Below are 62,001 nucleotides of genomic sequence, written 5' to 3'. Positions count from 1 at the left end.
AGCATTTGATATTCTACTGAGTACATAGTTATATCCCGTTGTAGTTTCACTTTGCATTTCCTTATAGACTAATGCTGTTGAGCATCTCTTGATGTGCATATTTTCCACATATACATTTTCTTTAGAAAAATGTCTGTTGAAATCCTTTTACTAATTTTTATTGGTTGGTTGTTTTATTGAGTTTTGAGAGTTCTTTATATATTCTGAATACAAGTTCTTTATTATATACATATTTCATAAATATCATCTGCCACTATGGCTTGTCTTTTCATTTCTTAACAGGGAGAAACAGATTTTAAATTTTGATTAAGTCCAATTTACTAATTTTTTTTCTTTTATGGTCCATGATTTTTGTGTCCTGTCTTAAGGAATTTTTGCCTAACCCAGGATTTCTCAACCTTGGTGCTATTATTTGGGGATGGATACTTCTTTGGTGTATGTGTGTGTGTGTGGAAGATAGGGGGATGTCCTGTGAATTGTATTAATAAAACATGTAGCAGCATTCTTGACCTCTACCCAGGAGATTCCAATTGCAACCCCCTTCAAAGCTGTGACTACTAAAAATGTGTCCAGACATTTCCAGGAGTCTCCTGGGGGGCAAAATCACTCCCAGTCAAGAACCACTGACCTAATCCAAGATCGCAAATAATTTTTTCTTGTACTTTCTTCTAAAAACTTTTTTAGTTTTAGCTCTTATAATAGGTCTAAAATCTACTTAGAGTTAATTTCTGTATATGGTATAAAGTAGGGTACTTTTTTCTTTTGTTGAAAAGAGCTTTTTTTTTCTTCCATTGAGTTGCTTGGCACATTTTGAAAATCAACTGACCTTCTATTTATGGGTCTATTTCTGGATTCTATGTTTTGTTCCACTGAATTACATATCTTTCCTTATACCAGTACCACACTGCCTTGATAACTGTAGCTCTATGGAAAATCTTGAAATTAGATAGCATGAGTGCTCCAACTTTGTTTTCCTTTAAAAAATATTTTGGCTATTATAGGTTCTTTGTTTCCATAATCTTTAGGGATCAGCTTGTTAATTTCTATTTTAAAAGGCCCACTAGAATTTTGATTGAGATTACATTAAATCCTTAGGTTAATTTGAGGAGAATTAAATCTTGATACTATTGAAGATTCTGATTCATGTGCATGATATATTTCTCCATTTATATACATGTTTTTTTCTGTTTTGAGTTAGCCATGTGTTTTACAATTTCCGTTCTTTCTATTCTTTTTCTGGGTCTCTGAACTTCCTTCTAGAATGGTATTTTTCCCAAAGTACTTCCTTTACATGTTGCATCAGTGGGAAAATCTGTCAGTGATAAATACTCTCAATTTTTGCTTATCTGAAATATCTTGGTTTTGCCCTTATTCTAAAAATATAGTTTTCTATGAAGACTTTGAAGATATCATTCCACACCCTTCTAGTTTACATTGTGGCTATTGAGAAGTAGTCCCTTGTAGGTGATCTGTCTTTTTTTTCTGACAGCTTTTAAAGTTGTTTTTTTGTTTTTTTTTTCCTTTTTGGTGTTCAATAGTTTCAGTGCTGACTGTGGGTTTAAAAAATACTGCTATTTATATCTTGTGTTATTTGTCCTACTAGGCATACTTGTATTTCATATATTCACATCTATAAAGTTATATCTTTTATCAGTTTGGGAAGCAATCATTTCTTTGCCTTTCTTCTCTCAGTCTATTCTCTTCTTCTCAGGCTCCATTAATACATATTTGTTCTTGCTCCCATCCGTATTTCTTAATCTCTTTTCGTATTTTCCATCTATTTGTTTTTTTGTGCTCTGTTCTATATAATTTCTTCAGGTCTATATTACAGTTTACTAATTCTCTCTTTGGCTATGTCTAATTTATTGTTTAACTTGTCCACCGTAATTTTTATCAATTTTTTTCCAATTATGTTTTTTCTGTTCGATTTCTTTAAAATTTACCTGAACATTTTCAAATACACTATTGTTGCTTGCTCATGTTTTTGATTCCATCCTTTATTTATTTAAATATTTCATTCTTCAATATTTCATACTCTGTGTATATGTATACCAGTATCTGAAGTCTTTGTGAGTCTAAATGTGTTGTTTATTATTGCTGCTGACTTTCATCATATTGGCTTGTTACCTTGTGTTCTTGGAAGAACTCCTTCAGGGTCCATTTTTGGTTGACTTTGGTCTGAGAGACTTCTGGTAACTAAGATGGGGATGCTTTCTCCACCCCACCCCTTACCTCAAAAAAGTTTACATTGTTTTCTTCTGCTGAAAACAAGAATTGCTAATAATGTTATATGACCTTTGAGAATCCTTGCTTAGTGTGGGGTTCTCAGATTCCATTCTTCCATCTTGACCCTGTCCAAAGTCTAATTTTATAATGGTTTGTAGTGATGATATTGGCATGTTCCCACAGGACAATCTCGCTCTTTGCATGTCCTTGCTACTGTTCCCTATATTGGTCTTAACTCACTTTTAGGGGTTTTAGGAATCCCCTAAATTGGGCTAAATTTTAATACATTTATTAGACATTTAAATTTCATTTGTGAATTTATTGCATTTTGTAATTTAACATTTTTCTTAATATTCTATCATAAATATTCCATAAATGCCATCTGCCACTATGGCTTGTCTTTTCATTTCTTTTTTTTATTTTATTTTATTTTATTTTATTTTTTTGAGACAGAGTCTCACTTTTGTTGCCCAGGCTAGAGTGAGTGCCGTGGCGTCAGCCTAGCTCACAGCAACCTCAAACTCCTGGGCTCAAACGATCCTCCTGCCTCAGCCTCCCAAGTAGCTGGGACTACAGGCATGTGCCACCATGCCCGGCTAGTTTTTTGTATATATATTTTTAGTTGGTCAATTAATTTCTTTCTATTTTTAGTAGAGACGGGGTCTTGCTCAGGATGGTTTCGAACTCCCAACCTCGAGCAATCCGCCCGCCTCGGCCTCCCAGAGTGCTAGGATTGCAGGCGTGAGCCACCGCGCCCGGCCGTCTTTTCATTTCTTAACAGAGAGAAACAGATTTTAAATTTTGATTAAGTCCAATTTACTAATTTTTTTTCTTTTATGGTCCCTGCTTTTTGTGTCCTGTCTTAAGAAATCTTTGCCTAACCCAGGTTTTCTCCATCTAATTATATTCTCCATCTAACCTAACACAGGTTTTCTCTATCATATAATATTTTCCATCTAATTATAAATGCTTTAAAAGCAAGATTTAATGGTTGAATAATATTTCTTCTTAAGGATGTACATCATGTGGACACACAGTAATTAATAGTGAAAGAATATGGACCTTGGAATTAGATGGATTTATATGTTTGAATCTTTGCTATACCACCACTTGTACACCACTAGTTGTTTGACCTTAATCTCTCACTATCTCAGTTTTTTCATATCTTAAATGAGGGAAATATCTACCTTGTGAGGTTGTTTTGAGTATTAGATACATGAAAAACACCTAACATAGTGCTTGGCAAATAGTTGGTGCTCAATAGACCTATTTTAGTTCTATTTTATACAATATTTAGATTTTTTTCAACTTTTTACTACTGTAAATAAGGCTGTTATGAACATCTTTGTTAATAACCCTTCTTGGCATATAGGATCCCTTTTTTTAGGATGAGTTTCTAGAAGAGGAATTACTGGATCAGAGGTCAAATGTTGTGGGCTTTTGAAATATATGACAAATTAATTTCTAAATAATTATCACATTTTATATTCTCACTTGGAGAGAATGAGGTTGCCCATATTTCTGTATCCTTGTTAGTATTAGGTCCTTATTAAAATTATTTTGAGGAAAGTACCTTTTTTACACCAAAGGCTGCATCTCCCTGGTTTGAAAATAAATTAATAAACAAAATTATCTTGTTAATTTTATGAACAAAATATTGAATCTTTTGCATTCTGATTAATAGTAAAATGGAAAATATTTTCATATTTTAGTGGCCTTTATATTTCCTCTTCTTTATATTGTCTAATTATGTCTTGGGTTCAATTTTATACTTGAATCTTAGTTTTTCTCCTAATGAGGTCTCTATATAATAAAGATATTTTATATTTACATTTTCATTTCATTGAGACTACTTTTATGAATGATGTGAAGATCACAAAATACTTTTAAAAATAGCCAGTTATCCCAGAATAATTTATTGAATAATTCTTTCATTCTTCAATTATTTAGGATTCCTCCTTTTGCATATTTAATTGAATGTATAGTGGAGTCTGTTTCCAAGTTATCTATTCTGTCCCATTGTTTATTCTTATAATTGCCATGCTATTTACTGTAGTCATGTTTGGATATTCACTAAAGCTAGTTCCCCTTCATTGCTCTTCAATTAATATATTTTCTCACTTATTTTTGTATATTTATTCTTCTAGGTGAACTGCTGCTGGGAGTTGGCCACCCTCCCAGTGCAAACAGGTCCCAAGGCAGGATCGTTGCAAGGGATGTGGAAATAAGAAATAAAGAGATGATATATTATAGACAGAGAAATGATTGCAAGGGAGACAAAGAACAGTTCAATAGATGGGGGAGTCAGGGGGTCATCAGCTTCCTGAAGACTGAGACCCCGAATGAAGTCAGTCTTTATTGGTACAGCAATAAATACTGTCTTTTGTTAGAGAATTACATATACAGTTCATTTTTTGAAATTTCCAAGGGAACCTTACCTAATTCTGTCTACAAGAATAGACAGTTACACAATTTTTCTAAGATAACCACGTTAAGCTCTAAGTTAGAAACAGACCTAGCTGAGCGCACAAATTAAAGATAAAGTGTATAAAATGAGGACACTGGGTCTGTGTACTACTTTAATCTACTTCTTCTAAGCACAGAGGCATGTAGTCAGGAGTGAAGCAGGAATAGCCTTGCAGTCTAGGATGGTTCCAGCTGCACATTCTCTGCTGAGCAGGCATTTTAATCCGCTTCTCCACCAAGGTCCCAAACGGAGCTTCTGCTTTGCAAAAAAGCTCAAGGCGACGACTGGCAGCAAGATAAGAAATGCTGCTTTGCGCACGTCCTCTGGCAATACCCCCCTTGTTGGAAGCAGCTTCTATTTTGTGAACTAACATGTCCACAGATTCCTTCAAGGCAAAGACCTGCAAAACCCCTAAAACTTCTCACGTCTCTTGGCCTATTTCCCAACAAACTATAAAATAATTTTACCCCAGTGAGAAATAAAAGCACCTACTACATTAAGCTTATACATTTAAGATTGGCATCTTTACAATATGCAGTATTCCTGTGCAAGGTCATAGCGTGCCCCTTTATTTATTCAGTTTTCTTCTTGTTTAAAGAATTACTTATCTTGAAAACATATATGAATCTCCCACCAAAACCATGCTTTTCTTATTATTGAATCAGATATTCCATTATATGAAGAGTTATTTTCTACTGAGTCCGATGTAGTCAACTTGCCACCAAGTTGGTCTTGTGAAGGAAATCCAAAACCAATTAAAACCTTATTTTGGCAAATGATACATTGAATAACATAAAAAAAAATCTAGATTCTATGAAAAAAATACCTGAAACTCATATATGTTAAAGGTGTGATTATCTATTATTAAATTAAAGACTAAAAGACAAAGAACATATGATGATGCTTCGGGACTCCAAATATTGTTGCCAACTCATCCCTATATTTAATAGTCCTAGGATACCTCTGGGTGTGCCTGCTTACCCAGTGCACAGACACCATGGTAAGTGACCATGGATCCCTTTGAGGAAGGCCTGAGAGAATCATTATAGAATACACTTGAGATGGTGATCTGACTACCTCCTTAGTCAAAAAGTACCAGATCTGAAAAATGACTAAGGTTCAAGAACAAGCCAAGAGATCATGACTTCCTATTGGGTAACTATCTTAATTTTATCAAATGCAGTTTATTAACCAATATATACCTAGCACTGAGCACAGGGACTAACACATAGTAAGTACTCAAAAATATTTGTCCAATGAATGAATGATGCTTGAGATTTCAGAGATATAATAGTTTATTGTGGCATATATAATCTCAATTAATCAGTGATTACTGAAATGTTTTATCTTTCATTAAGTATCCTACTTGACCTACAGAGAAAACATAGAGAACTGCTCAAGAGAATAGTCTCTGCAATCAATCAGTGAGAATGTGATGCCTGGTCTCCTCTTACCATCTCTAAGCCTCAGTTTCCTCATCTGTAAATTGGGCATAATATTAACCTGTCTTAGGCTGGGTGTGGTGGCTCATGCCTGTAATTCCAGCACTTTGAGGGCCTGAGGCAGGAGGATCACTTGAGGCCAGGAGTTGGAGACCAGGCTGGACAACGTATCGAGACCACTCTCTCTACAAATAAAAGAAAAAAAATTTTTTTTTAATTAGCTGGGTGTGGTGGCATTCACTTGCAGTCCTAGCCACTTAAGAGGTGGAGGCAAGAGGGTCTCTTAAACCCAGGAATTCAAGGTTGCAGTGAGTTATGATTGTGCCACTGCACTCTAGAGTGATACCCTGTTCCCAAGCACCCTCTCCAAAATTAACCTGTCTTTATAATGCTGCTGTGAGGATTAAATAAGATCATACACGTAAAGATCTTAGCATGGTGACTGACACATAATGTTAAGAAGTTAAAAAATTTAAACACCACACCCAGATATGCCATAACTGTTGCTCCTTTGTCTTTGTTTATAAATAATCCAAACATTCTCACTAACCCCACCTCACCACTTCACTTGGTTGGAAGGAGGAGGGAACTGGGGAAGTAGGATGCCATAAGGTAAACTTGCCAAGTAAAGGTACCTTAATCTCAGCTGGTTAAAACTGTCTCTTGCTGAGTAAATATTCAATAATCTAATATTTAATTTCACATCAAGGGCATTTTATCCTTCATCTTTCTCTTACTTTTCAAGGTGTTGGGGTTCCACAGGGAAGCCATGCACCCTCTTGGCAAGAAGAAGGGACTCTTGTATCTATAAGTGGGTCTCTCTGTAGGCTTTGGAATTCTTGTGGGCCTCAGGGCCCTTGCTCAACTTAGTATTGATGTCCCAGTTATACTTGGCCACTGGGTACCCTGGGGACATTTGTTGCTGGAGTGTGCAGTATGGGCCAGGGCTCACTGATCCACAAATGCTGACTTGACCCCACCTTTGCATCCCTTGGGGATTCAGCCACTGTCTCCCTCAGACCTGTGGCAGATGTGACCAGGCCCCCTGCTTCTTCCCCCTTCCTCATGGTGACCCCTTGGCAGGTTCCATTCGATTACCTTCCACTTCCCCAAAAGGCATGTCAGAGGGGGCTTTTGACTCCCTTCCAAGCCATCAAGGGCAGCTTGCTCTGTCTATGAGGCTATTGTCACACCACGGTAGGCCTACGTGCACTGTAGAGTGGTGTTTTGTCCGTTTTGAAGCAAGAGGCCAGGCCAAAGGCCCCTATGCATTTGGTTTATCTCCTTAGTGCAAGCTGTGGTGTTGGAGACTAAGACCCTCCACATTCCAACGACTTGTCCTACTGTCCTACACACGGGCCTTCCCCGGAAAATAGCCTAAGACGAAAATAGCACCCAGCCCTCCAGCTATAGTTCTGAGAAGAATGCATTCCATGACGTGCTTGCTCCAGGGCATGCTACCTGCAATTGTTCCCAACCCCCTGCCAGGTTGGGGTTGAGTGATCCACCACAAACAGCTTCTGGTGCCATTGGGATGCTGATTGGGGCTGATTAGCCCACACCCAAGCCTCATCATCCCCTCACTCTATTTTTCTGTTTCTACTTCCTTGTTTCTGTATATAAAACCTACTAAAAATCCAAGTAAAGTAGACCTTGACAACCCTTTGCTTGGTCTAGTTCCTTTCTCTCGCCCATCTCTTTCAGGCATGGTCCCCCTCGCCCCCCCCCAGTAACAAAAGGTCCCGAGGGTCGGGGCTCGAGGTACGGACCTTTGTTGGATGACGCCGCAGCAAGCTCCTCGGCCGAGAAACCCCTAGAGAGACCTCCGTTCTGCCGCTCACAGAATCCACGGTCTGGTGAGTAGATTTTTTACATTGTCATCCCATCAAGATGGGCCATTCATTGTCTAAAGAGGCCGTTTTTATCAAGGATCTCAAGGCCTCACTCAGAGAGAGAGGAATTAGAGTTAAGAAAAAAGACTTAGTAAAGTTTTTTGTGTTCATTGATCGTGCTTGTCCTTGGTTTATTATTGGTGGACCTGAGATTCACCCACACAAATGGCAAAAAGTAGGTAGAGATTTAAACGATTTACTTCTAAATCAGGGCCCAGATGCCGTCCCTGTATCTGTTTTTTCGTACTGGGGACTAATCAGAGATATTGTTGAAGGGGCAGATTCAGACCCCAATAAAAAGCAGCTGCTCTCTGTAGCAGAATTCTGCCTCCGACCCGTGTCGTGGTCTGCTTCGATAACGTCTTTAAAGATGGCTGAAGGGCCAGCTTCTCCTAATAATTTCAAGAGACCAACATGTCCTTCCCCTTGCCCCTCAGTTTGTATTAATATGCCCCCTCAGGACCCCTCGGCTGAGCTCCAGACATCTAGGGACGAGCCCCCGATTAGTAGGCCAGACACCAAGACTCTCTATCCTCCCTTGCCCGAGGGTACAGCCCCTCATGCATTCAATTACGGCTCCTAATAATTTATAAAACCCCAATTCTGCCTCTTGGACCCTTGAAAAACTTAGCGGACAAGGGAAGTTTGCCACTGAACAGCGCCAAAGGGGACTCCCGATTGGGCTTTTGTCTCAGACTGCCGCAGCCGCTTTCGGCGCCTGGCGAACACTTCCCTCTACAGGATCTGTTCTCACTCCCCTGACAAAAATCACCCAGGGAGCTCAAGAGGGCTTTAGTAAATTTGTAGATAGGCTTTTAGAATCTGCTGAGAGGACCCTCGGACAGGAGGATGGCGATAATAAACTCATTAAACAATTGGCCTATGAAAATGCCAACAGCGCTTGCAGGGCCATCCTCAGGGGCAAACTTAAAAATAAAGACCTTAATGACATGATTAGAATGTGTAATGATGCTGACCCCTTCGCCCATAAGGTGTCGCAGGCTGTGCAGCTTGCGGTCGGGGCTGCCATTCAAGGCACTGCGGCACAGAGAGGCTGTTTTAAGTGTGGTCAGCCAGGACACTTTGCGAGGCAGTGCCCCTTAGCCACCTCCTCTGCTGCCCCTAACCTCAGTGGACCACCAGGCAGGCCAACTCGGCCCCCCTCCCTCTGTCCTCGCTGCAAGAGGGGATACCATTGGGCTAATGAGTGCCGTTCTAAGACCGATGCCCTTGGAAATCCCTTGCCCCCCATTTCGGGAAACAGCCTGAGGGGCCAGCCCCGGGCCCCTCGTCCTATTCAATTTCAGTTGGCCTCGGGGAACAGCCGACAAGAGGATCCCCAGCCTCTAGACTCCTCCGAGCAACCACAGGGAGCGCAGGAGTGGACTTGTGTGCCTCCTCTGACACAATATTAAGACCTGAGGATGGTGTTCAAATCTTGCCTACTGGCTCCTTTGGGCCCCTCCCCGGCCCCCCCCCCCCCCCGCTAATATGTTCTTTTTTATCCTGGGCCGAGCCTCCTCCACTCTTGCAGGGCTCATAGTCCACTCCTCCATAGTAGATAGTGACTTCACTGGAGAAATTAACATCTTAGCCAGTGCGCTTACTGGCCCTGTGTGTGTCTCTAAGGGACAGCGCTTAGCTCAGGCGTTGCCCTTGCCCCTTAATACATCCTTCCCAGCCATCGCCTCTAACCGAGGTGCTTCCTGCCCTGGCTCTTCTGATCTTTATTGGGTCCAAGCTATCACCAAAAAACGACCCACCCTGCGGTTAAACTTAGATGGTAAACTTTTTGAGGGCCTTCTTGATTCTGGCGCCGATTCCACAGTTATTGCCCAGGACGCCTGGCCCCAATCATGGCCACTGCAGCCTTCCCTTACGCACTTACAAGGTATAGGACAGTCTAATAATACTCTCCAGAGCTCAAAAATTTTAACATGGGAAGACCCTGAGGGAAACAAAGGCACCACTCAACCCTTTGTAGTCCCAAACCTGCCTGTTAACTTATGGGGGCGTGATATCTTTGCACAAATGAATGTCATTATGTGCAGCCCCAATGAAGTTGTAGGCAGCCAAATGCTTAAACAGGGATTCCTCCCAGGACAGGGCTTAGGCAAGGAGGGTCAGGGACTAAGAGCACCCCTGACCACCCCCCCTAAGTCAGACAGATCAGGACTAGGGTTCAAAGACCATTTTTTGTAAGGGCCATTGATCCCCCTGCACTTCAGGCAGATAAAATCACTTAGAAAAGTGACTCACCTGTCTGGATCGATCAGTGGCCCCTCCCATCTAACAAGCTAGCCGCAGCTACAGCGTTGGTGCAGGAACAATTAGTTGCCAGACACATAGAGCCCTCTACTTCACCATGGAACACCCCCATTTTTGTCATTCAAAAAAGGACTGGCAAGTGGCGGCTGCTACAAGACTTACGGGCTGTTAATCAAACAATGGTTCCCATGAGGGCACTCCAGCCTGGTTTGCCTTCGCCCGTAGCTATCCCCAGAGGCTACTATAAGATAGTCATTGACCTGAAAGACTGCTTTTTCTCCATACCATTGCACCCAGATGACTGTAAGCGCTTCGCCTTCAGTCTTCCGGTAGTAAATTGTATAGGACCCTCCCCGAGTTTCCACTGGCGAGTATTGCCTCAAGGCATGGCCAACAGCCCTACCCTTTGCCAAAAATATGTAGCTCAGACAATTGATTCTTTTAGAATTCAACATCCTCAAATATATATAATTCATTATATGGATGACATTCTTTTTGCCAGAGCCGACGAGGCAACCTTACATCAAGTTACTATGCAGGTTGTCTCGGCCTTACAAGCTCGAGGCTTCCGCCTGTCCCCTGAAAAGATTCAGGTCTGCCCCCCTCACCTGTTCCTAGGTTTTGAATTATTCCCCAATAAGGTCCTCTCCCAAAAAGTACAGATCAGAAAAGACTCTCTTCAATGCCTTAATGATTTTCAACGTCTTCTAGGCGACATTAATTGGCTTCGCCCATATTTAAAACTCACCACAGGACAGTTAAAACCTCTATTTGACATCCTGCAGGGAGATACTGATCCAACCTCTCCCCACTCCCTAACTAAAGAAGGGCAGCAAGCACTTGATTTAGTCGAGCAGGCCATAAATGCCCAGGCCATTGGCTACTTCTCCCCCGATTCCCCCTTGTACTTTATTGTCCTCCCCACCCCCTTTGCGCCCACGGGACTCTTTTGGCAGGGCAAGCCTCTTTTTTGGGTTCACCTATTGGCTTCCTCCCCTAAAGTCCTTCCCACCTACCCTTACTTAGTAGCTAAGATTATTTGCTTGGGGCGAGAAACTCCCTTAAGCTCTTTGGAAAGGATCCAGATATCATAATACTCCCTTATAATGCTTCTCAAATTTGGTGGCTAATACAAAATGATGATGACTGGGCGGTTAACTGTACGTCTTTCCAGGGCAAACTAGATAATCATTACCCCCCTGATAAACTAATTCAGTTCCTCTATCAGACACCTGTAATATTTCCCAAAAAAACAAGAGTCTCCCCTATTCCAGGAGCCAACGGCTCCTCCTCAGGCACCGCGGCTTATAGCATTAATGGCCAGGTTCACAGTTTTCCCACCAGATTCTCCTCTGCTGAACTTGTTGAGTTAGCAGCCTTAGTCGCAGTCTTCAAATACGTAGATCAGTCACCATTTAACTTGTATACTGATAGTTCTTATGTTGCTCATGCTGTCGCCACTTTGGAAACTGTGCCTCATATTCGGCCCTCCAACAATACCACTCAAATGTTCCAGCAACTACAAGGACTCATTCACTCCCGTTCCGCGCCCTTTTTCATAGGCCATATTCGCGCCCACAGTGGCCTTACTGGGCCTCTAGTAGCTGGAAATAATCTTGTTGATCAGGCGACTCGCGTTGCAGGTGCTGTTCACAATATCACTGTTGATCCTGTCTGCACTGCACGCCAGGCTCATGATGTACACCATCTCAACGCCCATACCCTCAGGCTTAAATTCTCCATTACTAGAGAACAGGCCAGAGAAATCGTCCGCCAATGCAGGGCTTGTTTTACCCTTCTCCCTGAGCCACACCTAGGAGTCAACCCTCGCGGCCTGACCCCTGGGGAGCTCTGGCAGATGGATGTCACTCATTACCCCCCTTTCGGAAAGCTTAAATATGTACATGTCTCTATAGATACTTGCAGTGGATTTATCTTTGCTTCCCTACAAACAGGCGAGGCCACCCGCTACGTTATAAGCCATGTTATAGCCTGTCTCACCTCCCTCCCTCAGCCTAAAGTTATTGAGACTGACAATGGCCCGGGATATGTCAGCTCCAATTTCAAAAGTTTTTGTGCTCAGTTAGGCATTAAGCATGTTACAGGCATTCCATACAACCCTCAGGGCCAAGGTATTGTAGAGAGAGCTCATCAGACGTTAAAAAATACGCTCTCCAAACTACAATCGGGAGGAGGAATTTTGTACCCTTTGACAGGTAATTCCAAAACCCTGCTTAATCATGCCCTGTTCATTTTAAATTTTCTCACCTTTGACACCGCCGGTAAAACAGCTGCCGACCGCCTTTGGCACCCATCCACCACCGATACTTACGCACAGGCCTTATGGAAAGAGCCGCTTACAGGCAAATGGCTGGGGCCTGACCCTGTCCTCATATGGGGAAAAGGACATGCCTGCATCTACGATACCCAGGCAGAAAACGCCAGATGGCTACCAGAGAGAGCGATTAAGTTATATAACCCACCCAGGGAATCCCCTGAGAAGAATTCTTAATTCTGTTCTCTTCCAGAAATACAATGACTCCTCGAGAGAAGGCGCTGCCCCTCCTGTGCCTGGTTCTGGTCACGATCAAGAGCACCACCGCAGCCAACATCCATCAGGTCTACAATTATACGTGGCAGGTAGATGCAGCCACACAAAAATCGGTCTCCGTGTTTTACCAACGGCTAGAACAAAGAGGCTCCAGAGAAGACCTCCATACAGAGTCTCCCCATTCAGCCACAGAGGGTCTAAATTTTTCAAACCTTGCCTCAGACATGGAACGCAGTTGGTTCCAAAGGCTGTGGAGACACCCATGACGGGATTATCGCGATGCCGCGTACCAGGTGCACACCCCCACCAGCAGTGAGGTAACTCCATGACAGGAATATTGTAGGTCCATGCCCAGGGGCACACTTCATAATCAGAAGTGCCGGAGCTGGATGCCACCTACATAGCCTAAGACAGAGGCCTCACCGTCATTTCGATCACCGATCTTATATTTGGGGTGCTGGTCGCAGAAGCCCATCGCGTAGCCTAAGACAGGCTCTCCACCAACCTGTGTAAATCTCTCTCATATTAATAAAGATAGGGGGAGATGTTGGAGACTAAGACCCTCCACATTCCAACGACTTGTCCTACTGTCCTACACACGGGCCTTAGCACCCAGCCCTCCAGCTATAGTTCTGAGAAGAATGCATTCCATGACGTGCTTGCTCCAGGGCATGCTACCTGCAATTGTTCCCCACCCCCTGCCAGGTTGGGGTTGAGTGATCCACCACAAACAGCTTCCGGTGCCATTGAGATGCTGATTGGGGCTGATTAGCCCACACCCAAGCTTCATCATCCCCCCCACTCTATTTTTGTTTCTACTTCCTTGTTTCTGTATATTAAACCTACTAAAAATCCAAGTAAAGTAGACCTTGACAACCCTTTGCTTGGTCTAGTTCCTTTCTCTCGCCCATCTCTTTCAGGCATGGTCCCCCTCGCCCCCCGTGAGTAACAAAAGGTCCCGCGGGTCGGGACCCTGTGGCTTTCCTCTTTTCTAATCAACTACATCCCCTTGAGTTTCAGCAGAGCAGGGGCCATGTGCAAAGCAAGGGGCTTGGTGGCCAATGTCGTCCCTCACATTTTCCATGCCTTACACCATTAGGCCAGAGCATGGCTTCTCTCAGGGTAGATTTTCCTTTTAGAAAACTTTCCTTATTCCTTAACCTAAAGCTGATTCATCCTCTCCCTTTTCCGGAGGCAATAAATCTCTCCCAGCCTTGAAGTCAGGAATGTTTGCAAGAGAAGGGAACAGATTACAGAGAAAAAAACTATTTGGGGAAGTACTTCTATAGTATTATAACATTTACATCATCCTTTGACTAGTAAATTTGAGTGTCCTCCCATTTCCCCCTTCAATTGTTAGATTAATTATAGGAAATCAAGAATACATATCTTTATTTTTTTTTCTTTTTATTATCTTTCTTTATCAAAGCAGGAAGGAATACATATCTTTAAATAGCTAAGATAGAATATTTACATTTTAGATCATAGAACATTAGAGTTCAATACATATTAGTGATGATATGATAATGATGGAACTAAGCAAAAATGCAGAAAACTGGATTTGGCAGGAATCAGAATGCTTAACACCTCAAAATACTTTGAGCCAGTTTTCAAAAGACTTTTCTTATTTTAATTCTTTAACCAAAGAAATGGGGCCCAAGTTCCTGGGTGAGACCATAAAAGCTGGATTATGATCATTATAATGGAAATTCTGCTACTCAATAGCCATCTGAGTACATGCATGTTGCTGCTCTGATTTTACAGTTTCCTCTTATATAAACCTGAGACACTAGACTAGAAGACTTCTAAGGAACTGTGGATCCTTAGAGGTCATTAAGTGTGGATCTATGATTTTTGGTGAAATACTCCAATGGTTCATTGTCCATAAACATGGCAGCAAGCTGTTATTCATGTGTCACATGTTAACCGCTTACTGGAACTGGAACACATCACAGTGCTATTATGCAACCCTCCAGCCCTTCAGAGTTTGGGTAAGTAAAATTGGCCAGAACATAAAGAGTTATGTTGCGTGATATGTCTAGTCTAAGCACAGGCATAGAAATTACATGGCTGAGATTGGTAAACTTGAAAACTTCCTGAAAACTGAACATATTTTTGCTCCTATTCCTTCCTCCCTTCCTTCCTCCTCCTCCTCTTGCTTCATCACTTACTTCTGCTTGTGAGTCTTCAAATTCTCCTTCAGATGGGATTCTGTCCTAATGCCCAAATGTATCTCTCTCTTTTGTCTTGTACTTCTTAACCAGTCATCTTGGAATAGAAGCCTGAACCTACTGCCTTCACGCTTCAGTTCAGTGTGATCCAGTACCACTGGATCTGTACCACTCTACTGAAATGCTTATAAATATTTCCAGTGACTTTTTATCTGCCCAAACCTATCTCTTCTTATCTCCTTGTACTTGATTTCATTGCAGTATTTGCTTCTTGGTGATCTCACCAGTACCATTCTAAGTCAATTTCCAACTACCTAGCAGTTGTCTTCACCTCAAACTCTTGGATGTCTACAACCAAATTCATAATCCTCCATACTTCTTCTATTCTCTGGCTTGATTAATATCATTAAGCCTCTCAATGTGGAAATCAACTTTGCCTCGTCTTCAACTCTTCTGTCTCTATTTGACTCTTCCAATTAGCCACAAAATCCTTTTTCTCCATCCACAATCCACTGCCTTAAGTTAGGTTTTTAGCATTCCTTAAAAGGACCCACCTGACATTAGTCTCCAATACTATCCCTAGTCCAGTCTACCCAAGGGCTGCTGGAGTTATCACCACAAAAAATAAATCTGGTGATGTCACCGTACTACTCATGAGCTCTCCTTGTTGCTTTCAGGGTAAAATCCAATCCCCTAAGCACATTGTACAAGGCCCTGTATAACATCATCACCACCAATCTCCCAGCTTTATCTTCATGTGTTCTTGTCACAGTGGACCGCTTACCTCCCCTAGACAAATCAAGTTCATTTGGACACCATGACCTTGATTTCAGGCACTGAGTGTTCTCTTTGTATATCCTTAATCATGAAACACAATGCCTGACAGATTGTACAACCTCAATAAATATTTGTTGCATGAATTAACCAAGGATCCTGGATGGTGGTTCCTAAATAAAATCAGCTGGGCATGATGGCTCACATCTATAATCCCAGCACTTTGGGAGGCTGAGGTGAGAGGATCACTTGAGGCCAGGAGTTTAAGATTGGCCTGGGCAACATGGCGAGACCCTATCTCTTAAAAAAAAATTAATTATTAAGCAAAAGAATTATGAAAGAAATCTCTCTGTCAAAAAATTGGTTTTTCTTTTTTGAGGAGGGAGGCAAACAGTTGCTTGCTAACCTAGTGTTTCTGTCATTACCCTAGCCATTTTCAAATCTTGTCCAATTCATGTCAGACTATTAAAAGAAGAACAGCTGACAAAATCTTTTTTCTTTTTTCTCTTACTGTGTGGAAAAATAAATCAGTGAGATCTTTGCAAATGGGAGCTTCATACCTCAGTTTTTCCATTGATAATGACAACTAAAGCATGAACTGTACCTGAAACCCTACGTAGGATTTGAAGTAAACAGAGATTTAAAATTAGCTAAACTGAGAAAGTCAGATCATATGAGTTCCTATATTTGTGAGTTAATTTAGAAACTATTCGTAAAGGGAAGGGAGAAAAAAAAAAAAACCTGACCTCTTAAAACTTACAAGAAATTCTTACTTTCCGTCATAATGGAAACTCCCAAATTTCTCAAATGTGTTCTTTTTTCTTCATCTCTGATAGCATAAAAGCATCTTCCAGAAAATATTATGAAACTGAAGAAGTATCTGATGCCATTGCCCAAGCCTGTAATAACTTGTAACAATCAAGCTATCCTCACAACAGTCAGCTGTCATTTCCACACAGGGCTCTGGTGCTCTCTCCCCTAGAGCAACCGAAACTTCTAAACCTTTGCTGCTCATTTCTGACTTCTGTACTCAATGACACGGCCTCATTTGAGAAGCCACTGTGCTGCTGGTATGTATGAATGTATACGACCAGATCCTCTAGGTGACAGTATTAAACTAGTATCGAGCATTCCTCTGTACATATTTTTTTTCAATAAACATTTATTAACCACTGATTTTGTGCCAGTGCTTGGTGTTGGAGATATAAACATGTAAGATTCAGTACCTGCTCACAAAGAGGTTAGAGTCCAGTGGGCAGGCTCACAAGTTAGAATTGTGAAACATATAATCAAAGGAGCCCCAAGATGCAGAGAAGTGGCACAGAGGCCAGACGTTGGGGGTGTCAGGGAAGACTTCTTGAGGAAGGCCATTGCTGAGGAAAATACATTCAGCAAGTGTTTATTAAGCACCATGTCAAGCTCTGCTCCAAGCCTGGGAACACAGCAGTGAACAGAGCACAAAGATATTCCTGTCGTTGTGGAGCTTACATTCTAGGAGAATATCCTGAAGAAAGAGCAGGAGTTTGCTAGATGAGCAACCTAAAAAGAAACAACAACACGCCTATCTTTGGAAGTCAGTTATATGCAAGTATGCGTAGCTTCGGTACCAGAAAAGTCACTGTGTGATCTCTGTCTTATCCAAAACCTGTTGAGAACACACCGAAATTTCCTGTCTTTGTGTATACAGGGGTGACTTCCTTGTACACCTGGGAACAGGGCCCAGAATCCATTCACAGCTCAGGGGCCCCTGTCAGGAAAAAGACCCACACAAGACCCACACAGGCATTTGCATGCACACACAAACACACATGTGCGTGCACATGCACGAAAGGGATGAATCGTTCACAGTTCACTTGCTGACCACCGACACTGCGGTGCCTGGTCCCAATCTTTTTTTTTTTTTTTTTTAATTGTTTTTTTTGTTTGAGACAGAGTCTCGCTTTGTTGTCCAGGCTAGAGTGAGTGCCGTGACGTCAGCTTAGCTCACAACAACCTCACACTCCTGGGCTCAAGCGATGCTGCTGCTTCAGCCTCCTGAGTAGCTGGGACTACAGGCATGCGCCACCATGCCTGGCTAGTTTTTTCTATATATATTAGTTGGCCAATTAATTTCTTTCTACTTATAGTAGAGACGGGGGTCTCACTCTTGCTCAGGCTGGTTTCGAACTCCTGACCTTGAGCAGTCCGCCCGCCTTGGCCTCCCAGAGTGCTAGGATTACAGGCATGAGCCACCGCGACTGGCCCCTGGTCCCAATCTTGACATCCCCATTGCGACAATGCCCATTGCAACAGGCAGAAATACAGGGAAGAGATTCTACTTTCAAGAGCATATTTTAATCTTTTTCCTGATCACGAAAGAGGGAGTAGAACTTGTAATATATATGGTGGTACACACTAGTATGTGTGCCCTCTTTTTCACAGCAATGGTTATGCACATTCACTCAAATAAATTTACTTAACTGTTTCGAAGGACCCTTGGAAGGAAAAGGATGGTAACATCTACTTGGGTGGAATGATCCCTGTGACCCTGTCATTGAAAAATATACTATTCTGATTTTTTAAAAGATATAAAGGTGTGGATGCCAATGATATTTTCTTTCTTCCTTCCTTTTTTATTATTTCTTTATTGAACACATATTATATAACCAGTGTAAAAAAATTAGGCCTACAGATATTTTTATAATTGTAAATAAAAGGGGGAGAACTCTATAGTTCTAGATGACTACTGCTAATATTTTGGTATAGTCTCTTACAGATTCATTCCCCATGCTTATTTCTTATAAATTAATAAAACACATGCATTTTCTTTTACAAAAATAAGAGTTACACCATACATACTATTGTTTTTTTTGTTTGTTTTTTTTTTGAGATAGAGTCTCTGTTGCCCAGACTTGAGTACCATGGCATCAGCCTGGCTCACAGCAACCTTGAGAGGAGGTACTGCTTTATCACCCAGGCGAGTCTAGAACTCCTGGGCACAAGGGATCCTCCCCCCTCAGCCTCCTGCTGAGACTGCAGGCCCACACCACCTTCCTGGCTTTTAAAATTATTTCTAAAAATAATTTTTCAAATACAACGTCTAGTATTCAGTCAAACATTACTTGATGTGATACCGCAAAGTGGGAACTCCAGGGATGAAAAAAACCACAATTTAAGAAGAATGAAAGGACTTGAGTTTCAACTTGTAAACTTTTCATGACCTGGTAGAAGGAAAAGGCAGGGCTCTTAAAGCAAATTTAGGCTATTCAAATTTAGATTTACAAAAGGGATAAATTATGGGGTAGTTTAAAGAGGATTCACAATAATATTTCAAAATGGTATTGTTTAGAGAAATGAATTTATACCCAGTTTTCTAGGAATATGGCCCCCTATACAACTGGGTACCTGGGATTTAGAGACATCGTAAAGGCAATGAGATAAATCAATTAATACAGGAAGTTGTGGTTGTGGTTACATGTAAGAGAAAACTCCCCAAATAACAGTGGCTTAAGCAAGGTGGAAATTTATTTCTTTTTCACATAAAAGAAGTTCAGAGCTAGGGAATCTAGGCTGCCCTAGAAGCTCCAAGTCTTAGGGCATAGGTCAATAGCATCCACCTTTTTGCTCCACTATTCTCATTTATGGCTTTCTCCTTAACATTGGTGACTTCATACTTCAATATGGCTGCTGGAGTCCAGCCATCTCATCATGTTGCAAGTTGTCTTGCCTGAAGCAGCCTTCTTATAAATATCACACAACACTTCTTACTATATACCACAGGCCAAAACCAAGTCACGCAGCTACCTCTGGATGCAAGGGAAGCTAAGAAGTCAAATCCTTTTGGAGGGGAGAAGAATGTATCCACTCAAAATCAGAATTCTATTAATAAGGATGAAGGGAAATGGATGTTGCACAGGATAATTAGTGATCTCTGTCCCAAAATGAAATAAGGGTTCAATAGCTTGAAAAGGAAGCATGAGTTAAAACTTAAAGTTAGTATATTATAGCTACTGTGTTAGAAAACATTAAAAATCCAGAAATGAGGCCAGGTGTGGTGGCTCACTCCTGCAATCCTAGCACTCTGGGAGGCCCAGGCGGGCGGGCGGATTGCTCAAGGTCAGGAGTTTGAAACCAACCTGAGTGAGACCCAGTCTCTACTATAAATAGAAAGAAATTAATTGGCCAACTAATATATATAGAAAAAATTAGCCGGGCATGGTGGCGCATGCCTGTAGTCCCAGCTACTTGGGAGGCTGAGGCAGGAGGATTGCTTGAGCCCAGGAGTTTGAGGTTGCTGTGAGCTAGGCTGATGCCATGGCACTCACTCTAACCTGGGCAACAAAGTGAGACTCTGTCTCAAAAAAAAAAAAAGAAAAAGAAAAATACAGAAAAGGAGATGATGAAACAAACACTCATGTTCTTGGAGGTAATGAAATCAATACAGTACCTTCGACTAATTTAGGATGTTTACAGAGATTATACAATGTCCACATTCCCCTTTGGCAGAGCAATCTTTCTCATGGGAAAAGAAATGAAATGCAGAAAAAGCTGAAATGCTTTTTCAGTGTTATTTAAAATAGAGAAATATCTGGAAAAACATAAATGTTCAGCATTGGGGGCAATAAAGTAAATTATAGTTCATTAATTTAATGGACTAATATGGAGTCACTAAAAGCAATAGCTCAAAGACTACAACTTGGAATAGACACTTGATACATAAAAAGCAATCAAGAGGCCGGGCGCGGTGGCTCACGCCTGTAATCCTAGCTCTCTGGGAGGCCGAGGCGGGCGGATTGCTCGAGGTCAGGAGTTCGAAACCAGCCTGAGCAAGAGCGAGACCCCCATCTCTACTATAAATAGAAAGAAATTAATTGGCCAACTAATATATACAAAAAATTAGCCGGGCATGGTGGCACATGCCTGTAGTCCCAGCTACTTGGGAGGCTGAGGCAGGAGGATCCTTGAGCCCAGTAGTTTGAGGTTGCTGTGAGCCAGGCTGACGCCACGGCACTCACTCTAGCCTGGGCAACAAAGCGAGACTCTGTCTCAAAAAAAAAAAAAAAAAAAAAAAAAAAGCAATCAAGATACAGGTTGGAACTACAATTTGATTCTGATCATTCCTTTGAATAGAACCAAGAAGAAATAAGATACTGAGAAAGTTGCTTGTTGGCAGGGACTTGTGGGTGCTTATCAATTGTTTATGTTGTTATATAATATTGTATAATTTCTTCAAATTGCATAAATATGGGCTGGGTTCATTGGCTCATGCCTGTAATCCCAGCAGTTTGGGAGGCCAAGGATGGAGGGTTGCTTGAGGCCAGGAGTTCAAGACTAGTCTGAGCAACATAGCAAGACCTCGCCTCTACAAAAAAATTAAAAGGTAGCTGTGCATAGTGGCACGTGCCTATAGTCCTAGCCACTTCTCCTCACTCCGGAGGCTGAGGTGGGAGGATCGCTTGACTCCAGGAATTAGAGGTTATGGTGAGCTATGATCGCACCACTGCACTCCAGCTTGGGTAATAGAGTGTGACATTTTCTCAAAAAAAAAAAAAAAAAAAAAAAAAAAAAAGACAACAAGGAAGTTTGCTACATCAATTAAATCTCCCTTTCATGAAAGATTTCTCTGTAGCAAGTGATACTGTTTGATGGCATTTTATCTACAGTAGAGCTTCTTCCAAAATTGGAGTCAATCCTCTCAAATCCTGCCACTGCTTTATCAACTAAGTTTGTAATATTCTAAATCCTTTATTGTCATTTCAACAATGTTCACAGCGTCTTCACCAGGAGTCCACCTCAAGAAACTACTTTCTTTGCTAATCCGTAAGAAGTAACTCCTCTTCTTGTGAGATCGCGACAATTCAGTCACATCGTTGGGCTCCGCTTCTAACTCTAGTTCTCTATTTTCACCACATCTGCAGCAACTTCCTGCACTTAGGTCTTGAACCTCTCAAAGTCCTCCACGAGGGTTAGAATCAACTTCTTCCAAACTGCTGTTACGGTTGATATTTTGATCTTCTCCCACGAATGTTCTTAATGGCATCCAGAATGGCGAATCCTTTTCAGAAGGTTTTCAATTTTTCCAGATCCATCATAGGAATCACCGTTATGGCAGCTACAGCCTTATGAAATGTATTTCTTAAATAATAAGATGTGAAAGTTGAGATGCCTCCTCGATCATGGGCTGCAGAATGTATGTTGTGTTAGCAGGCATGGAAACAACATTAATCTTCTCATACATCTCCATCAGGGCTCTTGGGTGATAGGTGCACTGTCATTGAGCAGTAATATTTTAAAAGGACTCTTTTCTTCTGAGCAGCAGGTCTCCACTATGGACTTAAAATATTCATTAAACCATGCTATAAACAGATTGCTGTCATCCAGATTTTGTTGTTCCATTTATAGAGCACAAGCAAAGACGATTTAGCATAATTCCTAAGGGCCCTAGACTTTTCAGAATAGTAAATTATTGGCTTCAACTTAAAGTCATCAGCTGCATTATCCTCTAACAAGAGAGTAAGCCTGTTCTTTGAAGCCAGGCATTGACTTCTCCTCTCTAGCTATGAAAGGCCTAGATGTCATCTTCTTCCAATAGAAGGCTATTTCACCTATTAATACATTGAAAATCTGTTACTTAGTGTAGCCACTTATTTTAGCTAGATCTTCTGGATAACTTCTTCTACATCAGCACTTGCTGCTTCACCTTGCTTGTACTTTTGTTATGGAAACAGCTTCTTTCCTTAAATCTTATGAATAAACCTCTTCTGGCTTCCACTATTACTCCTGCAGCTTCCTCACCTCTATTAGCCTTCAAAGAATTGAAGAGAGTTAGGGCCTTGTTCTGGATTAGGCTTTGGACTAAGGGAATGTTTTGGCTGTTGGATCTTTTATCCAGACCATAAACTTTCTCCATATCGGCAATAAGGCTGTTTCGCTTTCTTATCATTTGTGTGTTCACTGGACTAGCACTTTTAATTTACTTCGAGAACTTTTCCTTTGAATTCACAACTTGGCTGTTTGGCACAAGAGGCCTAGTTTTAGGCCTATCTTTCTGTCTTTAGGCTTTCGACATACCGTCCTCACTAAGCTTAATCATTTCTAGCTTTTGATTTAAAGTGAGAGATTGGCAACTCTTCCTTTCACTTGAACACTCAGAGGCCATTGTAGGGTTATTAATTGGCCTAATTTCGATATTGTTCTGTCACAGGGAATAAGGAAGCCTGAGCAGAGGGAGAGAGATGGGGGACCGGGCAGTTGGTGGAGCAGTTAGAACACACAACATTTATAGGTGAAGTCTGATGTCTTATATGGGCGTGGTCCGTGGCACCCCAAAACAATTACTATAGTAACATCAAAGATCACTACTCACAGATCACCATAGCATATAATGATAATGAAAAAGTCTGAAATATTGCAAGAATTACCAAAATGTGACACACAGACATGAAGTGAGCACATGCTGTTGTAAAAATGACACCAATAGACTTACTCAATGTAGGGTTGCCATAAACCTTCAATTTGTAAAAAATACAATGAAATGAAATGCAATAAATCAAACTACAATAAAATGAGGTATGCCTGTAACCTATTTTAAGTATTCATGTATACATACTTATCTTAAGCAACAAATTATCTGTCGGCTCTATAGTCAGACAACTCATGTAATTATACTTGTTTTAAAAGGGATTACTTGTTTAAAAGGGATTACTTGTTTAAAAGGGATTACTTGTTTAAAAGGGATTCGCCTGTAATCCTAGCAGCTTGGAAGACTGAGGTGGGAGGATCCCTTGAGGCCAGGAGTTCAAGACCAAGCTGGGCAACATAGTGAGATCCCGTCTCTTAAGAAAAAGTGATTAGCCAATTGAATTGCTTAAGGGCATTACATAAACAGCAGAAGCACAAGACAATCAGGTGATGTCATAATTCCTCTGCTTAAGGGAGAGTTTTTTTTTTAATCTGACGAGTCAGTAGTAGAGTAGGAAAGGGGAAAAGGGAAATCATGGGGATAGGGAAGGAAGATGAGGGAATACAGTGGTTTTCAGAACGCAGAAATTTCAGCAGAGATTATAGTGAAACACTATGGATGCCAGCTTTTGTGATTTTTAAAAAGCCTTGGTTTTAAGCTTTTGCTTTATTCAGTATGGTGGGCCCTCACCCACAGCCACAAGGATCTCTTGAAATACTAGTCTGCCCATGTTCCTACTCTGCCCTCACTACCAGAGTAATCCAAGACTCACAGCAGACTTGGCCCTCTTTCCATTCTTTGCCTCACACTTATTTAAATGCTTTTCTAGTTCCAGAGAACTATGCATTTTTCTCCTGTTGTTTTGTGGGCCTGGAATGCTAGTCTCACTTTTCTTTGCCTGGCTGGTAATTATTTTCCTTTTGAAAACTCGGATGTCATCTGTCAGAAAACCTCCCCAGTTCCTTCAACAGAGTCCTGGGCCCTGTGCATAACTCTATTTCACTTTTTTATCCTCTCCTTTCTACTGGATATTCCACGTAATTTTATGTTATTTTGATCTATCAGTCTTCTAGTCCTGACGGTACTATTTCATCTTTGCAGCCTACACTCTAGCAGGTGTGGCACCCGAGAAAGGTTAATGAGGCTGGAAGGAACCCACGTTTGGTCACCATGACCCAATGACCTCAGCCTCCTACGTGGGACCCAGAATCCCTAAACTGTACTTTTCAAAATCACAGTGTTTGCAAGCGCCCCCAGAACACAAATCCCTTTTGCAGGGGTTGAAATGTATCAAGTCACCGTTACTCATCTTAGGTCAAGGCTCCAAATCTGGACAACCAGATTCTCGAGGGGAGAAGGAGAAATCTGATTTCCAGGAAACAAATACTCCAGGTGCGCCCTAGTTGGGCAAGCAGCACAACGGGCCGCCCGGGCTCCTTGGGAGCCGGTCCCAGCCGCCGCCTCCTCCCCCGCTCCCACGCGGTCTCGGCTTTCAGGTGGACACCACCCAGGTGGGTGCCACATCTGCGCGCCGTGGCCGGGCGGATGTCCCCGAACACTTCTGCCCGGACCCCGCGGCAGCGGCAGCGGCAGCCGCGCGACCGGATGGCGTGGGTGTCACCTCGCGCCGGCCACCCTCTCCAGCGCGATGCGCCCGCGGAGGGGCCTGGGAGGGGAAGCCCTCGGGGTGCCAGACTGCGTACCCCGGAAACTCCGAGGGCAGGAGGGTCCTGGAGCGCTGAACCCGTTTCCCCGGAGTTGCGCAAGAGCCGGGCGGCCCGGCTGGGCGGGAAGGACCGAGCGGACGCCCCGCCGACGACCCCGCGTGGCCCGCCAGCCCGCCCGCGCCCACCCGCGCCGGGTCCGAACCAAAAGCGAAAGTAACTCGACCGCCGCGTCCCGCCGGCTCCGGCGTCGCGTGCGCCGCGGGGTGGCCGCGAGCCCCCGGGCGGGCGCCCCGCCGCTTTGTGACTTCACTGGTTTCGCAACAAGCCCGGGCGGCCCGCGCCCCACCCACCCGGCCCGGCCGCCTCGCCGCCCGCCGCCTCGCTCCGCTCGTCGCGCTTCCCCCTCCGGGGCCCGGCCTGCCCGGCCGTCGCGGAGCCGCCCCGTCCCACCGCCGCCCGTGGCCGAGCGCGCGTGGCCGCCGCCTCCAGGCAGCCCGGAGCAACCCCGGCGAGCGCAGCGCCCTCTCGGCGGCGGCGGCGGCGCGATGCTGTGCTTCCTCCGGGGAATGGCCTTCGTCCCCTTCCTCCTGGTGACCTGGTCGTCCGCCGCCTTCATCATCTCCTACGTGGTGGCCGTGCTCTCCGGGCACGTCAACCCCTTCCTCCCCTACATCAGGTGAGAGGCAGGGTGGGCGCCGCCGACGGGGAGGGACGACGCCCGGGCCCGGCTGGGGCGTCCGGCGACAAGACCGAGGTAGAGTGTCCCCCGTGGCCCGGGATGTGGGAGCCGGGGGGCACGGCGCTGAGGTGCCGCCTCTACCCTGAGCTCGAGCGGGGCGGCGCCGGGAGAGTCAGGACAAGCGGTAGAACTTCCAGTCTGGGTACGGACAGATCTCGGGAGGACACTTGTCTGGCAATATTGAAACAAGGACGGGTCCTGAATAGATGGCATTTATTGTGTAAGGTAGATCCAGGTCTGCTCTAAACAGCTCACTATTTCACTTCAGCCTCCCAACATCCTTTGATGTGGATGTCTAGGCTCATTTGTCGTGCAAGGAAACGGAGGTTTAAAACAGATGAAATGTCAACAATGTGACATGAGTGTCACGCTAGGAAATGGTAGAAGCAGACAGAATTCACATCCAGATCTGTCCCGTATGGAAAGCTACCCTGTGCTTTCCTGGTCCTCGGGAGTCTGGCTTACGCTCCTCCTAGGCACTGCACCCCTAAAGTCAGAGCCCTCAACTTGCTAACAACCTGTGACATCCCTTGTGTTATTTTACCAAATCACTTTTGCTGTGTTATGGCCTCCGCCTTCCCTGAGGGTCACTCCATCAGTGCCAGTGACAATGGCCTGATCCTTTTTACATGGCTCCCAGCTCTGTGCCTTGGCCGTACCTTGGTGCCTTGGTGGCAGTAGGTATTCCTTCAACGTTCAAATAATCCATCCTTATCTAAGTAGTGTGACCCCTCTGGGTCTGCAGTGGTTGGTGAGGGGATGATAAAATTGGTGACACCCTAGGTTTGTTATGCCTTTAAGATACAGGGTACAAGGGCGCCCTTCCTTGCAGCCACTCTGTCTGGTGAGCAATGTTTTGTGGTGGTGTTTTTTTTTTATGGCGGGGAAGAAGAAACCAAGGAGAGGAAAGAGGGGACTAGAGTTGAAGAGATGGAAGGAAGAGAGTGATAGGTGGAACAGTGCACAGAAACAAATCTGCAGTAGCTATGGTGGTTTTGCCCATGCAAAAAGAGATAGATGTTCTGTACATAGAGGAGTCTTTCCCATCTGGTCTTGTGCCCATGCGGAAACCTGGGCTTGGTTTTTCATGGTCCATCTCAGGCCCAGCTGCCATCGGCTCACGTCTCTTGTTTATGAGGCAGGATAGATCCTTCAGACGTGTGAAGGGAAAGAGCTGCTCTCCCTGCAATGCTTTTTTTTTTTGAGACAGTCTCACTCTGTTGCCTGGGCTAGAGTGCCGTGGCGTCAGCCTTATTCACAGTAACCTCAAACTCCTGAGCTCAAGCGATCCTCTTGCCTCAGCCTCCCAAGTAGCTGTGACTACAGGCACGTGCCACCATTCTTGGCTGATTTTTTTCTATATATTTTTAGTTGGCCAATTAATTTCTTTCTATTTTTAGTAGAGATGAGATCTCGCTCTTGCTCAGGGTGGTCTTGAACTCCTGACCTTGAGCGATCCACCCGTCTCGGCCTCCCAGAGTGCTAGGATTACAGGCGTGAGCCACCACACCCTGCCCTCTGCAATGCTTTTTATTGAGAAAATAGTAGCTGTGTTTGGCTGGATCTAGAGGTCAGGGACACATAATATGTGATATGCATTGGCCAGGCCGACAGAGGCAGGGTTTGAATCTTTGTAGAAGTGTCTGATGTGGCTGTGATTAACGTCACCCCAAGGTGAACTTGAAATGGGAGCTGTTCAGAAGTGGGGAAATAAGCTGACAAGGTGAACCACTTGTGAGATGCTCAAATTACAGACACTTGAAGGAAGGGAGGTTAAAATTTAACAAGGAAAGAAAGCCTTCAGGAAAAGCAGAATTATGAGCAAAAAAAGGAATGAAATTGTCCCTTTATTGCCAGGAGTCCTCAGCCAACAAACAACAAACGTGTGTGTGGATTGCCTAGATGTACTGTGGTTTTAGGGTTTGCTCTCTCTGCTTCTTGGAGCAGCTGGAGCATTGGGACAAGCCCCCACCACTCCCCCGCCTTTCTGGGAAAACCAAGTCACTGAAGCAAGGGCAAGATGTAGCTAGAACCAGACAGGAAGAAGTGATGGGAGTAACTCCATAGTCAGAAATGTTCGACCTTATTATCTCTAGCCTTAAGGCCCCCTCCTCTCCTCTTCCCCTACTCCTTGTACTTCCCTTCAACCACACTGGCCTCCTTCCTGTGTCTTAAACACATCAGGCACACCTCCTCCTCGAGGCCTTTGCATTCCCTCTGCCAGAATGTTCTTCCTTCAGGTATCACCAGACTTTCTCCCTTACCTTCTTTGTTCAAACATTACCATGTCTGTGAGACTTGCCCTGATCACCTTTTATAAAATTGAGCTTGACCACTCCTGATCCCCCACGTCTTGTCTTATTGTGCACCGTAGCACTGTCGCCTTCTAACAAATCATGTGATTTAACTTATTATGTTTATGATCTGTCTTCCCTCACTGGAATGTAAGATCCATGAAGACTCCATGTTTGTTGAATGAATATTTCTTGGGCACTCACTACCCCAGGGTAGGCCAGGGCAGAACCCTTTGGGAAAAGCTTGTAAGACCATTTCAGTTTGGTGGTTGGGCAGGGATTTGGAAGTTCTCAGAATGAGTCCCCTTTTACATTCTAACATTGTTCAACCAATCTGATGGTCCGATGTTTTTAGAGCAGTTGAACACTTTAAATAAGAGCCACAACCATAAGGAGGTCTTTTCCCCAGTATGACAAAATCAGCTTCCTTATCAGATATTTTCTGCTTGTAACATACTCTTCAGTATATTGGATAAAAAGGCTAATGGCTCCTAGACATGTGGAAAGATGCTCGACTTCATGAATAGGAACAAACATTTCAAATTAAAACTCCCTGATGCCAGTTTTCATCTGCTGAATTAGCAGAAATCCAAACGTTTGATAATACTACTGGTGAGACTTTGGGGAAGTAGTCTCTCTCATACATTGCTCATGGGAATGTAAATTGATTTCGGTCTCTGTTGAGTGACTTTGGGGATATCTATGAAAATCTCTTTCTCACACACAAATACACATATATCATTTGATACTACAGCCTCTCTTTTGTAAATTTACCCCACAGGTATACATACATGCCCATGTGAAGAATGCCATATCTACAAGGTTACTCAGAGCATTGCTTTGCATAACAAAAGATTGGAAACAATATAAATATCCATCAGTGGAGGACTGGCTAAATAAATATGGTTTATCCAAAGAATACCTCAATTGCACTCTGGGAGGCCGAGGCGGGTGGATTGCTTGAGGTCAGGAGTTCGAAACCACCCTGAACAAGAGCGAGACCCCGTCTCTACAATAAATAGAAAGAAATTAATTGGCCAACTAATATATAGAGGAAAAAATTAGCCGGGCATGGTGGCGCATGCCTGTAGTCCCAGCTACTCGAGAGGCTGAGGCAGCAGGATTGCTTGAGCCCAGGAGTTTGAGGTTGCTGTGAGCTAGGCTGACGCCACGACACTCACTCTAGCCCGGGCAACAGATTGAGACTCTGTCTCAAAAAAAAAAAAAAAAAAAGAATACCTCAAGCAATAGCTCTGCATACATAGTGTATTCTCTTTAAATCAATATGCTGATATGAAAACATCTCCAAGAGACATTGTCACATGAAAACAAGCAAGATGAAGAACAAAATATGCTACCAATAGTTGGGAAGAAAGAGGAGAAAAATGATATGTATTTGTATTAGCTTGTTTAAAGAAACTAATGCAAGTGGCTTACCTGTGTGTGACAAAGGGAGGAGTGGGTCAAGGTCAGTGAGATATTAACAGGGGAAGAAGGATGATCATAAGGCATGCCATTTTTATATGTATTTTATCCTGGTGGATGGATTTTATATCAGAAAATGAAATTAAAAACATACGTTTCAAATAGCCACCAAATTTAACAATTGGAATAGCATAAAGTGATATTTCTATATTATGAAACCATTAATGCAAGGATGTCAAAACCAAGGACAAATAAAAATCAACCTGAAAATATTAGTTTAAATTCATACAAAGTTACACCCACATTCTCAAGCACACACAATCACTCTTAACTTGTTATAGTTTCTTACATTTCCTTTGTAACCAAATCCCTAAGGCTAACTCATCAACTTATTAACTTGTTCCAGCTGGTAGACCACTCTCTTCTGTCTTCTTCTTGGGCATGTGTCTCTTGGATCCACAGTGTTCTGTGACCCTTTACTCTTCGGTTTTTTTTTTTTTTTGAGACAGGGTCTCACTCTGTCACCATGGCTAGAGTGCAGTGGCACCATCATAGCTCATAGCTAATTTTAGAAGATATCTGTTTATGTGTGAATATAATATCGGAAGCTTTCTTAACCAGCCTCAATTTAATCAACTTGCTGGGTTAACTAATAACTTTGTCCTCTGAAAAATACACTGACTGTAGCCAGTGGCCCTTGAAAATGTCTCCCACTGTGGGCCACTCTCTGGGTACTAGCTGGCTTCTGTCACCTGTATCTTTGTATTCTTATCAAATGCCAGTTGTGTTTATTCCCAAATTGTATTTATGTTTATGCCAGTTGTACTTTTTATTGTAATTGTGTGACTTAATATACATCAACTGTTGATCTATGAATGCAAAAAGAAAGAATTGTAATTTCTAAAAAAATCTGGTTGAATACTTTGGAAAGATTCAAAAGAGACAAGTTGTCGAAAAAAATTGTAGTCGTTTTCATAGTGGATATGACAATTGTAAAGATTTAGGAAAACTGATAAAAAGAAAAGTGGGAATCTGCACTCAAATTGCTTCAAAAATGTCTCTAAGATTTCCCTGTGCTTTAAAGAAATCATAACTGGTTTCAGAGTAGATGTGGTTTATATGCCAAGAGGACACTCAGTGGATCTGTACTCTGGTAATGGCCTTGACCTACATCAATAGGTGGGCAGTGAATGTACATGTATGTGCTTTCAGTTAAAATAAAATGTTTGTGGTATGTATGTATCCTTATAATTTTTGGTGACTTTTGTTTTAAAGCAACTTTTTTGATTACTGAAACTATACTGAATTTCAGGCAGTGGTAACTTTTGCTTTCCTATTCAACCATAACAATTGAGGACAAGGACAAAAAATATTCAGATATGAGGTCTGTGTGTCTAAAACCACATATTCTGACATGATGTTAATGACACTTCAGTCTTTGTAGGTCTCTTATTATTACCTCATAGTATTTCTAAACCCATAATGTCATAAGGACAAAAAGGCAGGCATACCGTTTAAAACTTTCAGCTGGAAAAGTATCATCCTTGAAATGATCATTTATCATTGAATATTTACTTCAAAAAAAGCATGACCCAAATTAGTTAATTCTAAGAAAAGCATAGTAAGAAAATTGAAGGTCCCCAACTTTTCTCAGCCCTCAAATTAATTAAGGTGATGAATGCAGTGTTGTTCGGCCTCTGAGTTAACTGTAAATATATAATTTCTTCTCGGATTTAAATTTTCCACTGTCATTTGAGTACATCAAAAAAATGAATTCATTTTTTTCCAGCAAATTAAATAAAATTGTGAACATTTTTCTTCTGTTATTGCTACTTTTAAAAAGGCATTAGAATATTCTCAAAAGTCTTGGCTGGTACAGGGCTGACAACTTTCAAACAGAAGCACTCAATCTCAATTTATTAAAAAAAAAAGTTTGCTCCATTCAATAGTCATCTTTACGCGACTGTAATTACCTTTCAGTCCCTCGAGAACATGCATTGAAGAGTTATTGTGAGCCAAAGCCTTCTAAGTAAAGGCTCTAGAAGGAATAGCTGATATGACCCCGATTGTAGATATACAACACTGTAAACCAACATGAAAATGATAATATGTTTAAAGAAATGTAGCACAACAGATAAAAGTTCCTATGTTGTATCCATTGAAATTAGACAGTTCTAGATGCATGGCTTGGCTTCCTCATTTACTATCTATGTGACCTTGGGCAAGTTACTTTTCATCGGCTTCAATATGGTGATGATAAGTACTTTCCTTGTAATGTTGTTATGAAGATTTTTTTTTTTTTTTTTTTTGAGACAGAGTCTCGGTTTGTTGTCCAGGCTAGAGTGAGTGCTGTGGCGTCAGCCTAGCTCACAGCAACCTCAAACTCCTGGGCTCAAGCAACTCCTGGGCTCAAGCGATCCTCCTGCTTCAGCCTCCTGAGTAGCTGGGACTACAGGCATGCGCCACCATGCCCGGCTAATTTTTTTTTATATATATATCAGTTGGCCAATTAATTTCTTTCTATTTATAGTAGAGACGGGGTCTCGCTCTTACTCAGGCTGGTTTTGAACTCCTGACCTTGAGCAATCCGCCCGCCTCGGCCTCCCAAGAGCTAGGATTACAGGCGTGAGCCACCGCGCCCGGCCTGAAGATTTTTTTTTTCTTTTTTGAGACAGAGTCTCACTCTGTTGCTGGGGCTAGAGTGCTGTAACATCAGCCTAGCTCATGGCAACCTCAAACTCCTGGGCTCGAGCAATCCTCCTGCCTCAGCCTCCTGAGTGGCTGGGGCTACAGGCGCATGCCACCACACCCAGCTAATTTTTTCTAGTTTTAGTAGAGACGGGGTCTCACTTTTGCTCAGGTTCGTCTTAAACTTCTGAGCTCCGGGGATCCTCCCGCCTCAGCCTCCCAGAGTGCTAAGATTAAGGCATGAGCCACCATGCCTGTTGTGAAGATTAAGTAAGATGTGTCTGGCAGAGTGTAAGTGCTGAGGACATGCATTTATTTCTATATTTTCTTTTGGTATCATTGGCTGCTGGAGTCGGAAGAGGGGGTGGTTTCTAGAGACTTCTTTCAGAAAACTTTCTAAATCTGACCACTTTCATCTCCCTCTTTATGACCACCCTGGTCTGAGCCACTGTCAGCTCTTGACAAACTATGGAAATAGCTTTCTAACAGTCTCCCTGGTCCACAGTTGCCTCTCTACAGTTTTTTCGAAACATCCTTTAAAAAGGTCAGCCGACTTCATATCACTCTGCTGCTGTAGGCCGTCAACGGCTTCTCACTGTGTTTAGAACAGCATGCAAAATCCTCACCATGCCCCCTCCCCCTGCCCTCTCCCTTCCAGCCACTCCCATGTCCTTGCTGTTCCTCTACCATGTTGCCATCTCAATGCCTTTGCACTTGGCTGTTCCTTCTGTTTGTAATTTTCCTGGTCCAGATATCATTTTTTTAAAAATTTTTAAATGTTTTTACATTTTTTTTTTTTACCAAAACAATGTCTAGTGATGCAGAAGAGATGAAAATGGTTACTTCGTTTCAATTTATGATGGCACAATATTATTTTATTCCATGGGTATAACTGCTCATATCATTGTGAAATTATAGCAGCAAATGAATGGGAAGGGTTTTTTTTGTGTTTTTTTTTTAATAGACAGGGTCTTACTCTGTCTCCCAGGCTGGAGAGCAGTAGCATGATCATCACTCACTGCAGCCTAGAACTCTTGGGCTCAAGCAACTGGCTGGGACTACAGGTGTGAGCCACTGCACCTGGCCTCACTTGGCCCAGGTGTTCTAATGCTCGCTCTCTCCTTTCATTCAGGTCTCTCATCAAGGTCACCTTCCCAGATTACCCTGTCACAAGTAAGCAGCCCACCTATCTTTCTCTGCCCTCTTATCTACCTTTCCCTTTCTTCACAGCACGCCTCCGTCCGAGATTACTGGTGTTTATCAATATAAACCAGAATATAATTCTATGAAGGAGGTGCTTTTTCTACTGTATTCACTGCTGTATTCCCTGAGCCTACAAAATTGCCTGTTGCATAGAAAACAATCAGTAACTAGGAATCTTTGAATTGTTTGTTAGATGCTAAGCTTTCTAAAGGTAGTATATTGTCTTTTTATCTTTGTGTGCAGTCACTTAGGAGATGCTTAATGATTTCTTTAAAAAAAGTGCTGTATGAGTGAACAAAGAGGGGAACTTTGACAGAGAGAGGGCAAAATTGCATAGGGGTAGTGCGGGTAGTGAGAGAGAGAGAGAGAGAGAGAGAGAGAGAGAGAGAGAGAGAGAGAGGGAGAGAGAGAGAAGAGCAAGTCATGTGCATTCGTGGCTAGGAAATTCTTTTTTAGTTTAAAAACAGTTGATATAACTGTGTGGTGCCTCCCACTCAGGAATAGTCATCACTAAGTGAAGCCACCATAAAGTTAGCCCTAGTAATTGAAAGTATCTAATAAGCTGTAATATAACTTTTTACTACCATACTTATTTCTTTTAAATAATGTATTTCAATATAGTAAAGATAAAGGAAATCATAGTCTCTTTTTACTGGAGTATTATGTTTTTTGGGGGTTCTGAGTCCTGGTCCTGGTCAATCTTCCAAACAATGAGCTTAAAATTTTAGAACAATCTAATAAACCTCACACTGGAGACAAAGATAATGTTGCATCTTGTCAACATCTAAGCCCCTCCAATAAACCATCGCTCCAGTCTTTGGAGTAATTGAATCTCCTGAATGCTTCATTTTTTTCTTTTGAAACAGAGTCTCACTCTGTTGCCCTGGCTAGAGTGCCGTGACATCAGCCTAGCTCACAGCAATGTCAAACTCCTGGGCTCAAGCAATCCTTCTGCCTCAGCCTCCTGAATAGCTGGGACTACAGGCATGTGTCACCATGCACGGCTAATTTTTTCTATTATTTTTAGTTGGCCAATTAATTTATTTCTATTTTTAGTAGAGACGGAGTCTTGCTCTTGCTCAGGCTGGTTTTGAACTCCTGACCTTGAGTGATCCTCCTGCCTGGGCCTCCCAGAGTGCTAGGATTACAGGCGTGAGCCACTGCGCCCGGCCTCTCCAATGCTTCTTTAAATAACATTTGACCAAGCTTGGGAAAGTCTTATATTATCAGGCACATTTTCTTTGTATTGTTTTCTTACTTGAGCATCAGTTGATTATGTACTGGCTTGACTTCATAAATTAGTTTGGAGAAGGATGTTACACAGACTACTTGGAATTTTCCACAGTCAGCTCAATCTGCAGATAGTAAATACAGGAAATGAGCACATAAACTGATTTCATAGGCACAACCTACCCTGAAATAACTGTGTCCACTTAATAGCCTCAATAGCTTCTAAACTACAGGCAGATGAACAACTTGCTCTCCTTATCCCATTAGAGTTTCTGGGAAGTGCCTGGGCGGGGCTGAAGGGGGAGTTGGGACGGGGCCAATCACATTGCTAAAACCACGTGAGGCAGAATGATACATACGTGAGCTGCCTAGAGAGACTACTTCTGCCAGGTTGGGAAGCAGTTGGTTTCACCTCTCACTCGTTCTCCAGTATCCTGAATCAGGCACCCAGGCACAGCTATGCCAGCCAAATACTACTACCTCTGCCCTGTGCGATGGAATCATTTAATTTGAGCTAAAAAGTAAAAATAAAAAGAGGCTTCCCACAGGGTCTCTTGGTTACCCTCTTAGTGTTATGCTCATCTGATTTCCAACATCAGCAGATGTGACTCAATATTTACTTATGGTGTAATATATAAGATCAGAGACTGAAAGACTTATAAGAACATTTTTCATTGAGGGGTAAGAGCCCTTTCATTTTTATTAACCAAAATGAGTGACCGCTACTATACTTAAAAGTTTGTACACATATCTACATTTTCACCTGCTGCTTGGAAAGTTTTCATGAAATATTCTTGAGCAAAATTTCAGCTAATGTAATACCCTCTTTCTTTCTTTCTTTCTTTCTTTCTTTCTTTCTTTCTTTCTTTCTTTCTTTCTTTCTTTCTTGTGACAAGTGTCCTTTAGAAAGGAAGGACATAATACCCTCTTGTCATTTAGTGGAAATAAATCACGAACTCTGACAATTCTTACCTTAATTGATAGAGTTAATTGATAGATTCAGGAATTTGTGATTCAGGTTGTGTCTAACAAATGTTTTGTTGATGAGTGGATAAATGTTATCATTATTTGAGGAGCCAAACCAAAAATGTTGAAAAGATGGTTGTTCGATCAAACAACTGGTTGTGAATTCAGTGTATTAATATTTCCCCCAGTTTTTTTTTGTAGTGACACTGCCTATCGTTTAGTGCAAAGATGTAGGAAAGTGGGCCCATTGGTAGTCATGCATGGATGGTGGGTGTTATAGACTCAGTAATCCTGAAAAACAGTTAGATTTACCATGGTGGCATTTGTCAAAGAGCTTTCACAATTCAATTATAGTATTTGAGAAGTTTTTAAGGCTCTGCCTAGTTTACATCTTCCTGGGACACAACGGAGGCATACAGATCCCTTCTCGTTACTGTGAAGGTTCATTCCTATGCTGTGCTGGTACCCGCTGGTAACTGCCACTGTGTGTATCTCTTCCCAACTCCATATTCAGTGACCTGCATTTGGTAGCTTGAATTTTGACATGTTGGGAGTATTTTTCACCATAGAAATTAGCAAATGCTATACTACAAATCCAGTGCCGTCCAGAGCTGTCTGCTAAACGTTGACCGGCATATTAGCGTTCGTGCCCCACTCTCCGATCACCCTCCTGGCTGCCTTGTCCCTTGCCTGCTGTTAGAGCTCGGAGGAGACTGGGACGTCAAGGGGTTAAACATCTGGATAAACATCTGGATTGGGGTAAGGATTCCTTTACATAGTTCTGTGACCTTGAACAAGTTACATAACCTCTCTAATACCCAGTTTCCTCCTTTGTGAAATGGGGTCGATATAAAATCCACCTTAGGGTTGTGACGATGAAATGAAATGATTACAGTAAGCACCTAATGGTGCCTGGTACATAGTTAATGCTCTGTAAGTGATATCTATTAGGTTATTATTATTATTATTTGCTAGTACTGATATTCATTCAATAAATACATATGGAATGGCTATTTGCAAAGTGCTTTTGGTTCCACCTGTGTGGTTTTAAGTGTACAGATAAACGAGAATAAAATACCACCCTGAAATTCTGAGTTTTCAGATCACATGCTTGATGTCCTGTGGACCATACTTCTGGGCCTTGGACATAGTCTCAATTGGCCATCAATAGACAGGGTCCCCGAGTCTGCTCTTCTTCACGTTAGCGTACTCTCATGCCCCTCAACTGCCTATCTTCCTAAATGTCTTCCTCATTCTTCCATTTCCTTCCCTTTCTCCACAAACAAGCAGACTTACTTCTTCCCACTACATCTCCTCTTCCTGAGCTTTCTGTCCCTGGTAGGTGGCTGCCTGAGGTTCCAGAATTACCCTTGGACCTGTGCAACAAGTGCGCTAGCATGAGTCACCTGGTGGCTGCTTTTTTATGCCCTGAGGCCAAGACAGGAAGGCTTGATTTCCTTGCCAGAGTTAATTGACTGGCAAAAGTGCTGCCCGAGGTTAACAGCTGTCTCTGCTTTCTTCCTGGTGCTGGTTCCCACTCTCTTCTCCATGCCGTTCAGCGGTGTGCTCAGAAGGACTTGGTGCACCTCGGGCAGCCGTCTCCACCTCGACACTCCTTTAGTGTGCTGCTGAAGAAAAAAATGGTTTTAGTGGGAAAAGTGGTAATGTTAAATTCTAAACCCTTCCAGTTCTTACAGGTACAAGTGACACCGAGATTGAGATAATTGGGAATAAAGGCATTTGTTAAAAGGGGGGGGGTTATTAACCTCTTTATACTCTTTACATATTAAGTGTTCACAAAACTTTAAAATTCTTACTTTCTGCAAACATAGGCTTCATGTAGAATTCTCCAGACGCTTTGAAATGCATCTTTTTCAATGTGATCGGTTTTTCAACACTTAAATTTCAGAGCCGTTTTGAAATGTCAAGCACTCAAAACGGGTACGAGTTGTTTCATGTTGGGAGCTCTTATGCCATCAGTTTTAAAACTGGGAAAGTTGCTATGTGAGCAGCCTGGAAACGTAAACATTTAAAACTTGGCACTAAGAGAAAATAGAACATGCCAAACAACATATTTCCACTCACTTAATATTGATAGACTGCACCTGAAAAATGTTTTATACAGACTCTTTTTCATTAAAATAATTGATCATAATTAAAATACCCTCGATACCCTATTGTTTCCATAGTGATCAATAATATTGCTCACCTTTTTATCATTTTATTTTCAGCACTATCACATCATGGGCATATCCAGTCATGAAAAAATTAAAGTGATGTGTTTATGTATATTTCATATCTGGATAGAATTCTCAAATGTGATTTTATATCATTTTTCTTTTTTTCCAAAGTAGTTGCACTCAATTTTTTTTTTACCAAGAGTGGATTTGATCATTTGAGAAACAGCAACACCATTCCTTTCAAACATTTCTTAGCTTTTTACTATGGAAAAGAAATTAAGTGTAATCTTTCACGGTAGAAAAATTAATTTTAGATTTTCCAGAGCCAAAATGAAAATACTATAGAACAAAATCAAGCCAAATCTTTGGAATTCAACGTGGCTGCACACCCAGATGAAAACGATTGCCATCAGTTTTAAAACTAGGAAATATAAAACAGGCCGATATAAAACTTGCCGATTATATACCTGCTCCGAGGTCTGAACTGAATTCAATAATTTGGACATTTCTTCTTTTTCCCAGTGATACAGGAACAACACCTCCAGAGAGTGGTATTTTTGGATTTATGATAAACTTCTCTGCATTTCTTGGTAAGTACACAATAATTATTAGCAATAAATGAAACATTCATGATCCTAAATTAATTCAAAAGTGTTATTGACAGTATGTGTACGTATAAGTTTTTAAAACTATGGACCTTTGCAGCTAGAATTTTTCTCTACTTTGAGAAACTAAAGTGACTAGAAATCCGAAATTATTTATGGCTTTATTATAGAACTCTACTTTATCTGGTAATTTGTCATAGGATTTGCTGTAGGGGGTTTTAAATATCAAACTTCTTTTTTTTTGAGACAGAGTCTCACTTTGTTGCCCAGGCTAGAGTGAGTGCCGTGGCGTCAGCCTAGCTCACAGCAACCTCAAACTCCTGGGCTCAAGCAATCCTGCTGCCTCAGCCTCTCGAGTAGCTGGGACTACAGGCATGCGCCACCATGCCCGGCTAATTTTTTCCTCTATATATTAGTTGGCCAATCAATTTCTTTTCTAACCACGCCCGGCCTAAATATCAAACTTCTGAAATTGATTTTAAATGTAATTTGGTTTTTAAAATTTTGTATTTATATCTGAGACACTGTAAACCAAAGAGACCCAATATATAAGCTAATATTTCTCGAAGTGTGTTCAGAAGGCAACTTGGTAAACATCATCTGAGGCCTTGGTTAAAACACATGTTCCTGGGGCACACCACAGATCCACTCCACCAGAGCCTTTTCGAGTGGGGTCCAAGAATATGTGTTGTTAACAGGCACTGTCAGGGGCTGGGATCCTCACTAAAGTTTGAGAACCCCTGACAAAGGCGTCATCTTACCTGTTAGAGAAAGGAGAAAGGTGAAGCAAGGCAGTCTGTCTCCAACTCAGGTATGATTTGTCCTTGCAATTCCTCAGATGCACCTGAGATGCAGTGGATAGGATACAACCCTGTCATGAGCCAACTAATGTAATGCACATTAATGACAAGTGTTTGACAATTATTGTAAGATGTAGTCTCTTACGGGGTGATCTGAGTGTGTAGATGTCAGCTTGTAGGGCTCTTTCTCTTAGTCCTTCCATTGTCTCCCACCCTATGGAACAATTGAGTGTTGGCCAAGGGCCTATCTGTTGCTCTCTACCTGTGCAGGGCGGGAAGAGACAGGTGCTGGAAACTCTACTTAGTGACCACGCATCTTTGGACTTTGTTAATTCTACCTGGTACAGAGAAGGTTTCACTTCTTCACCCATTTGTGGCCCTCTCCTCCCGAGGTTTTGGAATTGAGCAAAGGGAAGTAGAAGTATGGATCGGATCAATCCCAGTGTCCTCTGACACCATCTTTGCCAACAGTCCAGACTTGGAAGACAGAGGGACTATTTTATCACCAGCAAATGATAAAATCTGGCTTTTTGCTTCTAGGCAAGGCAGAAGCTGATGTGAATATATTCACTTGAAATAGGATAAATTATTAGTTTTTCGTCTGCTTTTTAAAATTCATTAAAATATTATGGTCATCACTATGTTGGTACATGCAAGTCTACCTTGTCATTTTAACACGTGCATGATAGTTATCACATAGATGTATTATAATTTAGTTAGTGAGTCCCATATTGTTAAACTCTTTCTGATATTTTGCAGTTACAACATTGAAGTGAACATCCTTTTAAGTATACTTTGCATATTTATGTGAATTTTTCTACAAGATAAAGTTGCTAAGTTAAAGGAATATGTATCTAAAATTATGATAGCTATCCAGTTATTCAATGTTCCTTTACTAAATACTTACTGTGTGATGGGCTTTGTGCTTAGTGTTGGGGTCACAACAGCAAACAAAACAGACAAGGCCCCTGCTCCCATGTAGATTACATGTTACTGACAAATTACTCTAACAGTGACAAACAATAAATGCTATTAAATACTTTGTTAATAGATGAGCTAAAGATATGAAAAAACATATCTTTTTAGTATTCTCACACCATATACAAAAGCTAATTGCAATTAAAGAACTAAACATGAAAAGCAAAATTATGGCCGAGCGCTGTGGCTCACGCCTGTAATCCTAGCTCTTGGGAGGCCGAGGCGGGCGGATTGCTCAAGGTCAGGAGTTCAAAACCAGCCTGAGCAAGAGCGAGACCCCGTCTCTACTATAAATAGAAAGAAATTAATTGGCCAACTGATATATATATAAAAAAAAATTAGCCGGGCATGGTGGCGCATGCCTGTAGTCCCAGCTACTCGGGAGGCTGAGGCAGAAGGATCACTCAAGCCCAGGAGTTTGAGGTTGCTGTGAGCTAGGCTGATGCCACGGCACTCACTCTAGCCTGGACAACAAAGTGAGACTCTGTCTCAAAAAAAAAAAAAAAAAAAAAAAAAAAAAAAAAAAAAGAAAAGCAAAATTATAAGAGAAATTATAAGAGAATATTTTAAACCTTAGGATAGAAAGCTTACAAAAAATCTAGAAGCTAATTAGGAAATAATTGGCAGATTTGAGTAGATAAAAAATCTTATAAATGACAGAAGATATAAGAGGCAAAGTTAAAAGACAAACAGCACACTAGAAGAAAATTTGCAGTGTTTATAGCAGACAATAGACTAATGGATATAATGTGTAAAAAGCAACTACACATCAGAAACAAATAGACAAACACAAGAGAAAAATAAGAAAAAAAAATGATAAACATGCAATTCTCAGGAAAAATGCAAAAGACCAGAAGACATACTGAAAGTTGCTAAATGTCACCAATGATCAGGGAAATGTAAATTAAACTGACGGCTTGCCATTTTTCATTCTTTAGATAGACAGTAATTAAAAGGGTAAAAGCATACAGAATTGCTCTCCAGCTCTGCTGGTGGGAATATAAATTGTTAACTGTCTTGGAGCAATTTGGAGGTGTTTCTCAACATTTTAATTGTGTGTGGTTTTTGACCCAGTAACACAACTTCCAGGAATTGGTCTTTCAGAAACACCTGAAAGTGTGCCCAAAGATTTATACACAAGGATGTTCATTGAGCATTGTTTGTAATAGGAAGCAACGTAGAAATTCAGCCTTAGGAGAATGATGAAATAAATGTGGTATCTCATACTGGTACATTGTTAAGTGAAAAAAGCAAGTCACAGAATAATACATGTGCCATAATAGCATTTATGTGAAAAGGATAACTGCTAAGATGGAGTGTGTGTGTGTCCATCATGCTGGGGAGAGAGGAAGATGGGGTGCAGAAGGACAGGGGTAAGGAAGTAGGGGGATTTGCCATCAGGACATTCTTCAGAAGTGATACAAAACTTCTCCTGTGTTTGTCATTCTAAAAAAAAAAAAAATCAAATAATGAAAATTCATCGAAGTTCCTTTCTTTTTCAGGTGCAGCCACGATGTACACAAGATACAAAATAGTAGAAAAGCAAAATCAAACCTGCTATTTCAGCTCTCCTGTTTTTAACTTGGTGTCGTTAGTTCTTGGATTGGTGGGATGTATTGGAATGGGCATCGTTGCCAATTTTCAGGTATGACCTGAAGCTTCCTTGGTTATTGGGGGCGATGGGGCATGAGTATCTGAGAAGAGAAGCAGGAATGCAAGAGGCACACTTGCACCAGTAGAGCTAACTGGTTGATGAGTACAAAAATCGGGTTAGTTTGCTTTTCATTTCATTTATTTATTTATTTTTTTAAGACAGAATCTCACTTTATTGCCCAGGCTAGAGTGAGTGCTGTGGTGTCAGCCTAGCTCACAGCAACCTCAAACTCCTGGGCTCAAGCAATCCTGCTGCCTCAGCCTCCCGAGTAGCTGGGACTACAGGCATGTGCCACCACACTCGACTAATTTTTTGTATATATATTTAGTTGTCCAGCCAATTTCTTTCTGTTTTTTTAGTAGAGTAGTAGAGACGGGGTTTCGCTCTTGCTCAGGCTGGTCTTGAACTCCTGAGCTCAAGCGATTCTCCTGCCTCAGCCTCCCAAAGTGCTGGGATTACAGGCGTGAGCCACCTCGCCCTAATGGTTTTCTGTGTGATAGACATGTTTATGAAAATGTCCCTTGTTTTAACTTATCACTTCTAATCAAAGCCTTGTAAGATAGGCACTATTGTTTTCTCCATGAATCAGTGGTGAGATGGAGGCTCAGAGAGGTCAGTACTTGCCCAAGACCATATGAGTAATGTGTGGCCATGGTGGGCTTCAACTTGAGGTCATGTTCTCAGAGCCAGTGGGAAGCCATTATCCTCAACGCCAAAAATGAGGAAATACCCACGAGAAAAAAGCAAGTATACAGTTCTACCGTGAGAAAGCATGATGAACAAAACCCCAAAGGGGAGATCTAGAATGATGTAATTTGTCTAGTGCAGTGTGGACATGGATTGTTCTGGGGGGCATTGTATGCACTATATCATACCACTGTATCCTCTGAACAACTCAACATCATAAGAGATACAGAGATCGTCTTTTAAGCCATAGCCATCTTTAAAACCATAAGGCAGACCTTATCTTTAGAAAGAAAACTTACATGGTTAGATAATTGAACTTTTGGTTCTCTTTAAGTTTTCAGTGAAGTGATTAAATCTTTACAAAAACCAGAAATAGAAATCTTCAATAGAATCTTTAACTTCCTGGAGGAAAAGTATTTGACTTGTCACTGTTCTGACAAATAAATCTTTACAACTTCCTTGTTTGAGATCCTGTGATTCATTTTCAGCATGCTAGGAGCAAACCAACTTGAGCTGTTTTATGAGAATTTGAGATGTGAGGGCAGAGACAGTGTGATTGCCTTTGTTGGTTTTTCTTTCTTTTTTTTGAAACAGAGTCTCACTCTGTTGCCCTGGCCAGAGTGCCATGGGGTCAGCCTAGCTCACAGCAACCTCAAACGCCTGGGCTCAAGCAATTCTCCTGCCTCAGCCTCCCGGGTAGCTGGGACTACAGGCATGCGCCACCATGCCGGGCTCATTTTTTCCTATATATATTTTTAGTTGGTCCATTAATTTCTTTCTATTTTTAGTAGAGATGGGGTCTCACTTCACTCTTGCTCAGGCTGGTTTTGAACTCCTGACCTTGAGCGATCCTCCCGCCTCGGCCTCCCAGAGTGCTAGGATTACAGGTGTGAGCCACCCGGCCCGGCCTGTTGGTTTTTCTTGAGTAGCAATAAATTACGAAATTTATTTATAAATTTATGAAAAGTTCACAGATAACTACCTCTCTTTCCTAAACGGGTGGGTGGGAGGACTACTTTTTGGTGTGTCCTCACTGATTGCTGTCAATGCTTTATTGTCCCTCGAGAAGTTTCCTTTTTGAAATCCTGCCACTTGGGGCAACATAGATGAACCCAGAGGACATTATGCTAAGTAAAATAAGTTAGTTGCAGAAGGACAAATACTGCATGATCTCACTTATATGTGGAGTCTAAAAAAGTGAAACTCACAGAAGGAGTAGAACAGTAGTTACAGGGGTGAGGGAGGATGGGGAATGGGGAGATGTTGGTCAAAGGGTACAAAGTTTCTGTTAGACAGGAGGAATAAATTCTGGAGATCTATTGTGCAACATGATGACTATAGTTAATAGTAACATTGTATATTTCAAAATTGCTAAAACAGGAGATTGTAAATGTTCTTACTACAAAAAAATGGTAAGTATGTAGGTGATGGATATGTTAATTACCTTGATTTAGTCATTCCACAGTGCAAACCCATGTCAAAACATACACAAGCCCCATAAATATATATAATTATTATTTGTGAATTAAAAATAAAATTAAAAAAGAAGTTTCCTTTGTGGAAAAGAAAATTTGCAAGGTTTCACCCTATCAGTATTCTAGTATTCTCTATGTTTTTACTACCTTTTAAAATAATAAGAGAGTTTCTAAAATGGGGTCCACAAAGGGACATCTTATCCTCTATCGAAAATTCATGTCTGATCTAAGAATCATTTCCCTTATGATTATAAGGGAAATGATTATCTTATCATTTATCTTATCCTCTATCGAAAATTCATGTCTGATCTAAGAATCATTTCCCTTCTAATAAATATCTTTGATGAGAGAGTATATGCCCTATGGTGAAAAAACCCCATTACAAATAAAACTCCCACTTAAGGGCCTTTTTGATCTAATAAATCAGGGTTAAACTGGGGGACTCCTGAAGTTTGCAGATTAAAACTGTAAAAGATATGTTGAATTGGCCAGGGTTGAGGAAGCATATTCCCTGAAGGTATCTGTGGGCAAAAAAACATGGTATGTAAATTCAGAATGTTGATACATTCAGCATGAAAAGACAAGAGAAGGTGGAAAGTACCAGAATTCCCAGTTTATTCCTGAAAGTGACTCATTAGCAGTAGATGCCTGGCCTTTTGTTTACTTTTCCCTTGTCCAAACGTGCCTGACATTTAAGGAGTGAAAGGACTTTATTTCTCCTAATTCTTTTAAAAAAATTATTTGTAATTGTGCTGAAGGCTGGAGGAGATGGCTCACGCCTGTAATCCTAGCACTCTGGGAGCCGAGGCAGGAGGATCGTTCGAGGTCAGGAGTTTGAAACTAGCCTGAGCAAGAGCGAGACCCTGTCTCTACTAAAAATAGAAAGAAATTAATTGGACAACTAAAAATACATAGAAAAAATTAGCTGGGCATGGTGGCGCATGCCTGTAGTCCCAGCTACTCGGGAGGCTGAGGCAGAAGGATTGCTTGAGCCCAGGAGTTTGAGGTTGCTGTGAGCTAGGCTGGCACCAGGGCAGTCTGGCCTGGGCTACAGAGTGAGACTCTGTCTCAAAAATAAATAAATAAATAGTGCTGAATATACATAACATAAAATTTACTATCTTAATCATTTTTAAGTGTACAGTTTAGTGGTTATTTTCCTGAATTATATAAGTACTTAAAGGTGTATACACATTTGAAAAGGCACTTTATTTTTTGTATATAACATTCCTGACTCTCTGTGTCCCTGCTAGGTATCTCAAGTACACAGAATCTATACCTAATAAATGAATAATTTATACAACATATTGCAGAATGTCAGTGCAGTCATATTTGGATATAATACAAATCAAGTAAAGAATTTCTTCCCATATTCCCAGGTTTAGTTTGTGCAGGAAATAAATTTCCTTAGAAAATAAGCTAGAAGCTTTTTTTTTTTTTTTTAAACGTCCCCCCTTTCTCATGTGGAGAAGGAAGATTTAAGATCAGTTTATGTGTGGTGTTCCAGCTCGAAGTTGAATAGTTTGCATGGGAAACTGTGGTGCTGGGGAAGCCCCGGTGGCCCAGGTCAAAGAGCAGCCGGGGGACAGATGCACACAGCGGTGGCGGGGGGGGGGGGGGGGGGTAGCAGCACTGGTGGCCTGTGTTCCAAACCAGGCTCTCCTGGACAACACTTGAACTTGCCCCTTTGCAAAGCTCGAGGTTTTCAAGTTCAAGCTGAGACTCAGTGGTTCCATCTTGATGTCGTTATACTGGACCCGTCTTGACCTGAGTGGGGACAGACTTTCTGCCTGGACTGGGCATAGGGGCTGCTTCTGGCCAAAACAGCTGATTAGAGGGTGGTGGGGGATTGAGAACTTGTTTTGAAGCTGCCTTTGCATTGGCAAGAGCAGTGGTTTTACTTGTTGGTGTGTTTATTTGGGGTGGCTTGGGAGGATCTAATGGAGATTATCAGGGAGCAGGGACCCTAAAAACCCCAGGCCACCCTTGGTACCATCATGGAACAAGTTGTGTACTTTGATACAAAATTATTATATGAAATGTATCCTGTAATCCTCATTGCAAACCTGCAAGAAGGGATGACTATGCCCATTTTACAGATAGAGAAATTAAGGCTTTATACCAAGGTCACAGAGCCTAGTCGTGGCCAGGTGTGCCAGACTCCAAAGCCCACCATACTCAGCTCCCCCGCCTCCAAGGCAGATGTCATTCCTCCCTTGTCCCATGGTCCCGAGTTCGCTGTGGAACCACCAGGCTCTTGGCATCTGTTTCAGCATCAGGAAGGTTTCCCCCTTGGTAGTCTTGTGTAAGCAGCCGCATCTTCCAAGGAGCGTGCATCTGTGATGACCGATGGCTCAGAGCAGCCCCAGCGAGTGAGCGCTCGCGGCCTGATGTTGGCACTCACCCGGAGTGACATATTTGTGTTTTTCTCCCCAGGAGTTAGCTGTGCCAGTGGTCCACGACGGGGGCGCCCTCCTGGCTTTCGTCTGTGGCGTCGTATACACGCTCCTGCAATCCATCATCTCCTACAAATCGTATCCCCAGTGGACCAGTCTCTCGACGTGCCACATACGGATGGCCATCTCTGCCGTTTCCTGCGCGGCTGTCGTCCCCAGTATCCTTTTCCACACTTGTCAGCTGTTGAAGGGAAAAAAAAAGATTCCATGCTCGCTTTGTTGCCCAGGCTAGAGTGAGTGCCGTGGCGTCAGCCTAGCACGCAGCAACCTCAGACTCCTGGGCTCAAGCCATCCTCCTGCCTCAGCCTCCCGAGTAGCTGGGACTACAGGCATGCGCCACCATGCCCGGCTGATTTTTTCTATATGTATATATTAGTTGGCCAATTAATTTCTTTCTATTTATATTAGAGACGGGGTCTCGCTCTTGCTCAGGCTGGTTTTGAACTCCTGACCTTGAGCAATCCTCCTGCCTGGGCCTCCCAGAGTGCTAGGATTACAGGTGTGAGCCACCGCGCCTGGCCATGACACTTGCTAAAGCATGGTAAGGAAAACATTATTCAGGACCTCTGAGGTGGGTTCTAGGGACCACTGCCATGGGGTCTTGCAGTGGGGGAGAGAGACTGGGCTCAGTTCCGGAATGCCGCATGGGCAAGTGGGAATTATAGCCAAGGAGCAGGGCAGGGCAGTGGATGGAAAAGTACTGCAAGGAAACAGAGATAACGGGGATTCTAGAATTCTCACTGAAGATAGGCCAGGGAGACCAGACTGGGGGACAGGGGAAGCTAAGGAATCCGATCAGATATTGAGGGTGAGAGGTTCTTGATAAACTGACTTAACCTGGATTTTACACAGTGGTTCTAGGAGAAAGTTCAGGAAGCTGACTAAAGTGTGGCCAAGTGAAGAATCTTTGTCACAAGGTCCTAGCAAGCTTGACTGCCTGCTCCCCCACACATAAAAAGGGCACGAAGAAAGCAAAGGGTAACAACCAAGTTTCCACATTCTTCAGAAGAACAATTGGTATAAAAGTGTAAATCATTAAGAAAAGATCTCAACATTGGTTAGATCAAAGGAATCTTTGGGGCAAAGAATGTGGGGCGAAAGGAGGGTGGAAAAATGTAGGAACACTTCAGTCTCTATTTTCCTTCCCACAGGGCCGGTTTCATGAGCTGTGTGAAAATATTTATTTTTCTTTGTAGTACTTGGCTAAAGACACCAAATATTGATATTGTACTTAAAGTCATAGCCCTGTGAAGTCCCATAAGGCCATACTTTCTCCTCTCCTACCTTGCATGTAGGTGAGAAGATGGTTTGATTAAACTGGTCCCTATTAAGAGATTTTAAAAGGCTCTAGATCACTTATTACTAAGTCAATTAAAATACATCTAGCATTTTCTTTTTATAGTCACTGATTTCATTTTCAAAATGAAATTCATTTTGTTCTGTAAGTGAGCAATGTGAAAAGAAAAGAAACTATAAATTTGTCACACTTGTATATTCCAATTTAGAGGAAATGAAAGATTTTTCTTTTTTTTCCTCTCTCTTCTTTTATTTAGTTATTTTATTTTTATTTATTTATTTTTTTGAGACAGAGTCTCGCTTTGTTGCCCAGGCTAGAGTGAGTGCTGTGGTGTCAGCCTAGCTCACAGCAACCTCAAACTCCTGGGCTCAAGCAATCCTGCTGCCTCAGCCTCACAAGTAGCTGGGACTACAGGCATGCGCCACCATGCCCGGCTAATTTTTTCTATATACATTAGTGGTCCAATTAATTTCTTTCTATTTATAGTAGAGACGGGGTCTTGCTCTTGCTCAGGCTGGTTTCGAACTGCTGACCTCGAGCAATCCGCCAGTCTCGGCCTCCCAGAGTGCTAGGATTACAGGCGAGAGCCACCGTGCCCGGCCTATTTATTTTTTTAGAGTCAAGGTCTCCCTCTGTCACCCAGGCTGCAGTGCTGTGGCACTTTCATAGCTCGATGCAGCCTCAAAATCCTCAGGTCAAGTGATCCTCCTACCTATGGAGTAGCTGGGACCACAGGCCCCTTCCTCCACACTCAGCTGTCTTTTCTTCCTTTACTTTTCTTCTTTTTCCTTTTTTTCTTTTTTGTTAAGACAGAGTGTCACTCAGTGTCCCTGGGTAGAGTGCAGTGATTGTAAGCTCACCACAAGCTCCCAAGTCCCAGGCTGTGAGCGATCCTTCTGCCTCAGCCTCTCGGGTGGGTAGCTGGGACTACAGGCGCGCGCCACAACACCTGGCTGAGTTTTGTGGGATTTTGTATTATTATTATTATTTTTTATTCAGTGGAGACAGGATCGCACTATGCTCAGGCTCCTATCAAACCCCTGAGCTGCTGCTATCCTCTTGTCTCAGCCTCCCAGAAAGCTAGAATTACAGGCGTGAGCCACCACACCCAGCCTATCTTTTCTTTCTTTAATAAAGTATTGAACAAAGAAAATAAAATAGCTGTGGTCTTTAAGAGCTGGTGTAAGTTTCCCATCTTTAAAATACCATTTGTAGTCCTATCAGAGAAAGCTGCAGGGTCATACAAATGATGACTAATGTCAGATTGTGAGAAAATTAGAACTATTTTATCAGTGGCAAATTTAGTCTGGGTTGAGTTATGGTATAAAGTGGGCAAGCTTGTGTGAAAACACATCATGTGCTTTCTACTTATTAAGTTTTGCATTTCTTTTGTAAAATTGAAACTATACAAAATGTGACATCTTAAATATGGTTTTGGGGTTTTTTTTTTTTTGGTTCGTCTTAGAGAAGGAAGATTTTAATTACAAAATTTCCAAGCACAGAGGAACCAGATTTACCAACAAAGTATATACCCTTATTCCTAAGACAATTCCTTCTCAATTTCCTTGTTCTACTTATAGATTGAAGATGCTCTTGCTTTCTCTTTGAATATATTTCATTAAAACTTTTAGCTTGTGTTAGTTGTAAAGGTTACAGTAGAAGTGTTTGTAGTGTTCAAAGCAAAGTTTCTTAGTGTAGGAAACCCTTCCTTGCTTCCAATTTTGGAGATGGATCCCTAGATATTAAAATCAGAGTGTTTTAGCAGAATAAACATTTCAGGCCTCAGATTTTCACATAATGAAAGTTCTCATTTCTAGGAAGTTCTTATTATGAGCTATGCCAAAGGGGTAGCAGCCCCAGACAAAAAGGGGTTATGCTCCTATATCAAATTAACTCAAATGAATTCATCCACATGAAAAAATGTTTTGTCTTAAATTTTAGCATGGTACTTTATGTTTCTTCACAAAGACTAGAAAGTATCTTCAAATGTCCTGGTTTCTCCTTATTGCAATATTTCTGTGAAATGGCCTCAGTTGACTCAGGAAGAAAGTGAGGTGCTTAGTAAGGCAGGCATTAGACTCTTGCTTCTAAACCCTTCCCGCTGAATTGTCCATCTTGCACCGGCTTCTAAAGCTTCTGAAGGTCTTCACAAAAATCACTGACAGCATAACGTCCAGGTTCGTTTGCATGAGACACGAGCTCTCCAGACCTCCTATTGCTTCAAGCTCATTATTTATGCTTTCTCCCTTAGGCTTAGCTTGTTTTTGTGCTCCAATTTTTGCCCATGTTCTTCTTGGCTAGATTATCTTTGTCTTTCTAGAACTGTCGGTCTGACACAGTAACCACATGTGGCTTTTGCACGCTTGGAATGTGGCTAATCTAAACTGAAATGTGCCCTGAATGTAAAATACATACCTGATTTCAAAGATTTAATAAGAAAAAAAAAAAGAATGTGTACTATCTCTTAATACTTCTTTATGACACATTGTTAATATTATCATTAATCATATTATTTGATATATTGGGTTAATAAGATATATCATTTATTAATATATAAGATATAACATTGAATAATATATCAATGTTATCATATTTACAAAGTTTTTTATGTTGGATTAGATAAGGTATATTATTAAAATTAATTTCACTTGGTTCTTTTTTGTTTTTAAAAATGTGGATATTATTACAGAAAATTCATTTATTTCCCACTTCCCCTCCCCCCATTATAGAAAATTTAAATTTACTCATTATATTTCTGTTTGATGGTGCTGCTCTAGAGGGCTCCTCGAACTTCACAACTTAGGTTAAGCTCAACTCAGCGAAGCTTTTCCTGACACCCCAAACCCTATTCCATTCTGAATTAGTAATTTTCCCTCTGAGTCAATGCTAGACCCTGTTCTTTTCTCTCTAGCATGGCACAATCCCTGGGCTTCATCCAGCTGTGATATTTCTGTGCGCCGAGACCAAGTCTATTTTGCTGGGGTTTTCCCTCTCTCTACCCCTCAAACCAGCATGGTACCTGGTGTACCCAAGATACAACTAAAGAGCAAATCAGTGAGAGAATTAAGGGGATTTTATTCTTTTTTTTTTTTTTTACTTGTCTATTGCATATCCTTATAGACAACATATCCTTATAGACAAGTTTACTTGTCTATAACATCCCCCACAATAAGAGGCTTTTAAACTGTTAGGAAAAGAAGTATTGTAATGAAATGATCAGAGGATCTTCTATGCTTTCTACTTCTTTTGTTTTGAGAAACAGAGAAGTTGATAAGCTTGGCAACACTTGGTGGGAGGGGTTGCCTGCTGAATTCAGTGGAGGCTCCAAACTTTGCTTGGCTTAACACTTTGGATTTCTAATTTTTTGTAGACTTTTTGGAGCATCCCGTTTCCTTCTAGCTTTCTCTTCTGCATTTTAAGTTCCATTTAAATGGTTGTCATAGCCTTTTTACACACAGTAGAGTCCAAGGAAAGCAGGAGCCTCAGCCCCTGGCATTATTTGGCCTGTAGGGGTTTGTTATTCACTCCCAAAGTCAGATGTAGGGTGAATGTCTTTGATTTGTAAACCCTTTGGGCCAGGAAGGAAGGGCTCTACTTAAATACCCAATTACCCAATGCAAATCTATTTTTTAGTTTTTATTTTATTTTTTTGAGACAGGGTCTTCCTCTGTCTCCCAGGCTGGAGTGCAGTGGTGTCATCATAGCTCACTGCAACCTCAAACTCCTGGGCTCAAGTGATCCTCCTGCCTCAGCCTCCAGAGTAGCTGGGACCACAGGCACACACCACCATACCCAGCTAGTTTTTCTCTTTTTCTGTAGAGAGAGGGTCTGGCTCTTGCTCAGGCTGGTCTTGAACTTCTGGTCTCAAGTGATCTTTCTGCCTGGGCCTCACAAAATGCTAGGATTATAGACATGAGCCACTGCAGCCAGCCAAAAGTCTATTTTTTAAAGATAAGAGTTTGAATTTCTGTAGCTTCTTTTTGTATATGAGCCTTGGTACTTTGAAATGTTAAATCTTCCTTAAAAGCTGTTACCTTGAAAACAGTATTTTAGGGGAAAAGTATTTTCATTCAGTTAGCAAGTATTCAAAAAGGACCCATCTTGGACTGCTTCATCAGCCATTTTGACCAAATGTAAATAGCTAGTTTAAGTAGAAACACCCAGAAACATGCAGGGTTGAGCAAAATGTAGCCACAGATTAAAATTTTGCTAACGAACTGAAAAAGTATTGCTAAGGACTTGCCATACTTCTGTGTTGTAACTTAACTGCTATCCTAATTGAATTTAAGGTTTGAGATCATGGGAAGCTAAGATCATTGGTATGTTTGTAGAAAAGTTGGTATTAACATTTTAGCACTGTGTGATGATTATAATATTAGTAGAATAATCTAGTCTTAACATTAAAGGAAATGTTTTCTGCTTGTGGTTTCCTTAACAGTTTCCCTTTTTTTAGTGATTGCCTGTGCTTCACTAATTTCTATAACCAAGCTGGAGTGGAATCCAAAAGAAAAGGTAACATTTAAGTTGTTCTCATTATGACTGTTGAGCCTGGTTATGTGAGATTGTGGCTGGGCAAAGCCTAGGAAAGATCACCGTCATTTCTCAGGACAAATTGCAAAAATGTGGAGTAAATATGGTATATAATCAATTTGCTGTCTAATTATTTGGCAGTGTGTATGTAGTAATTAACTAGCAGGGTAATCCCAATTGGTTCCTGGGATTATTTTCAATTTTTGAATTCCTGATTTCTTTCCTTTTTTTCTTTTGAGACAGAGTCTCGCTCTGTTGCCCTGAGTAGAGTGCAGTGGTACCATCATACCTCACTGCAACCTCAAACTCCTGGGCTCCTGTGATCTCCCACCTCAGCCTCCTGAGTAGCTGGGACTATAGGTGTGCGCCACGCCGCCCAGCTAATTTTTCTATTTTTAGTAGAGATGGGGTCTCATTCTTGCTCAGGCTGGTCTCAAACTCCTGGCCTCAAGTGATCCTCCCGCTTTGGCCTCCCAAAGTGCTAGGATTACAGGCGTGAGTCACTGCCCCCAGCCCCCTGATTTCTTTCTTAACCATTTCAAGTATCTATGGCTTAGTGAAAGAGGCTGGACACGTAAGGTGGGGGACAGTGTGGATGAAGGTGTGTGGAGGCCTGAGGACACATGGAATGCTGAAAGCAGAAGGGATAAGATCAGGTCCAGTGTAGTGGATAGTTCATTTCAGGAGAGAGTGAGAAATAAATGAAGTCAGAGACAACTTCGCAGGGGAGCTCATACTTAACATAGGTGACCAGAGTACGCCTTTGAAAACTTTTGAATAGGAAAGAAACAGAAAGAGTATTATTGGCTGAGTATTAGGCAGAAGGAACGCCTGGGAAGGACTGAACAGAGAGCTCAGCATTAAGAGGGCAGGGAAACGGTAGTTCAAATCAAGACGAGCCTCGTTTGGAAGCGATGGGGGAATGGTATTTGAGGAGTGCTGGCAAGTGACTGACATGAGAATGAAGGGGCATGATGAATTAAGGATGACTTCCAAGTTTTTATCTTGGGTGAACCAAAGAATTTATTCCTTTGACCAGGTAAGTTCTGTAATAGGGATAAATAATTTCATAGGCAGAAGTGGATGACTTTGGTTTTAGAATCATTGACTCAGGCTGTTGTGAGACTCATCAAGGTGAAATGTCCAGTTAGAAACATGGGACTAGACCCCTGGTGGGATTGTGAGTTGCCAGAACATAGAGTAGAGTGACTGATAATTTCTAGACTACACAGCAGAACACATGGAACCGAATGTTTGGAATTGAGATCGACTCATGCAATTAGACACCTGCAGTGGTGGTTTATCTAGATGCCACATGGGAGAATTGACGCTGCCCCAGGAGAGAAGAGAGTTAGTGAGAGAACAGCAGGAGGTTTTTGTATCCTCCCGAGGGGCAGGCGAAGGAGAATTAAAGAGAAAGGACCAGAGAAGAAGCAGAACTGTGCTGTGTAGTCGACCTCATTGACCCTTCTGCTTGGAGACGGTAGAGGGAAGGGTGGCCGTGGGACAGAGGGACAGAGGGTCCCCAAGGAAGTTTATGGTTCAGAGGGGCAAGCAGCCAGTTGTCAACTGCTAAAGGTAATACTTTGAAGAATAAAAGAAATGAGGCCGGGCACGGTGGCTCACGCCTGTAATCCTAGCACTCTGGGAGGCCAAGGTGGTTGGATCGCTCAAGGTCAGGAGTTCGAAACCAGCCTGAACGAGACCCCGTCTCTACTAAAAATAGAAATAAATTAATTGCCTGTAGTCCCAGCTACTCGGGAGGCTGAGGCAGGAGGATCTCTCGAGCCCAGGAGTTTGAGGTTGCTGTGAGCTAGGCTGATGCCATGGCACTCACTCTAGCCTGGGCAACAAAGTGAGACTCTGTCTCAAAAAAAAATAAAATAAAAATAAAACAAAAGAAATGCTGAGCTGAAGTCCAAACAACATTTTGTGGAAGTACAGGAGCAACAGCAATGAACTCTATAATAACTATGGAGGGGGAGAAGATACTATCCCAGAGTCCAAGGAAAGGACATTTTTCTTTCCTTAGGGAAGGGAGCGGGTTAACTAACCGCGGCACATGTAGCTGAACAGTCTTTAGGAACGAATCCCTCAATCTCTCAATTTTGGCAATAAAGGAGCCACTCATGTTTTTCAAAACGCAGTTTAGTAAAATGTTGGGGTTACAAGCCAATTAATTGCAAGAGGTTAAAGGCATGGTGAGGGGGATGGTTCATCCATGCACCCAGCAACCACGTGTTTGTTGAGTCCCATTCTGGCCCGGACGTGAGAGGGCGAGGAGAGGCCCGGCGGTGGCCGGCGTGGGCTGGGGCAGAGGAAGGATCTGCCAGGACGCAGGACTCTGGCGCTGGGGAAGCCTCGCCCGGACGGCGGGGACGACACTGGTGAGGAAGGCAGGGATCCAGGCGGGACTTCGAAAAGTGCAAAGGGGGTTCAGGTCCCCTTTCGGTTGGGGGACCCGCTGCGAGACCTCACGGCCCGCTGGCCCGGGTGTGCTTCGCGCTCCAGCCACCGGAGGGCGCCCTTCCACCACAGATCAGCCGCCGGGACGGGCTCGTCAAAGCCCATCCCCAGGCGGTTCGAAATCCGTTATATTCCACCCTCTATCTTAAAAATGTGGAGAGTACTTGGTTTTTTATCCACTTTATAAATTACTGTGACGCTCTTGTATTGCCTTCTGTTCGAATATCAGCAGATGCAAAAAGAAAAAAAAATCAGAAAAATAAGCCCTTTACATCAGCTCAGTGAATAATCATTCAGGTCCCGCCCTGATCTTCTGCGCACGGACTCACTCGGTAGGGAGGCTGAGGGTTAGAATGTCATTGCCCCACTTCACACAGCAAGGAGACTAGAGCTTTGTCTGCGAACGCTTGTGGGGTGGAGGAGTCGAGACTGGTTCAGGGCACTTTCGTTAATACCATGCCAAAGAAATGCCCCCACCAGCAAATTCTGTCTCTGTTTCTAGAAGCCATCTTCATTGTTCAGGCGTGATATATTTGGGGCGGGTCTCCTGGTGCTGGCACCAACAGGAGGAGGCCCCTGTTGCCTACCCCCTCATGAAGGCTGGCCAGGGTCTCCCCAGGCTGGCCTAGGATGACAACAGTGGGTGCAGGACAACATCCCTGGGGCGGAAAGCAAAGGGCGATGTCCGTGAGCGTGTGACATGTCTCTATTAAAACTTTGTGGATTTCTCTGGAAGGCTTGTGTGAAAAAAAAAATAAAAATAAAAATAAAAAAAAAATAAAAAAAAAAACTTTGTGGATGAAAACACAATTAAAAAAAAAAAAAAACACAAGAACCGCTGTCACCCGAGAACTGACTTGGATTGCAGCACATTTGTTTACTCACTTTTTTGCAGCCTATAGCAGAGCAGAAAGTGAGGTAGGAAAAAGAAAATTAAGCCATTATTTGAAACCAGAGGAAGCAAACGGACAGTCCCCAGGCCTCAAATGGCATGTGAGCTAAGGCAGACGTGCATTTTTGACTTACACAGAGTTTAAAAATGTTTTTAAATTAGTTACTAGTATTAAAAATATCAGGAAACGACTCCCTATCTTCCCTTTCTTTTCACAATCAGTTTCATTTATTTTTATTAATTTTCTGGCCTCACTAGGCAACTGAGTTTGGAACCTCTGATTCAAGCCATTCTCCTTCTTGGCTTCCTCCGTTCTTCCATTCTTGCCCCCAGAAGATACACAGTTAACATGTGGGTGTCTTATTATGAGTGTTTACTTTGCAGATATATTTACCTTATAATGACCAGTAGAACTATTTTCTGAATTAACAATTTCTTTTCTTTTTTTTTTTTTTGAGACTGAGTCTCACTTTGTTGCCCAGGCTAGAGTGAGTGCCATGGCGTCAGCCTAGCTCACAGCAACCTCAAACTCCTGGGCTCAGGCAATCCTGCTGCCTCAGCCTCCAGAGTAGCTGGGACTACAGGCATGCACCACCATGCCCAGCTAATTTTTTCTCTATATATTAGTTGGCCAATTATTTTCTTTCTATTTATAGTAGAGACGGGGTCTCGCTCTTGCTCAGGCTGGTTTCAAACTCTTGACCTCGAGCAATCCGCCAGTCTCGGCCTCCCAGAGTGCTAGGATTACAGGCATGAGCCACCACGCCTGGCCTGAATTAACAATTTCTATAGAAACAGGGAAACACAAAACCTTGTGGGCCTAGCCAGCCAGTTTCATCTAGATGCACACACTTACTTTTTGGAATAGCTGCAGGAGCGCTAGTAAGCGTGTGCCCTTCATCTGTGGAACTCCCAGTGGAGGGGGAGACCAAGTCATGCTTTGTATGGAAAGTTCTTTCTTCCCCTGAGTCCATATGGCTTCCCAGTGCCGGCCATTCTGTAGTCCTTATTCTGCCCTTTGAAGTTCTGAAGAGGAAGTCTTAAAACCAGAGTGTGTGACAGTGTGAACGAACTTTTGGAATAATTGCTCTCATGTTCTCACCAGGCAGGTGCCCAGGCATTTATTTACATAGCGTTGCTTGCTGTATTTCCCCAATGTTCTGATTTATGCTCACTGGACAGCTTTTTCCTCTACTGTAACCTTCTTATTGTTATTTCAGTATGCATACTAAAGTCATAAAATTGTTTCTTTTTCGTTGCTATTAGGATTATGTATATCATGTAGTGAGTGCAATCTGTGAATGGACAGTGGCCTTTGGTTTTATTTTCTACTTCCTAACATTCATCCACGATTTCCAGGTAGGTATTTATCAGTTGAAGTGTTATACATTAGGATTAGTAAACATTCATAGGAAATTTCTTGCATTTTATTTTATTTTACCTTTGGAGGAAGGATCTCAGTATGTTGCCCAGGTTGGTCTCGAACTCCTAGGTTCAAGTGATCCTCCTGCCTCAGCCTCCCAAGTAGCTAGTATTATAGGTTCATGCTACTGTGCCCAATTACATTTTTAGAAAGAGCACTTGCTTTCTTTTTACTCTTGATGTGTTTGGAAAAACTATGCAAGTATTGTGCAATTTAATTTATTAGCTTATTCCCAAAGGGAAGCATCTTTAAGAGCTCTCCCAACCAATGACATTTTCATGATCCTCTGACATTTGATGTTCATAGTCATGTGTCCTGGTTGTTTTGTTTTTGAGGAAGTCTCATTTAGTAATTCCAAATAATAGAAAATATTTCTTTTTAAAAACAAACCATAGTGAAGTCATCTCTTAGGTGGCATAAAGCTGTTGGAAATGTCATTAATATTGGAATTGTTTAACTTTTACATGTTTTTCTTTTCATTTTTTAAAAAATAGGGTGTCACTCTAAAGATATCCACAGAAATCAATGGTGACATTTGAAGAAAGAAGAATTCTATCTCACTCAGTGAATGTCGCAGACAATTTCTAGAATTGGTCCAGAGGACAGGCAGGGTTTTGATGCTGCCCTGATTAGAGTGTATCTGCGGCACATCCAGGACTTGAATTTCATTAAGAATTCCCCATAGTTGTACTATTTTCAAAGGTATGTTTTCCTAGAGAGAATGTAGAGCACTTATGACATTGTAGCGATGTTTTCATAATTTTCTAAGTAGACACTTTTTTATATTAACAAATTTATATCTAGAAAAGATAAGGTGTTACAGAAAACGGAGAGCTCTTATTTTTGTCCAGATTCTGTTGTTGCTTTTTCTTTGTGTGTGAGTGATTTATGGAAATACACTAAAGGAGGGCTTTAAATTTAGTACATTTGTTACAAAGTAAAATCAGGGGATATTCACTTTTTAATTTCTTTTTTTAGAGAATGAACTGTATCATTTTTTTTTATCATGAGAGCATTTATAAAATTGAATTTATAATGATCATATACCCAAATCACAAAGATTTAGTTAATAAATTAACACTAAGAGACTCTGATTTTGTGGCTGAACTAAGCAAAATGGTTCTATTGAGAGGTCTTTCTACAACGATGCACAGTAACTCCAAGTGACTAGGGGAGACGATGGTTTTGAAATCCTGCCTCCTCGTTTCTCCCTGTTCACAGGGTGCAGCTTTTACCCTTGCTGCTATACTTGATCTTAGCCGAAAGGCCGAGAAACAATCTCCTTGCTGCTAACTGGCAGTCCATAGTGGGTGTGATTCCAGGTGGGGTGGATTCAGCAAAGCAGATGAGAAATTCCAAAACCGTCCTTTATTGTCACTGGCATAACTTGATGTATAGTCTGACTTGGAAGCTGAAACTCACATGTCAAATTCATTTTTTGCCAGTAAACATACAAAGAGGACAGAGGCCTAAGAGTGAGATAAGGATCAAGGAGAGAAGGGGGTGGCCCAAGTTTCTGGGTGCTGTTCAATGCCTGTGGATGAAAGTTTACAACACTGCAGGACATTTGTAGGCCCTTTCGTTAAGCAGGACCTACAGACTCCACCTTTTCACCCAAGTAATGAAAGACAAATGAAAAGCAAATCATTGCAGAGGAAGAAGTAGCCCTTGCAATGTTAAGTTGATGGGAAGGAACTCTCTTTCAAAGACCCCAGGGCGTAAACCCATGTCTGGCCAAGTGGGACCAGGTGTCAAGGGCACATGCCAAGGGCAGAACCTTCCAGAGCCTTGGAGGGCACAGGGATGTGGGGAGTCCGTGGCAGCTCCTCATTAACTGTTTGATGGGTGGGCACAGGGGTGAGGTTCAGCAGCAGTTAGCCACCCCTGCAATGAAAGGCTGTGTCTCTCCTGTGTGTTTAGCGGTGGAAAGCTGCTAACCATTTCTGGGTTCGCTGTACCTTGTCACGATGCTGTGAACCCCCATTGCACCACTGGAACTGAAAGACAGTGACCAAAGTTATGGCAAGCATCATTATTCTGAGGAGGAGGAGGAACGCCACATATTAATACCTTTTCCATGGAACCTACGGTAGAGTGAATCCATGGTGTGTCTCGCTTGGAACAGACTTTTGTTGTCAGCACTTCTCACGATGCATTATCATTCTTCATTTCCAACTTGCCTCTGCACAATTAGATTGAGGGTTCCTTGAAGGCAGAGTATGTGCCTTAATCTTTATCTTTGTGACTCCAGCATTTCACATGGTGCCTCCTGGTACACTGTAGGTGCTCAATAAATACTCATTGAATGCATGCATGAATGAATGAATGAACAAGTGAAGGAATGACTAGGAGGTTTGTAGTGCTGCATAATGGGATTTACTCTGGTTTACTAGTTAGTTTAATGATAAACAAATAGTCTGTATCACCTAGTAATGTTGACTGTTTTGCTTTGTGTACTGTGAACATTTCAGTTGTTTGGGCTTCACCATTCTCTGACAACTCTCTTCATCCTGGACAGTTACTACAGAAATTGTTATGTGGTCTAGACCAAATGATACGCCTGTCTTGGCGAACTGAGAAGGCCAAAAATCCCTCCAGACAATGACATTCTGCTGATTCCATGCAACCTCTAAAGCTGGTCTTACCCGTATTTTGGTATTATTTCTAATTTCCATGAACTCGCATTTCCTTGGACCTCGTGACTGAAAGAGTAAAATAAAAAGAAATATTTCTTTATTTTGGTAATTTGTGTTTTTGTTAAATTATAACATGTCGCCTGGGTACTACTATGAAGTGTGCTTATCTGGGAGATGATTTCAGATCCATCTGGACTTCATAAAGTTATGGTTTAAAACTTACATTTTCTTAATTTGTGTAGCCTTTCATGTGGGCACAATTGGTTTATCTTAGTAGAGGTTCTCAAACATTAGCCCCAGAAGTTTGTATCAGTCAAGACTCTTAGAGTTGAAGGCATAAGAAATCCAATAAGAAGGAAAAAAGGGAATCTATATTTTATTGTCTCAAGTACCTGAGAAGTCCAAGGGTGGGGCTGGCTTTAGGAATGGCTGGATCCAAAAGTGCCACCAGGATTCCCTCTCCTCTTTCCTCCTCTCAGCTCTGCTTTCCTCTCTGCTGGCCTCATTCTCAGGCAGGCTTTCCCCTGGTGGAAGTGAGAGGGCCTCTGGAACCTCCCAGTCCTATAACCCCTGCAGCGGAAAGAGAGGACCCCCCCCCCCATAGTTACAACAACAAGCCTGAGAACTGAAACACATTGTCTCTGATTGGCTAGCTTGGGTCACATGCCCATTGGGAAGAGTGAAGTGATGCTCGGATTGGTCAGACCTGAATCACCTGTCGACCCCTGGGGCAAAGAGGGGTCAATACCACCCAAACTGCTGGGGCTGATGGTGGGTGAAAGTTGTTTCTCAGAAGAAAGGGGATAGGAAATGGACCTTGAACAGACCCAAAAGCAGCAGATTTTGCTGTGGAATTAAAATCCCCCCCTCCAACCAAAGCCGACCTCACTTGTCTCAGAGTAAACCAAAGTATACTTGCTAACAACGTTTTTAGATTAAAAAAAAAAAGGTAAATGTAACCCATTAACATAGTACAAAGACCTTCTGTTAACTTCAAGTTATGTTTATATTTTTTCAGGGTTCTTGTGCTCTTATTTAGCCCCTGTGAGGTTGGTCACGTGGTTCATTATCACATTTTTCAGATAAGAAAACAACGCAAGAGACATTGGGCGACCTGCAAGCACTTCTGCAGCCCTGATGGCAACAGATTCCAGTCTGGAACTCTGTTTTCCTGATTCCTAATCAAGTGGGCCCTTTTTTATTTTCTTTTTTTAAACACGAACACAGAGAATTCCACAGAAATTGCATTTTATAAACCAAATTAAGTACATCCGTGTTGTGCTGTGTTTGGGTTTCCTAACATCCCTTACATGTGGCATTGTCCCATGTTCCCGTTTTTTTTGCTCAGTTGGAGACATGCTGGTCTGGTGTTTGGGCCTGGAATGAGGAAAGGAGAGTGGGAGGAAGATAAGTGGTATCCCATTCTCCCCCACCGCCTGATTCTGGCAGGCCTGGAAGCCCGCCGTCTCCCCACACACATACTCTTGGTCTGGCTCTGAATGCCCCGCATTCTCCAGTCCAGAATGTCATGCATCTGCGTCGTGTCTGTTGCACAAGAGAGCAACCACAGCCTCAAGCCCTGGAGGGGAAGCTTCTGACTCTCCTTTGTCACTTCCAGCAGATCCATCTTCCAAAAGGAAGGGCAGCAGGGCCCCAGACCCCTACTGGGTGGCAGCAACCTCCAAAGTCAGTGCTTGGAAAATGCTGAAGGAGACACCAACCATCTGCTTGGTGGGTTCAGTCAAGGTGCCATGGGGTGCCTGAAAGGCCTGTGGTTTAGGCAGCCTCTCAGCAACCAGCACTGCTCCGTGCCTTCCTGTCCCCAAAGCCAGAAGTAGAACTGGCTTCTCAGTGACATGAGTCGATGGGGTCCCTCTTTAACGTCAGTAAACTTGAGTTGGGATTTCTGATGCTTATACCTGCAAGAGTCCTGACTGATTATGAAGACTCCAGAGTTCTCCCAATATGAAAATACAGTAAACCACTGTCACCTGGAGTCACCATGCAGGGTAGAAAGATCATTTTTTGATAAATAGGATTCAGCCGTCCCCACTCACAGCTCTTATTCTCTGAGCCATTTGTTCTTATTAAAAAAAAAAAAGTTGAATGAGTAATATATTCATGATTCAAAACTCAAAACAATGTGAAAATTATACTATCAAAGGCCTTTACCCACATTTACTCAATTCACCCCTTCCTCACAGATATCCACTTTTTATCAGATTTTTCTGAAAAGACAAACAAAACCAAATATCTTCACATGCTTTTCTTTTAATTTTTACCCTAAATGCAGCATACTGTGCAAACCGTTTTGAGCCTTCCATTTTTGACTTAGCAGTGTTATCTTGGAAATGTTTCCTTTATCAACACACAGAAATCTTCCTCATTTGGGTTGTTTTGTTTTATACCCGGAACAGTATTCCATTATATAGGTGTGCCATCATTTATTTAACAAGTCCACTATTTGATGAGCAATTG

At 42.1% G+C, this 62,001-nt stretch overlaps 1 protein-coding gene and 1 non-coding gene across 3 annotated transcripts; one reads left to right on the top strand and one right to left on the bottom strand.

Annotated features, from left to right (window-relative positions):
• The first annotated feature begins 25,252 nt into the window (after positions 1-25,252).
• On the top strand, positions 25,253-59,623 carry DRAM1 (DNA damage regulated autophagy modulator 1). 2 transcript variants are annotated; one of them, XR_012921393.1, is made up of 8 exons: positions 25,253-25,575; positions 38,147-38,214; positions 41,510-41,652; positions 46,260-46,437; positions 52,030-52,088; positions 56,731-56,823; positions 57,382-57,589; positions 59,359-59,623. XR_012921393.1 is itself a non-coding variant. In XM_020287895.2 (7 exons), exons 1-7 carry the CDS (start codon positions 25,445-25,447, stop codon positions 57,424-57,426), a joined length of 717 nt encoding a protein of 238 aa, XP_020143484.2. In that variant the 5' UTR covers positions 25,253-25,444; the 3' UTR covers positions 57,427-59,623. The 2 variants fall into 2 exon arrangements, 1 of the variants encoding a protein (XP_020143484.2); XM_020287895.2 differs by having other exon boundaries at positions 57,382-59,623.
• Positions 32,852-32,981, bottom strand: LOC142873604 (small nucleolar RNA SNORA20). The gene has a single exon (XR_012921599.1). It is a non-coding gene; the product is annotated as a small nucleolar RNA SNORA20 (small nucleolar RNA).
• Positions 59,624-62,001: the final 2,378 nt, after the last annotated feature.

This window comes from Microcebus murinus, chromosome 10 (genome assembly GCF_040939455.1).
Source record: "Microcebus murinus isolate Inina chromosome 10, M.murinus_Inina_mat1.0, whole genome shotgun sequence".
NCBI lineage: Eukaryota > Metazoa > Chordata > Mammalia > Primates > Cheirogaleidae > Microcebus > Microcebus murinus.
The sequence above is the reverse complement of the archived record's forward strand: the minus strand, read 5'-3'. Positions and strand labels throughout refer to the sequence as shown.

Excerpts from the sequence above, each read along its gene's own strand:
- DRAM1 (XM_020287895.2), top strand. The coding sequence starts at position 25,445 with ATGCTGTGCTTCCTCCGGGGAATGGCCTTCGTCCCCTTCCTCCTGGTG. Across the intron at positions 46,438-52,029 it reads CTGCGCGGCTGTCGTCCCCA|TGATTGCCTGTGCTTCACTA; the intron begins GTATCCTTTTCC and ends CCCTTTTTTTAG. Across the intron at positions 52,089-56,730 it reads AGTGGAATCCAAAAGAAAAG|GATTATGTATATCATGTAGT; the intron begins GTAACATTTAAG and ends CGTTGCTATTAG.